Source organism: Apium graveolens, chromosome 2, assembly GCF_009905375.1.
Source record: "Apium graveolens cultivar Ventura chromosome 2, ASM990537v1, whole genome shotgun sequence".
Lineage (NCBI taxonomy): Eukaryota > Viridiplantae > Streptophyta > Magnoliopsida > Apiales > Apiaceae > Apium > Apium graveolens.
Genome location: NC_133648.1, coordinates 1,314,314 through 1,377,889, shown reverse-complemented (window position 1 = coordinate 1,377,889; position 63,576 = coordinate 1,314,314). Strand labels below are relative to the sequence as shown.

General features: G+C 33.6%; 5 protein-coding genes and 2 pseudogenes across 10 annotated transcripts; 3 read left to right on the top strand and 4 right to left on the bottom strand.

Moving 5' to 3' along the window:
* Positions 1-6,078: 6,078 nt before the first annotated feature.
* Positions 6,079-15,285, bottom strand: LOC141706620 (receptor-like protein 7). Of its 4 annotated transcripts, none has more exons than XM_074509397.1 (5): positions 11,024-15,285; positions 10,450-10,506; positions 6,669-7,592; positions 6,498-6,555; positions 6,079-6,397 (listed from the first exon to the last, which is right to left on the bottom strand). In XM_074509397.1, exon 1 carries the CDS (start codon positions 13,994-13,996, stop codon positions 11,024-11,026), a length of 2,973 nt encoding a protein of 990 aa, XP_074365498.1. In that variant the 5' UTR covers positions 13,997-15,285; the 3' UTR covers positions 6,079-6,397; positions 6,498-6,555; positions 6,669-7,592; positions 10,450-10,506. The 4 variants fall into 4 exon arrangements, with proteins under 4 accessions (XP_074365498.1, XP_074365497.1, XP_074365496.1 ...); XM_074509396.1 differs by lacking the exon at positions 10,450-10,506 and having other exon boundaries at positions 6,669-6,999; positions 7,208-7,592; XM_074509395.1 differs by lacking the exon at positions 10,450-10,506.
* Positions 8,252-10,257, top strand: LOC141706621 (uncharacterized; annotated as a pseudogene).
* Positions 15,286-21,711: 6,426 nt separating the features above from the next.
* Positions 21,712-25,311, top strand: LOC141706619 (receptor like protein 27-like). Of its 3 annotated transcripts, XM_074509394.1 has the most exons (3): positions 21,720-22,207; positions 22,361-24,477; positions 24,814-25,301. In XM_074509394.1, exons 1-2 carry the CDS (start codon positions 21,889-21,891, stop codon positions 24,463-24,465), a joined length of 2,424 nt encoding a protein of 807 aa, XP_074365495.1. In that variant the 5' UTR covers positions 21,720-21,888; the 3' UTR covers positions 24,466-24,477; positions 24,814-25,301. The 3 variants fall into 3 exon arrangements, with proteins under 3 accessions (XP_074365494.1, XP_074365493.1, XP_074365495.1); XM_074509393.1 differs by having other exon boundaries at positions 21,712-24,465; positions 24,814-25,311; XM_074509392.1 differs by having other exon boundaries at positions 21,719-24,477; positions 24,814-25,302.
* Positions 25,312-32,097: 6,786 nt separating this feature from the next.
* On the top strand, positions 32,098-34,037 carry LOC141706617 (uncharacterized). The gene has a single exon (XM_074509390.1). The coding sequence runs from the start codon at positions 32,340-32,342 to the stop codon at positions 33,894-33,896; it is 1,557 nt and encodes a 518-aa protein (XP_074365491.1). The 5' UTR covers positions 32,098-32,339; the 3' UTR covers positions 33,897-34,037.
* Positions 34,038-34,492: 455 nt separating this feature from the next.
* LOC141706518 (receptor-like protein 7) lies at positions 34,493-37,255 on the bottom strand (annotated as a pseudogene).
* A 597-nt stretch (positions 37,256-37,852) lies between these two features.
* Positions 37,853-41,612, bottom strand: LOC141706618 (uncharacterized). Its single transcript, XM_074509391.1, has 6 exons — positions 41,340-41,612; positions 39,989-40,081; positions 39,331-39,409; positions 39,078-39,202; positions 38,387-38,530; positions 37,853-38,317 (listed from the first exon to the last, which is right to left on the bottom strand). The coding sequence occupies exons 1-6, from the start codon at positions 41,520-41,522 to the stop codon at positions 38,081-38,083; spliced, it is 861 nt and encodes a 286-aa protein (XP_074365492.1). The 5' UTR covers positions 41,523-41,612; the 3' UTR covers positions 37,853-38,080.
* Positions 41,613-43,426: 1,814 nt separating this feature from the next.
* Positions 43,427-49,804, bottom strand: LOC141706616 (transcriptional regulator STERILE APETALA). Its single transcript, XM_074509389.1, has 3 exons — positions 49,492-49,804; positions 44,777-45,317; positions 43,427-44,581 (listed from the first exon to the last, which is right to left on the bottom strand). The coding sequence occupies exons 1-3, from the start codon at positions 49,699-49,701 to the stop codon at positions 44,001-44,003; spliced, it is 1,332 nt and encodes a 443-aa protein (XP_074365490.1). The 5' UTR covers positions 49,702-49,804; the 3' UTR covers positions 43,427-44,000.
* Between the last annotated feature and the right edge of the window lie 13,772 nt (positions 49,805-63,576).

Below are 63,576 nucleotides of genomic sequence, written 5' to 3'. Positions count from 1 at the left end.
GTGAACTTTTGCCCAGGTCCTCCCTTCTTGGGGTTTGAATCGGGGTTTTGCTTGGTTCTAGGATACTTGTCCTTGGCGATATACTCCAGATCTGTTTTCCGCTTCTTGCCTCCAGTGGGCTTATTACTTACTACGGTATTCCTCATACTTTCTTCAACCTTGATATACTTCCCTGCCCTATCCTGGAGCTGCAACATGCTTTCAGGGGGACGTTTGGCCAAGGACATCTTAAAAAACTCATCCCTAGTTCCTTGTTGCAGCGCTATCATGGCTACCTTATCATCAAGGTCTGGGACTTTTAAAGCCTCCTTTGTGAAACGATTCAGGTAATCTCCCAAGGATTCCTTTATTCCTTGCACAATGCTCATAAGAGATGCTGAACTTTTCTCATGAACTCTCCCACTGATGAATTGCTTAATAAAAGCCTGACTTAATTCTCTGAACGAACCAATAGAGTTTGGGGGCAAGCGACTATACCACCTTTGAGCCATACCCGACAGGGTTTAAGGAAAGGCCCGACATTTAATAGCATCGTTCACGGGTTGCAACAGCAGTGCATTAGAGAATGATCTAACATGATTAGCAGGATCTCCCGTGCCATCATAAGCTTTGATAGTTGGCATCTTGAACTTCCTTGAGATATGGGCATTCATTATTTCTTCAGTGAAGGGCGGAGTAGGATCATCAGGATCTCCAAGGGGAAGAAGATTGCTTGGATCAGCCCTTGGGACAATAGCCCTTCTCCATACTGGACCATCCAGGTCTATGATAGGAGGAGGATTTCTCCCCTTAGGAGGTACTGGGGGTCTGGAGGTCTGGTGCGCCTCCAAGTCGCGCCTCAACCTTTGAATCTCAGCCTCATGAGCCCTGATCATTTCCTGCACTTCTTGGGGACTCGTCCATTTGGTGCTTTGAGGACGTTGGCTTCCATCAGCCATCGGTTCATTGCCAGCACGTCTCCTTCGTGGGCCTACTTCATCGTCCGAAGATTCGGAGTCTCTCTCAGTGTAAGGACCAGAAAATTCCTGATCCTCAGGGATAGGAGCCAAACCTCGTATGTAGGGGGCGATCTCCCTCGTGCTTCATTCCGTCCAGCATGTCCACTTCCTCCAACCTCAGGGTGAAGGGGCATCCCATAAGGGGGGTTAGTGGTGACAACAGTTGAATACTCGTACCCAATGAGTCGAGAATTCACAGGTGCATGTAATTGTTGAACTTGGGGATTCGTACCTTGAATAGCCGGGGGAATCGTCCCTTGTGGCTGAGGTTGAGTTACCCCTATCTGGGCTTCCCCTTGGGTAGGTGCATAAGTTGAATGAGGGGGTATCTCCACGGTGGATGAAATCACCTGGGTTGCCCCTGATGGTGTTCATTTCTCCATAGCTCTAATTGTTCTCCGCGTTCTCGCCATGGTTGTTGTTATGCTTTCCCACAGACGGCGCCAAATGTTATGGGTAAAAAACTGAGGTTATTATTTGCTGTATTTATTACTAAGGTTCGGGAGCTCAAGGCCTATAATGGCTTCTCTCGTGTTTCGTAGCATAATTCTGCCTTTACGAGATGCCTACGTATCTCTGTGAATTAGAGAATCAAGCCAAAAACGTAGTTCTGATCTGTGGGGTGAGGCCCCTTATATAGATGTGGGAGTCCTTGAATTAGACTTGGTATAGGAGACTTGGTGGTCAAGTCTCTGAATTAGGATGAACTTAGGAGTCCTAGGAAGTAGGAAGCTGATTCCTTATCCTATGAGGTTCCTTGGAGGCCAATCTACAATGATTTATATCCCCACTAGGACTTATCTTAATAGTTGTTTTTCTCCCTTATTAATTAATTACGAAATTAATAAATAATGAGGGTTTTGGGCCTTCTTTGTTCCATCAGGCCTGATCTGGTCCATCAGGCCTGATCAACATGTTAACCTTTCTGGTCTGAATATCATACATCTTCTTATTGGGCCTAGCAGCCCACACCTTGTATAATCAATGTAATATTTAATTACACAATCACGATTTATTTATCCCTATCACAGTGTATGTACGATTTTGTTTATGTAAACATAATATAAATATGTGGTATATAAGAATCAAAAAACGGGTAAAGTATTATATATAGAATTATAAGTCATATATGAATAAAAAAGAATAAAAATGGTATATTTAGAGTTATAGCAAGATTTATAAAAGAGTGAAACCAAAAGTTCGTAAAACCGAAAAGAGGTGAAACCAAAGTATCCCTTAAAAGATGATTTCTTTATTAATTAATAATAACATTGTTTAAAGGATTCCATTTTATTATTTTAATAAAAAAATAAAAAATAATTCTACGAAAAATAGAAATATCGTAATTATGATATGATTCCAATCTATATTTTGTTAAAAAACAATATAGAACTCTATATGAAAGAGAACTATAGGGGCGAAACCAAAATACGGCGTAACCATACTAAGATGAAACCAAGTAGCGTATCAAAAAATAATTTGGAGTTCTACGAAAATAGAATTGTAATCATATTACGGTTTGAACAATTTTATTATTTTCTAGTGGTGAAACTAAAATACAATTTTTTATAATATTCATACCATTTTATTAAAATGGAATTCTACCAACAAATTAAAAAATTCTAAATTAAAAAATTTCAATTTAAACACATGGCCTATTTACTTGGTCGTGGTTTATATTTCTCGGAACCTATTTAGTTGAGCCAATTTATGAACTTATTTAGTTTAAAATATAATTAAAAATAGGATTCAAACCTATAAAAATAATAAAAAATTATGGCTTATAAAAAATTTAAAAATGAGTAAAAATAATACATATACAATTATAAGTCACATAGGAATAAAAAGGGATAAAAATAATACACTTGGAGTTATAAAAGGTGAAACCAAAAGGTAGTGGAACTTAAAAATAGTGAATATGTTTCGTTTATTAATAAAGAAAAACGGGTAAAAATAATACATATAGAATTATAAGTCATATAAGAATCAAAAAGGATAAAAAATATTACACCTCGAGTTACACCATGAATCATAAAAACAAAAAAAAAACAAAAGATGATGGAACCAAAAAATAAGTGAAAACAAAGTATCACTTAAAAAATTTATTAATAAAGAAACACGGGTAAAAATTATATATATATATAGGTTTTTACTCCGTGAATGACCATCTTATATGGAGAACCGTGGAGAATCGTGGAGAATCATTGTTTTTATTATAGAATCTCATCACAAATTGTAAAATTTTATTTTAAAAAAATATAAAATTCAATGCTAATCTAAAATAATAAATATAATAAAAAATTTAACAATTAGAATTTGATAAAATTACTTGATTTTAAATTTGATTCTACAGTGGAATAATTTTTAATAAGTGTGATTCTACTGTGATTCTGCCATAGAACCAATTTAAATTTTTTCAATAATTTCAATGATTTTTTAAATAAAAAATTGTGTAGCTTCGATTTTTAACTTGATAATTAAAATTTATAACTATATATGATGAAAAATAAAATAAATTATATATTTTATATTTTTTAAATAATGGTTCTCCACGATTCTCTATATAAGAGGGTACTTCATGGAGTGCTACCCTATATATATATATATATATATATAAGTCATATAGGAATCAAAAACGATAATAATAATACAATTAGAGTTAGAGTTATAACATGAATCATGAAAAGTGAAACCAAAAGGAGGTGGTACCAAAAAAAAAGTGAAATCAAGTACCAGTTGAAAGGACTTATTAATAAAGGACCGGTGTCCGGTGCGGTGTGCATGCGTAATTAATTAACCAAATAAAATTATAATAATATTATACTTCGCTAATTTTTTTTATTTATTGATAAATAAGTAAAATATTTGTTTTTCTAAATTTATTTTAGAAAATATATTTATATTTAAATTAATTTTTAAAATCGTTAATTTTATATTTCCTCTTAAAAATATGATTTATAACTTATACAATTCGAAGTTTAACTTTACTTCAATTTTGAAAAAATTAATTATTTACGTGTCTTTCTGTTTTCGATTTCAATCAACATAAAAATAATCTTTTTCTAAAAAGTACACCAAATTTACTTATTTTTATTAAAAATCATTCAAATTATGAATATGCGCGGGCAAGTAAGACATGGTTAAATTAAAAATCATGATCTTTAGACTCAGTAACAATTGTCTAGCCGCCTCCCTTATCTCCTCTCTTAGGGTTTGTTCATTTTCAAGTAAATCGAGGGGCTTCCACTGGTTTTCTCCGGTGTAAAGCCCCAACCCCTTCATTCTCTTTTGTTCTTGTTAATTTCCCTCTAATAAAACCCAATTTTTCGGGTGTTTGTGTGTCTCTCCTTTTGGAGTGTGTGGTCTGTCTCTCCTTTTGGAGTGTTTTATTATGTTTTTGTTTAATTATGGTTGAGTTTATTTGGTGTTGAATCGGTTGAGAACGAGTTTATTAATATTCTTGGTGATCTGCAAAGCCTGCATCGAATCTGGAGCGGTGTTGATTATTGCAAGAGCTCACCTTTCACAAACAAAGATTGTTCATCTTTCACGGGTTTACACTTTCGGCATGTCTATAGCTGGTATCCGGCATGTATGCTGGTGTGTTTTCGGCATGTCTATAGCTGGTGTCCGGCAAGTAGATAGCTATGGTGTCGCTTCTCCGATCTCAGTTTATGTGATTGGTGTTTCTGAACATTGGGCTAACAATGGTTTTTATGTGATATGATCAATTGCGATGTGGCTATTTTCAGAGATATTGGTACCATTTGGATCGTTTGACATGTCTTTAATTTCGTTTTTAATTTCAAGAATTTTCAAATTCTATGTGTTAAACGACCAGGAAACAAATCATCTAATTATTTTTAGTATGTTATTTATTTTACCACCTGGTTGTATCGACAGTTAGGGATTTGTCCCGACTGTATTATATTCAAGTTAATGAAATTTTTTTGCATTTGTCAAAAAAAAAATCATGATCTTCAAATTAAAAACCATGGTCGCTGAAGTAAGTAGTTAATCTTAAGCTGTTGTCATTATGTTTTGTTAAAATATCTATATTTTTAAAGAGTAATGTTAGATAATCCGAATTGCTTTTCAAAATATTTATCAAATGATGGGGCATGACATCTGAAGTATTTTAAATCGTATGTACGTCGGCAGAACTAGTGTTTAAACGAGCCAAACTCTTCATGAGCTACTCGAATCCGGCTCGTAAAAAAATTGAATTCGGATCGGAAATAATCGAGCCAAGCTCAAGTTCGAGCTTTTAGAATTTTCAACGGAGTCGAGCTCGAGCTCCAAATTACTTGGCTCGTAAGGTTCCCGAGCCTTATCGAGCCTCTATTATTTTTAATTTTTTTAATTATAAATATATTTTTATTATAAATATTAATATTTTTTATATAATACTCACTTTGTCCCCCTCAATTCTTTATATTGGGGACGGGGACTCGGCATGCACTTTAATGATCCTGTTAAATGTAGTTGCATAAATTTTTTTTAAAAAAAATTCTTCTAAATAAAAAATATAATGTTCAACTTTTATAAAAAAAAGAAAATTTTTAAAAATAAATTATAAAAATATACTTTATAGTTGTTTTAAAGTGTGCGTCAAGCATATAAAAAAAACTACAAAGAAACGAGGGGACAAAGATAGTATCTATTTATTATTGAATCGAACTTGAACCAAACTCGAGCAGAACTGATTATATTTCGAGTTTTTTAAATATTTAGTAAAATTAATTTGAATTTTCGAAATCAAAGTCTTGCTTCAAGCTTGACTCCGCCTAGCTCGATTACACCTATGGGTGGAACTAGACCTGGCAATTTGTGTCGTGTCATGTACTTTCGTTTTTCGTGTACCAACATGTTGATCCATGAACGAAACGAAAATATTTCGTGAACCCAAATTATGAAACGAAACACGAAACGAACATTTTATGTTAACACGAAACGAAATGAAAAGTACACAAAATATTTCGTGTATTTTTCGTGTTACTACACGAAAACGAAACGAAAACGAAAACGAAATGATACACGAAATAGTAAACGAAAATCAAGAAAATAATCTGCCAAATAATTAAAGTTAATGTTTATATCATAATGAACCTTAAATATGGATTAAATCTCTAGAAATCCAGAGGAACTATAATGGCTATTAATCTCAGCATACATAACACATTAAAATGCTTACAAAGTCATCAAAGTCTAAACTAGGTAGACTCCCAAATGGCAGAATACATCACAAAACACAACTGATATTTTTAAAAGGTTAAAGCCATGAACTTCATTCAGTGATTCAGGATCAGAAGTGACGGCTGCTTTGCCATTCTGCAATGCCCTCGGGGATATTTTTTAAGCTTGTCCTCTCTACCACGTCAATACTATGGATGACAAACCTGCTTAATTTTACAAAATTATTATGAAGCTGCTGGCCTAGGATATGTTGGCATACATGTAAGCAAAATGAAGAATACTAGTAAACACAGTGAAGAATACCTTATGTGGCAGGGCCTAAATCATCCTTAATCGACAAGTTTATAATATCTTGAATAAGCTTTTCCAAAGAATAATTGGGAAGAACCAAAAAAGGAAAGGGCAAAATAAGTATTTAGATATAAATTCTATTATAAATATGTATAAAACGAAATATATCAAATGTTTTATTACCTTCTTTTTCATTAAATCTCCAATCTCTTGTGCAAATCAAGCTCTCAACAATAGCATGTGCTAAACAACTTCGATATTAGTCCAATATTCTTCCACCAATACTAAACGCTGATTCAGAGGCAACGGTTGAAATGGGAATCGATAAGATATCTCGAGCCATAAGAGCAAGATTGGGAAATCTGAATTGGTTTGGGTTCCAATATTCAAGAATATCAATATCAAGACTCCTGTTTAATCTTTTTTCTTCCAAATACTTCTCCAACTCTGTTTTTTCCACTGAATTCATCGGTAATATAATGTGCCGTAATTGTGATATACCCATCAGTTGCAACTGATGTCCATAAATCCGAAGTTAAACAAACTCTACCATCATAATTTTTGAATAAATTAAACAACTGCTTCATTTCAAATTTGTAAAGTGCCACTATATCACTTTTTAAAGTGTTCCTCCTAACTAAGGTAACTTTTGGATTAGCATAAAGAAAAGCATCCCTAATACCTTCGTACTCAACAAATGAAAGAGGAAGATTATGTTTTACCACGGCACTTGTAATCATATCTCTGAAGATTTTTGGATCGAATGATGTGTTTCGTAATGCAATAGAACCTTGATTGCTGGACAAGATCATCTGCCTTATATCTCCGGTGTTTAGACAAACTTTCTGATGTTTAAGCATATTACCAGTCTCGTTTGTTGAATTGTAAATGCAGGTAAACCCACATTTGGAACATCTAACATACAACACTTTATCTTCTCCGGTAGGAAGTTCGTCAAACGTATCCCAAGCTTTCGATCTTTTTTTTTGTTCCTTTGCACTTTAGTCCAGGTTTACTCGAACCTTCATTTGGATTAGTTGGGTTAGCTGGTTCATCCTTGCCTTCATTGTGATTATCTTCTTCATCCTCGCTAAGGGATTCATAGTCCTGCATAAACATTACACACATCTACATTAATTGGTACACATTAACATACAGTTCAATCAATACATATTCAATCAAACCCAGAGATATCAATCAATGCGCAAACATATTCAATCCATACGCAGACATATAGTTCTTCTCAAGACTTCCATCAAACACTTAACATACATATTTAATTAAACATGATAATATGAATATATGATCAATACGATGAAGATTACCGGAATATTAGTATTTGTTTCTTCCATTAAAACCCAAGAACTCAACAAGAAAGAAGAAAGTAGTATTGTTTGTAAGAAACGGCGGTGAAAGAAGAAAGTAGTATTGTTTGGTCAACAACTAATGACTAATGTTGTGTACTTTGTCACTTTGTGTTTCAGTTGTCAATGTAAATTATTTATCTATTTATGCATAATATATAAATAATATAACTATATACATAATTTTAAAATAAAATATTTAATTAATTATTTATTTCGTGTATTTTTGTTTCTTATCGTGTACTTATATATAAAACCAAAACCAACACAAAATTTATTCGTGTAATTTGGTGTTTGTGTATATTTGTGTTCGAGTAGTGAAAATGTAAAACCGGACCCATAATTTTTGTGTCGTGTTATCGTGTAGGCTGCTGTATTCGGCCCAGTTATTATGAAAACTGCCAAATGTATTACGCCTAAACATTTTGAAACATTTTGAAAATCAATTCGAGTTACCTCGCTCGTTCTGCGGCGGCGTCTGAAGTCTGAACACTCACTCTGAGCGCAGTTTCTGAGGTTTATCATCACTGTTTCATTGTATCATTACATTCACAAACTTTCATTTACTTGCTTACAACATGCCTGTTTGTATGTATATTGATTGATATTTGACATACATGTATATATTTCATCATTATCAAATTCAACACATTTTCATTTCAAGAATCACAATTATGCAGTTCCGTAGATTCTCAACTCTAATTAATCAAACCCCATTAACATCATCAACACAATTATTCACAAAAAACAAGAATTTTAATCCAAGCCCTTTACCTCATAGAACCATTCAAGACCCTAAAGGCCAAGATCTTGATTTTGTGAATGTAGCTTATAGTCATCTTATTCACTCTGATTGGCCTGAACTTGAAAAATTAGCACCCGGGTTGTCTCTTTTTCGAGTAAAACACATTCTTTTAAAGCTCCGTAATGACCATTTTCTTTCGTTTAAGTTCTAAAAGTGGTTTGGGGTAAAGAACCCGTCTTTTCGTAATGTTGAGACCCTTTCGATGATTTTGCATATTTTGAGTAAGCACCATAAGTTTAAGTCTGCGGAAGGTGTTTTGAGGGAGGTTCTTGATTCGGGTTCGGTTAGTTTTGGTTCGGAGTTGTTTGAGGCGTTGGTTTATTCGTATAGAGTTTGTGATTCTTCGCCGAGGGTTTTTGATTTGGTGTTTAAGACATATGCTCATTTGAGGAAAATTAGGAATGCTACAGATGTTTTTTGTTGGATGAAGAATTATGGATTTTAGCCGACTGTGGAGTCGTGTAATGCGTTGTTGAGCTCGTTGATTAAATTGAATAGGGGAGGATATTGCGGTGAAGTTTTATAAAGAAATGCAGAGGTCGAGGACTTCGTCGAATGTTTATACTTTTAATATGGTTGTGGCTGCTTATTGTAAATTGGGGAAATTGGAAAAGGCGGTTGCGGTATTTAAGGAGATGGAGAGAGCTTGGGGTTTAATCCTAATGTTGCTTCGTATAATACGTTGATTGACGGATACTGTAAAAAGGACCTTTTGAGCTCTGCCTTGAAGCTAAAGGATTTGATGGTGAGGAATGTTGTGCAACCAAGTGATATTACGTACAACACGCTTATTCATGGACTCTGCAAGGAAGGGAAATTACTTGAAGCAAATAAGGTTTTCAATAAGATGAGAGGAGTAAATGTGACCCCTACTACTGTTACCTACAATACATTGATAAATGGGTATTGTCAGGTAGGTAATAACGATATGGCTGGGCGACTTTTTGAGGAGATGTCCAGGAATGAAATCAAAGCTGATATCTTGACTTACAATGCCTTGATTTTGGGGCTATGCAAGGAGGGAATGACTAAGAAAGCGGCATACCTAGTGAAGGAACTTGATAGGAAAAAATTGGTTCCAAACTCGTCAACCTTTTCTGCGTTAATTATAGGACAATGTGCACGAAAGGACTCTGAGCGTGCCTATCAATTGTATAAAAGCATGATAAGAAGCGGGTGTCATCCAAATGAATCTACGTTAAACATGTTGATGTCGGCATTATGCGGGAATGAGGATTATAATGGAGGGGTCCAAATTCTGAGGGAGATGCTAGACCGAGGTATTGCTCCTAATTCTATTACCTTAACTGTTCTTTATGAAGGGCTTAGGCTTGGTGGAAAAGATGAGTTGGTATTGAAGTTGTCCAAAGAGATAGATGATAAACATATTTTAGTAAAAGATTCAGAAAGGGTTGAAAAGAACATTTAGCCAAATATTTAAGGTATGGAAATGTCAAAATTACTTGTAAGATCTTATCAGTCTCTCGAGCATGTAGGATTATCATTCTAGCTTGGTGATATGTAATTGATCTGATATTGACAAAGTGCCGCAAGACAATTTCTTGTGATATGTGATCTTTGTAAATTTCTGGCATGAAACTGTTACCAAGATACTTATAGTTTAGTAAATTATAAATTGAATATTCAAATCTTACGCTATGTAAATAACACGTTAGTTTTAACAGGAATGATCTCCATTAATTAATGGCATGAACACTCAACAAAGTTCAACATAAAAATTAACATATATATTCATGTTAGGATGATGAAGTTGCCAGAAAGGTCAATTGCTTACATTCCATATCCAGTGTGGTATATTACCGTAAATGTCATTCCCATTCAACTAAAGAACCTGCAAATTATTCTGAAATTGTAGAAAATATGGGAACTCACCTAAGTTACAAGAATTTAGAAGATTCGAGCTTTGGAAGAGTGAGGTTAAGGCTATGGTTGGTTAGTAAGCTTATCTTGTTAAAACATAAGACCAAGATGGGTAAGCTTTTTAAGGCCAAGGAAAATGTCAACCTCTACTGCACCAGTAAGGTTATTACTCTAAAAATTTCAAGGTCTTTGAGTTGAGAAAATGAACTTGGAATTGGGTCTGTTAGTTCATGACTAAGAGAAGTAACTTGGATATCACCATGTATATTGCTATTATCGACGTTCAAAAAGGTTTGTTTAGGAAATTTTGGTTGAATGCAAACTTATGGAAATAAAAGACTCCAAACCAGTTAAGGGAAGTGGTAAACCAAAGAAGAGAGGTAATAGTCCTTGAACATTTAAAAGATACAACTAAACATATATATAACAATAAACCAAACATCTTATAAGTACCAATAACAGTAAATCTGCAATATCAAATATGTTACCTAATTCCCAATGATGCGCCTCCTCCTCCTGTTCTTCTGTGTCCTTCCGAAGTTTTGGACGAACTCATCTATCAGCCAGTAGTATCTATCCATTAAAATGTTTCCCAAAACAAACCCAACAACAAGCCCACTTCCAACTCCTGCTAATATAAAAAACCAATCAAATCCGCTTGGAAACTTATCTTCATCAGAATCATCATCGTTTTCATCAGCCGGAGACTGTACAGGTCCACAATTCTTAGATAACGGGAATCCACAAAGTCCCGAGTTTTCCATGTAAGAATTGCTGTCAAATGTTTTGAACTGCGGGCCTTGTGGTATGTGACCAGTTAGGAGGTTGTGAGACACATTGAAGAAAGCGAGAAAATTGAGTTGTGTTGCTAACTGTTCAGGGATTACTCCTGAGAGCTTGTTCTGTGAAAGGTCCAATGATTCTAGCTGTGTTAGATTCCCGAGTGACAGAGGAATTGGACCCTCGAGATCATTGTTTGAAAGATCGAGCAACTGGAGAGCCTCTAAACTTCCAAGAGACTCTGGAATCTGCCCTGTGAATTCGTTACTAGAAAGGTCGATAGCAGTTAAAATATTTGAAATCTTTTGGTACTCTGTCGCTACACCTTTGTTGGTAAGAACCATTGAGCTAAAATACGGGATCTCATAAAAGAGCGAAAAATCGTTATTCTCTATTTCGAAGATCACGGTTGTCTTTATATATTGTTCCTTATCTGTATAGAAAACTTTCATTGCATTCCAAATCTCGATGTAATCCACAGGCAAAGCACCAATGAAATAGTTATGAGAGAGATTAATAATGCTCAACATTGGAAACTCTAAAGGAATCCTAGGACTTCCAACTGCGCCATGAAACATGTTGGAATGCAGAAGTAGAACTTGTAGCTGTTGAAGAGTCCCCAACCAAGTAGGGAAAGTTTGTTTGATCCGGTTCTTTGATAGATCCAAAATCTTTAACATTTTACAATTGGACAATGATTTCGGAACTTCCCCTGTTAACTGGTTTTGACTCAAATCCATCACCTTCAAGTCGCATTCTTTTGGGAACATTTGAGGAATTGTACCAGAAAAGTTGTTGTCTTGGAGAACAAGGGCTTCTAGAGAATTAGCAAGGCACTTTGGAATTGGCCCACTCATGTTGTTATTCGACAAATCTAGTACTTTTAGAAACTTGACACCACATATCATAGGTGAAATATCTCCGGTTAATCTGTTGTTAGACATCGTGTACGTATTTGTACTTGGTGGCGGAACTGGGAGATTCCCTTGCAGCAAATTACTACTGATGTCTATGTATCTTAAACTCTTACTTGGAATAGCAACCAGATTCCGTTCAAAGGCGGTTAGGTAGTTAAAGTGAAGGCTAACTGCCTCCAAATTATTACTTGCATTCCAAATCCAGTGTGGTATAATACCATGAATGTTGTTTCCCCCCAGGTCAAGTATCACTAATTTACTCTGGAACTGCAGAAAGTATGGGAACTCTGTTAAGTTGCAGTAGCTCAGAACTAAAATTCCGAGCTTTGGAAGAGTGAAGTTAATGTGACGGGGGACAAGCAACGTTATATTGCAGTGAGATATATCGAGAATGGTAAGGTTCCTAGAACTCAGGAAAATGTCAGCCTCTACTGTGCCAATAAAATTATTAGCACGAAGAGAAAGATATTTCAGATTTTTTAGTTGAGAAAATGAGGGAGGAATTCGACCTGTTAGTTTATTGGACTCCAAATTTAATGTGTTTAATTGGGTCATGTTCATCAGCCACAACGGAAGTTCACCTTCAATGTAGTTATTTTTAAGTTGAAGGTGAATAAGTTGGGTTAGATTTGCAAGAGATGGTGGGATCTCACCAACATAGTAATTATCTTCTAAGCTAAGAAAAGTAAGTTGGGTTAGGTTTGCAAGAGATGGCGGGATGTCACCATATAGATTGCTATCATCAAGTTCTAACGAAGTAAGTTTAGTTAGCTTGTCAAGCCAGGAGAGGTTCCTTGATTTGTTGAACGGGTTACGTGAAAGTGATAACCAAGTAAGTTGGGTTAGGTTTGCCAGGGATGGTGGGATATCACCAGTTAGATTGGTACTTTCAAGGTTCAACAAAGAAAGTTTAGTTAGCTGGGGAAGCCAAGAAAAATCCCCTGAATTAGAATTGAAGTTATTAGCTGCAAGTGATAGCATAATAAGGTGAGTCAGGTTACCAATTGAGGCGGGAATTGATCCCGTAAAGTAGCAATTTTTGAGTCGCAACCTAGTCAGGGAATGCAGATTTCCAACTGAGGCCGGTATGTTACCAGAAAATTTTGTCGAATCAATTTTCAGTTCCCTGACGGGGCTTGTGTTGTTAAACTCTGGAAGGTAACCCTTGAGATTTTGATTGTAACTCACATTAAGAAAAAGCAAGCCTGGTAGACTGAAAATGGCAACTGGAAAGTCTCCATACAAATTGTTGTTAGAGAGATCAAGGGAAGTCAATTTAGACATTCCTGACAACCCGAGTGGAATTTGGCCAGAAAATGAAGAGTACGAGAGATCTATAAAGGATAAACTTGAAAGATAGGAGATCTCGGGTGGGATAGAAGAGTTCATAAAGTCATTATCTGCAAGGTTTAAGTTCTGGAGATGAAAAAGGCTGAACAGGGTGCTGTTGGAGTAAAGAGTAGCAGTTATTAGACTGCTACTGAGGTCAAGACCAATAACGTAACCGGTTGCGTCATCACACTCAACCCCATCCCACAAGCAGCAATCAATGCTGCCATTTCCTCTGGACTTCCAAGATGAAGTCTTCGAGTAAGCAGGCGAATTAGAAGAAGTAAAAAGGCTTTGCTTAAAATGTAAAAGAGCAGACCTCTCGTGATCGTGGCATGACTTAGCAGTATCGATAGTATGAGATATAGTAATGAAATGAAAAAAGTGCAGGAGAAACAATAATATTAAGAGGGTAAAGCTTTGTGACGCGGCCATGGAAGATAATCAAATAGCTCTTTGTGAACTCTTTTGATATGGGCAGTATGAAATGTACTAGTATATATATACACACAAGGTGTGTCTTTTGGGGACTAATTGAATTCTAACTATTTTTAAAATTTTGATATTGTCAAAAAACTTACGACAATGTAGTGGACCTCACCGTAACCATGGAATCTACATACACACAGATTTAGGGAGAGAAAAAATAAGAAAGAAGTTGGATTCTGCGAAGCTGTCTAAATATCTACCATGTGAAAGGCGAGGACTTGGTCTTGTAGATCATTTGCTTCCAGTCACTGATATGTCACACTGTCTACCTCTGGTTAGAGAAATGTTTGGTGAAAACAAATACGGACAAATATGGAAATGTTTGCTTCTGATTGACATGCATGATCAAGTAGGCATCACTGGTAGCTTGGCCTTGCCTGACATAGGATCGAGAAATAGAATGCTACACCATTGTTGGCTCACCCTGCTCCAGATGAAATGTTCAGTACTATTACTATTAGTAATCAATTTATAATTTCACATCAATCGGTGTAATCGAGCCGAGCCGAGTTGAATACTGCCATGCTCAGCTCGAGCTCGAGCTCGATTAAAAAAGTCCGGGCTCGGGTTCGAGCTCGAGCTCGATCGAGCCTTTAATTCAAGCTCGAAGCTCGGCTCTTAAAAAGTTCGATAGACTCGAGTTCGCCTCAAAAGCTCAAATAAGTTTCGCCAAATATTAATAAAAACTCAAAATATGATAGGTTTGGCTCGAGTTTGATTCGATTAAATATATAAAATATTAATTAAATACTTAATATTTATATAAAAATATATATATTTATAATAAAAAAATTAAAAATAATAGAGTCTCTATAAAACTCGCGGATCTTACGAGCCGAGTAATTTGAGGCTCGAGCTCGGCTCGGTAAATAAGTCGAAAAGTTCTAGCTCTAGCTCGAGCTCGAGCTCGGCTCGATTGTTATCAAACCAATATTTTAAGAGCCGAGCACGAGTAGCTCACGAACTTTTTGACTCGTTTACACCCCTAATCAATCATATTCACACCAAAACAAAGTTCCAAAACAGGAAGACTTGCTTATACGACTCGATGCAGGTCTTCTGTACTTAGCTTTCATTTTCTCACTAGAACATCATCGAGATGCAGGGCCGGTCCTGGGGCTTTGTAGGGCTAGTGCAATAATTATTTTTGGTCTTTTTATAATAACTATTAAATGTAAGAATTTCACATGACTTCAAATCTAATACAAAATAAAGTTTATAAAGCTAATCGCCTTAATTATGTTGGAATAATCTTAAATTTAGTTATTAATTATTTATTTATTTAATTATTAGATATTTAGCAATAGATTAATTATTAGAGAAAAATATTAATTTAGAATTGTTTAGTAGTGGGGTAGTGGAGTAGTGGAGTTATGGAGTAAATTATGGACATGTAATTTACCCATTAATTAGTAGTGGTTAGTTTTAGTAATAGTTAGTTTTAATATGTTTGTAAAGCCTATATAATGGCTAGTTTACCTTGAGTTTTAGAAGAAAAATAAAAGTAAGTAAAAATAGCAGTACAAGTTCTCTGCAAAATGTAGGTGTCTTTTTCTTCTCTAAGTTTTTCCAACATTGGCATCAGAGCCATATGATCCGGGGCTTATAAAACTCTTATAAAAATACACATATACATATATATATTATCCTTAATATTTTCCATGACATCAAACAATTTCTCCGTCTCTATTCCATTATTCAAAGGAGATCATTATAATTCATGGGCTATCAAAATGAAATCATATTTGAAAGCTATGAGTTTGTGGGAAGCAATCGAGAGTGATGTTGAGCCAACCCTTCTTCCACAAAATCCAACAGTAGCCCAAATCAAAAAACGTGATGAAGAAGTGGCTAGAGAAGCAAAGGCACTTTCATGTCTACATTCGGCTGTGTCGGAAGAGATCTTTACAACTATTATGAGTTGTGATACTCCTAAAGAAGCATGGACAAAAATTAAGGAAGAATTTGAAGGCAATCAACAAACCAAACTGATGCAAATTCTGAACCTCAAGAGAGAGTTTGAGATGATGAGAATGAAAAATAATGAAGGCGTCAAGGAATATGGGAGTAGGTTGATGTCCATTGTTAACCAAATCAAACTACTTGGTGGAGATTTCTCAAGTCAAAGAGTAGTGGACAAACTTTTAGTGACTCTTCCTGAGAGGTATGAAACTAAAATTTCCTCACTTGAAGATACTAAAGATCTTTCGAAATTAACTGTTTCAGAATTGATCAATTCACTTCACGCCGTGGACCAAAGGAGATCAATGAGGGAGGAAGAAATTGGAGGAAAAAATGAGGGACTGCTATTAGCTAAAGCTTCATCCTCAAAAGGCACAGGTAACAAAGTTCAATGCAACCATTGTCATAAGATGGGACATGAAGAAAAAGACTGCTGGTACAAAGGAAAGCCACAATGCTACAAATGCAAAAAAATATGGGCATCTGGCGAAGAATTGTAGATTTCAGAATGATGAAGAAAGGATGGCACAATTGATCGAGGGAGAACCACTCCTTTAGAGTTGTGGAGAGAAAGTGCTCCAAAGTGTTTTTGGAGAGAAAGTGCTCCAAAGTGTTTTTGATGAGATAGTGCATCAAAATTGATGGTGGTGAGAAGTGCATCACAGGCGAAGAGAAAGTGCTTCGTAAATTTAAGATTATGGGGTGAATGTTGGAATAATCTTAAATTTAGTTATTAATTATTTATTTATTTAATTATTAGATATTTAGCAATAGATTAATTATTAGAGAAAAATATTAATTTAGAATTGTTTAGTAGTGGGGTAGTGGAGTAGTGGAGTTATGGAGTAAATTATGGACATGTAATTTACCCATTAATTAGTAGTGGTTAGTTTTAGTAATAGTTAGTTTTAATATGTTTGTAAAGCCTATATAATGGCTAGTTTACCTTGAGTTTTAGAAGAAAAATAAAAGTAAGTAAAAATAGCAGTACAAGTTCTCTGCAAAATGTAGGTGTCTTTTTCTTCTCTAAGTTTTTCCAACAAATTATAGATAATCAAGTCATTAAAGTGGTACTTGTAAACATATGAACCTCATCTGAAATAACTTCTTCTGGCGTTTTTTGAAAGATGTTATTTCAACATATTATTCGGGTGTATACATGGGTTAATATAATTTTGGGCCTCCTAGTCTCAGCGTGCCTATTGTGGTCGCACTACTTGCACTACGCCAGGGCCGGCCTGTCGAGATGACACTTAATATAAACTTTACGAAAGAGGAAGACTTGCTTATACGATAATTAATGCTTTTCAGTAATCACAGGAAATGATCGACCTGATATCGGAGACTTCATTTGCTTCCAGTCACTGAAACATCGCACTGGCCTACATTATCGAAGAAGCTAAGGAATTGCAGATCACTGGTGTGTGTCCCTCAAGAAATCACTTTCAAGCTACAATGTATGGGATTGCCTCATCAGTACATATGTTGCCGCTAGACAAGGTGGATGATTTAGAGTGTAATTACTTAAAGAAAAAAGATATTAACAAAAAATATAATTTCCTATTATGTTAATTTTTATTGTTTATTGATTAATAAATAATATTTCTTTTTTTATAAAATTGTTTTAAAAATATATTTATATTTGAAACTTATTTTTTAAATTTTATCGTAAAAATACGATTTACAATTAATACAACTCGCAATTAAACTTCATTTCAATTTAGAATATATATATATATATGGGCAATATCTTTTGGTTTCGAATCAAATCAACTTAAATTTATTTTTTTTTTATTAAAGGTACACTAAAATTACTTTTTTGCAACTAGTTTGAATTGCATCTCACTGCTGTATTTAGGGGGAGAAAAATAAGGAAGAAGTTGGATGTAGTGAAGCTGTCTGACCAGTTATTCTTACTGGTGTTTAATCCCGTACGGATATTTCGATTTTTTTTAAAAATGTTTTTGAATAATCTAACCGTAAAGATGTCAAAATCTATATATTTTAGTGATATGATAAAAATTTTAGAAAAAAATATATATATTTGGTTTGCCTTTTTAAGAGTCAAAGAGTAATTTGACCAGTACTTCTAACTAGAGTTTAATCTCATACTGATGTTTCGATATTTTTAAAAATATTAATGAATGATCCAACCGTACGGATGTCAAGGTCAGTATATTTTAGTGATATGACCAAAATTTTAGAAAAAAATAAATATATTTGGTTTGTCTTTTTAAGAGTCAAAGAGTAGTTTGACCAGTACTTCTAACTAGTGTTTAATCCCATATTGATGTTTCGATATTTTTAAAAATATTAATGAATGATCCAACCGTACGGATGTCAAGATCTGTATATTTTAGTGATATGATAAAAATTTTAGAAAAAAATAAATATATTTGGTTTTCTTTTTTAATAGTCAACTAATAATTTCACCAGTACTTCTAACTAGTGTTTAATCTCATATTGATGTTTCAATATTTTTAAAAATATTAATGAATGACCCAACCGTACGGATGTCAAAATCAGTATATTTTAGTGATATGACAAAAAATTTAGAAAAAAATAAATATATTTGGTTTGCGTTTTTAACAGTCAACTAATAATTTGACCAGTACTTCTAACTAGTGTTTAATCTCATATTGATGATTCAATATTTTTAAAAATATTAATGAATGATCCAACCGTACGGATGTCAAGATCAATATATTTTAGTGATATGACAAAAAAATTAGAAAAAAATAAATAAATTCGGGTTGCTTTGTTAAGAGTCAACTAGTAATTTGACCATTACCTCTAACTAGTGTTTAATCACATATTGATGTTTGGATATTTTTAAAAATATTAATGAATGATCTAACCGTACGGATGTCAAAATAGTTAAAATTTAAATATTAAAATTACTTACATTTTTCCGTAAACTTTTTTTTTGACAATTTTCATATCTATATGGTTGGATTATAATTTAAAACAAATACAAAATAAATTGAAACTCAAACTATAATTATTAATTGAATGATAAATATCTAACTACCATAATAATTTTTTTTGCAAGAACTAAAATATAAATTTCGTGTAAATTTATTCTATATTTTTTTCCAGAATTTTTCCCCAATTTTTAAAAATTATTCGACCGAATCGGTTGAATTTAGTACAAAATTCGTTGGCGGGAAAATTCCCTCCATTTTTTTGGTAAGGTTATATTCGACCAAATGCGGTTGAATTTAAGAGCACGCCTAAACTCAACCGTATACGATTGTATATAAATACGGTTGTATTTATTCGGTTGTAATTAGTAAGGCTAAATTCGACCGAATGCGGTTGAATTTAGAAGCACGCCTAAACTCAACCGTATACAGTTGTATATATATACAGTTGTATTTATTCGGTTGTAATTAGTACTAAATTCGACCGCGTAAATACGACCGTATTTAAATACGACCGCATGCGGTTGTATTTAGCCGCACCCTTAATTTCAACCGAAAACAGTTGAATTTGATGTCGGTTGTATTTAGCCTTGTTTTCTTGTAGTGATACGAACCGAGTACGAACGCAAATATCTGAAACCGGAACCAACCCGGAACCGAACCGGATCGGCCGCATAGACCGGGAACGAATTACATGCAGGTAAACGGCACGGCTCGGACCGCGGTTATTCGGCTCGACCCGTGAGTCCTAGCCACGCGCCCGGTTTCTTCTGCTACAACGGTCACCTGCACATGCACACTACACCTCCCGCCACCTGCTCCTGCTCTGCTCCACCTCCAAGTCTCTTTAATGTTAAAATGTTGAAATGTTAAAATGGGTTAAAAATAGAAAAAAAAATCCATATAAAAAAATGTAAAATGAAAACAGAAATCCAAAAAATGTAAAATAAAAAACAGAAATCCAAAGTCCGGTAAAATATTTACAAAACAGGAGAAATGTAAAATTATTTTGTCCATTTCTCTTCTGTCCATTTCTTCTTATTTCTTCTTATTGTGATGAAGTGATGACCCTCTGCTTATTTTATTTAAAAAATATAAACCGACCCACCAATTCGCGAGTTAACCACCTACCATTTGCAATTTGCATACATGTGTAATTCATTCTTTATTTGCTTATTTGTCTGAACCGTTGAACCGCATATTTTTCCAAATTGGCGGGCCGTTTGCGGGTTATTGATTTCTGTACGGGTTATTGATTTTTGTAATCGGCACGGCTCGACACGGATCGTATATTTTCACCCAGGGATGGTACTGGCTATAGGCGGACTAGTCTTGTGCTTGGGCCTCCAAAATACAAGTGCCCCCAAATATTTTATAAGTCTGTATATATATAAGTGTGTTTTAATTATTTTATAATTATTTTTTATTTATTTGATTTATTTTTTTAATTTTTAATTTAGTTTTTAGTACTTGAAAAAATAGTATATAATATTCAATTATTAAACTTATTTTTTTGACTAATACTCAATTTATTTTAATATTCATACTTTTACTGTTTTAAGCCTTTAATTCATTTAATTTTTCTTTCGAATTAAACATCCAATTAATTTTGTAAGTTAATAATTTTTATTTTATTAAACAAGTACTAATATGGTAAAAACAAAGATACGAGGGTATGATACTCTGATTTGCAAGAGTCTAAGTGATAAAAATCCAGCGAGCATACTATTAGATTCATTCAATTACGACTAAACACTGGATTAATAAGCAAAGAGGTAAATTTTCCATTGAATTTCTTGTTTATAACAACAATTTTGGCTCTCGATATATATTTTGTATTTTATTTATTAATTTATAAGGGTCCCATAAAGACCTGCACTGCAAGATTTATCAAAACCCTGCAGCTGCTTACTGAGAACATGGTTTAAGTTTAATTTTACCATCATTGCTGAATGAAACTGAATTTGAGAATTGAAATGCTGAAATCATCTCCACCACGAAACTCGTAAGCCCGATAAATCTTGGGAAATAGATCATTGCATCATATCTGCCAACAATGATGTCTTACTTCTAATATATATGCAAATAACTTCTGTCTTACTGCAAATAATGACTCATGTCTTCCTTGTTTTACAAGGAAATCATATTTTGTTTTTGTGCTTATTTGGTTATCAGTCATGCTTATCAGTCATTTCCCAGTTTAGTTGCTCTTTTGTTTTTCCACAACACATAATTATGCGTAAACTACAAAATTTAGGAACCTACAAGATTTAATAGTATGAAAGTAAACTGATAATGCCATATGCTTGACAGATTAACAAGATCTCAGAAGTTGTTGATCGGAAGATTTCTCTAATTTTTTCTGTGGAAAAATTCGGATATTCAGAGACCATAAGCAAATGATCAACAAGATCAAGTCAAGTAAACCTTGCAACTACGTGTATCAGTGCCACTTAGTTTTAACCTCTTACTATTCTTGTTTCGTCTATTCTGCAGAAAAAGAAATAGAAAATAGAAAGTTCCCCTGACGGACCGTTGGCATTACATATATCTAACGTCTTCTGTGGAAAATTCCTTGCTAAACTTACCATATACACCGACAGAGACACTGTGATGTAGCAGCGAGGGGTAGCAAATGATCTACAAGACTAGGTCAGGGTTAAGTGGATATACTTAATGTATACTGAGAATCCATACATTTCAGTGATTGGAAGCAAATAAACTACAAGACCAAGTCCAAGCCTTTCAACTGGTGGATATTCAGACAGCTTCACTACATCCAACTTCTTTGACAGAATCAAAACTTAATATATTTAGAATTTAATTAGAAATTAGATGGAATCTCAGCGTGTCTAGCTCGTTGCACTTGAATTTTTTTGTTATATATATCTGCTATACTCAAACTCAGATAGCATATCATAGAACTAGTACATAAGTTAATATTTATATGCTATGGCGTCATTTATCTTTAAGAACTCCCTTCTTTTGGTTCTTATGCACTCTCTTCTTGTTGTTATTAGGACTACTGTTAGTACATCAAAGCTCTCCCGTCGTACATTGTGCCACGATCATGAGAGGTCTGCTTTGTTAAGTTTTAAGCAAAGCCTTTCTCTTAACAAGTCTTCCTCCGGTGCTTTCTCTGCTTACCCGAAGACCGAATCTTGGAAGGCTAGAGGAGAAAGTAGTGATTGTTGCTCATGGCATGGGGTTGAATGCAATAATCAAACTGGTTTTGTCACTGGTCTCTATCTCAGAAGCAGTCTGCTCTATGGTACTCTTCCTTCCAATAGCACCATCTTTATCCTTGTTCACCTGCAAAATCTAGACTTGGGAGACAATGACTTCAGGAACTCATCGATACCACCTGCAATATACAACCTTTCAAGTTTGTCCGGTCTTGACCTTTCCTTATCTGCGTTTTCAGGTCAAATCCCAGTTGAGCTATCAAAATTGTCCAAGTTGACTTATCTTGATCTCACTGGAAACTATTTGTCCGGATCAATTCCAGCCTCAGTCGGTAACTTGACCCAACTCACTCACTTGTCATTTTCCAGGAACTTGTTCAATGAACAAGGAACACTTTATTGGCTTGGCAAGCTAACTAAACTTACTTTCTTAGACCTTGAGAAAACTAATTTATATGGTAAAACCCTACAATCTCTTTCAAACCGAACTCAACTTACTTTCCTCAACCTTAGAGCTAATAAGCTTTCTGGTGAGATCCCATTGTGGCTGATGAACATGACTCAGCTAACTTTTTTAGCATTGAACTCTAATGAACTAGAAGGACAACTTTCAAGCTCATTCTCTCAACTCAAGAACCTTGAAGTTCTTGATCTTTCTGAAAATAGCTTTGTTGGTACGATAGAGGCTGGCATTTTTCTCAGCCTTAAAAAACTTTACTCTCTCACTCTATCTTATAACAAGATATCTGTGATTACCAACCAACACGTGAACTTCACCCTTCCAAATCTCCAAATATTTCAAATGATTTCTTGCAACTTAAGTGAGATCCCATATTTTCTGAAATTCCAGAACAATTTACAGGTACTTTACCTGGATGATAACAACATTCACGGGAAAATACCATACTGGATATGGAATGCCAGTGACAGTTTGCAAGAAATTAGACTTTCTTCAAACTTCCTAACAGGCATGGAGCACAATCCAATTGCTCTTCCAAGTACGAGTATAAAATCCATAGATATAAGTGATAATCTGCTGCATGGGAATCTTCCAGTTCCACCACGAAGTACACTCAGGTACTCTGTGTTTAGAAACAGATTTACGGGAGATATTCCATCAGCAATTTGTAACTGCACCTCTCTCGAAATTCTTGATTTGTCGGATAACAGAATGAGTGGACCAATTCCTCAGTGTCTAGCCAATTCTTTTGAAGCCCTTGTTGCCCTTATTCTCCAAAAGAACAATTTTTCTGGTACAATTCCTGAACCTTACCCAGAAAAATGCACCTTGAATGTATTTGACTTGAGTCAAAACCAGTTAATGGGAAGAGTACCAAAATCATTATCAAATTGTAAAATGCTTCAGATTTTCGATCTATCAGATAATCAGTTACAACAAACTTTTCCCGATTGGTTAGGGACTCTCCCGCGACTACAAGTCTTAATTCTGCATTCTAACAAGTTTCACGGTGTGATGGGAAGTCCTAGAAATTCTTTCGAGTTCCCAATGCTGCGGATTATTGATCTCTCTCAGAACAATTTAACTGGTGATTTGCCTGTTAAATATATCCAGACATGGAGTGCTATGAGAATTTTTCATCCGGACAAAGAATTACAATATATAGAGGTACAAGTAACATATCAAAACAAGAACAAAGGCGACTTTATTGTTTGGTATGTGCACTACACAAGCTCGATTATTATTAGGAACAAAGGTGTGAAGAGGTACTATGGGAGGATTCTCAATGTTTTCACTTCTATTGATCTCTCAAGTAACAAATTTACTGGCCATATTCCTGAATCTTTTGGAAGCCTGGAGGCCCTTGAGTCACTTGACCTTTCAAATAATGAGCTTACTGGTCCTATTCCTCCATCTATCGGGAGCCTAAAACAGCTAGAATCTCTGGACCTTTCACACAACAAGCTCTCAGGACTCATCCCACAGCAGTTAGGTGAAAAACTTAATTTTCTCGCTTTCTTCAATGTATCTTACAACCTCCTGAGTGGTCCCATACCACGAGGCCAGCAGTTCGAGACTTTTGACAAGGATTCTTACATGATGAACTCGGGGCTTTGTGGATTGCCTTTATCCAAGACATGTGGATCTCCACAGTCACCGCCAGCTGATGATGGTGATGAAGACGAGGATGAGTCTGATGCTGATGGCGGTGGATTTATTTGGATATTCATATTAGCAGGAGTTGGAAGTGGACTTGTTGTTGGGATTGTAATGGGAAACATTTTTGTTGATAGATACTTCTGGTTGATTGCTGGTGTTGTCCAGAATTTGAGACTGACGCTGAAGAACAGGAGGAGGCCGAAGAGGCAGAACATTCGAGGATAGGCAAGTTTGCAGGTTTGCTGTTACTGTTTCCTAAATATGTTATTTTTCAGTCTCTTGTACTTGTAATGTCGGACGTGTGTTTATTATAGTTCTGTATGTTGGGTTATATGTAGTTTCCTTGTACATATATAAGAACTCGTATGTTTCCTGAATAGGCCTGAAAGAGCATTCAATTTGTTAGCATTGATTTCTAGCGGTTAGCTCTCTAATCATGTTCCTTAAAATGATCTTAATCATATATACCCTTGTTCATTAGCAAGTTAAATTAAAAAACTAAGTAAAATTCAGAATCTTTTTATTTAGTAAGGACTTGTACTCGAACTAAGATGAACATCCTTTGAACTGTAGGAGTTTGTCCAGCGATTCTTAATGCAGAAAGGGGGCTAGACTCCTGAAATAAAGCTTTGCTTCTACAATATAACAAGTCTTTCAAGATCTGCTTACTCTGTGAAAACGAGCAAAAGGCAGAACATCGGGGATAGGAAAATTTGCAGGTTTGTTATTACCGTTTCCTTGTAATATCGGACTTGTGTTTTATTATATGTTATTATTCAGTCTCTTGTATTGTCGTATGTGTGTTGTATTGTAGTTCTGTATGTTGGGTGATATGTAGTTTCCTTGTACGCAAGAACTCGTACCTGCATAAGCCCGAAGAGCATTCAATTTGTTAGCATGGATTTATAAAGGTTCACTACCAAGTTAATTTTCTAAAAAACCAAGATGAGCATCCTTTCAACTGTAGGAGTTTGTCCAGCGACTCTTAATGCAGAAAGGGGGCTAGATTTTTGAAATAATGATCTCTCATGCTTTAGCAAAAGAACACATCTAATTAATCTAGGCTTCGAGTACTTTTTTGAGACGAGATATCGAATTACAGCGTGATTAGTGAAAACTGTCACCTTAGTCCCAAGTAGATAAGATCGAAATTTCTCAAAATTATAGATAATAGCTAAAAGCTTTTTCTCCGTAGTAGTATAATTCAGTTGGGCACCGTTTAGGGTCTTACTAGCATAGTAGACCACATGAAATATGTTATTCTTCCTCTGCCCAAGAACTGCTCCAACTGCATAGTCACTTGCATCGCACATCATCTCAAAAGGCTCATTCCAATCAGGTGCAGTTATGACCGGTGCCGTGATTAAACTCTTTCTAAGTGTCTCAAAAGCTGCAAGGCACTCGTCATCAAACTTGAAAGGAACATCTTTTTCTAACAGACTGCACAAAGGCTTTGAAATTTCCGAAAAGTCTTTGATGAAACGCCTGTAAAAACCCGCATGACCAAGAAAACTGCAAATTCCCTTAACAAAAATAGGTGGAGGAAGATTATCAATGACCCCCACCTTGGTCTTGTCCACCTCTAGACCTTTACTAGAAACTTTTTTCCCGAGAATAATGCCCTGACGCACCATAAAGTGACATTTTTCCCAATTTAGCACCAGATTGGTCTCAACACACCTCTTGAGAACATGTCCAAGATTTTGCAAGCATTCATCAAAAGAATCGCCAAAGACTGAGAAGTCGTCCATAAACACCTCCACATTCTGGTCAATCATGTCAGAAAAGATGGCCATCATATATCTCTAAAATGTGGCTGGCACACGACACAGACCAAAAGAAACTCGTCTGAAGGCGAAAGTATCAAATGGACAATTGAAGGTAGTTTTCTTCTGATCTTCTGGAGTAATACAAATCTGATTATAACCCGAATAGCCATCTAGAAGACAATAGTACTCATGACCGACCAACCTGTCAAGCATCTGATCAATGAAGGGCAAAGGGAAGTGATCCTTCCTAGTGGTTTTGTTTAGATTCCTGTAGTCCATGCAAACTCTCCACCCCGTGACTGTCCTTGTAGGAATAAGCTCATTCTTCTCATTTGCTACCACAGTAATTCCACCTTTCTTTGGCACACATTAAATCGGGCTTACCCATGAACTGTCAGAGATAGGATAGATGATCCATGTATCTAGTGACTTAAGAATTTCTTTCTTCACTACTTCCTTCATAATAGAATTAAGTCATTTTTTTTTTCAATAGTTGATTATTCATAAGCAGAACTTTCATTTTCTGATATTTCTTGGGTCCTGACATTATGTACTAGTAGATATTATAGTTCACAAAGAGCTACTTGATTATTTGCCATGGCAGCGCCATAGAGTTGTAAAATCTCGCTGTAATTTCTTTTGGACTCTATCCATGTCATTTATATGGCCTATACGAACAATACAACTATGCTTTGTCACGATCACGAGGAGTCTGCTCTGCCAGCGATTACTGCTTTCACCTTCAGACCCTGTACCTTACAGAACATATACCCTGCTAATAAAGCTCCTATTTTTACAATTTAAGCTCCAATTTTAATTTTTCGACATTTTAATTATAAAATTTCCAATGATTTCTGAGTAATGGAGTTAATAATTTTTTTTCATCATTATGAGTACACGTCGATTGAATTTAGATAGTATCCCATCAAGTATTTGTATCAATTACCTTGGAATAAAAGAATCTTCGGAAAATACTATCATCCAGACTTTAGTAATTGTATCTTGAAAGAGATTCCCTAGCTTCCAAGCTCGTAAACGAGTGATAAACAGTTCTCTAACTTTGTATGTGGAAAATGCACTGATATAAAATTTTCTTGACGAGACATAGACAGTGTGACATTTCACTAGTGACTGGAAACAAATGATCTTCATTTTATACGACCGAGTCCAAGTCATTCACTAAATCCAACTCCTTCCTTATTTTTCTTCCCCTAAAATGTGTTCATGTTAGGATCAACAACAGTGTCTTAAGTTCTTTGATAGAATCAAAATTTTAATATATATAGAATTAATTAGTACTAAAAATTTAGGCAGCGCAGTTGTCTATAATTTGCATGTCTAAAAAGATACTTTTAATTAAAAACACACATGCAACTCTTCACTCCAACAGCAACCTGTTTACCCTTGTTCATCTTCAGAACCTAAACCTTGAACATATTTAATATAATATTTATCTTAATATTTTCAAAAAATAAAAAATAATCCGACACTTGGATAATTAATCGATCTTGGTAAATGACTTTATTTTAACAATGAATTGAACCTTAATTTTCAAATAGTAAAAAAATTGACGGGCAAAAAAGTAAGTGCTACTCGAATAACAAAAGGATAACACGGGAATATTGAACGCACAACAGAGAAACAGCGAATCCCCTTGAAACAATGCGTAAAAGAACCATTAAATTGTACGTTATAAAAAATAATATTATCATATACGTAATTTTTGCACAAATCTATTCATATCCGATAATATAAATTTTTATAAATATAATTCATATTGTCAATAATACTTAAAAAGTAATTATAATATGATATTGATATGTCCGTGTCTTACACGGGTTTAAGAGCTAGTTCATTGGTAAAAGTTGATTAGGGATGGCAGTTTTACCCGACCCGACGGATTAAATATGTATATTAACATTATACTTAATTTTATATATGCGATACATAATTTACATTCATGTTATCGATATTGTGTTTTTCTTAAATATTGCTCATTAAATAATCAAAACGAGTGATTGTAAACAATTAAATTAGGAAAGTTTCACACGTTTATTGTGCTAAATAAAACATGTGAAACCCTATTACATTCCTAAATTTTAAAAAAATCAATATTCATGTTTTTGATAGGAAGATAATTTTTTATTTTTATTTAATTTTTTATTTTTTAAGTATCCGAATTAGATGCGAACCCGAACCGAAACCCGAAAAAACCCGACATATCGGATCTGGATCTTCATTTTAGATATCTGGACCCGAACCCGAACCGAACCCGAATATAATGAATCGGATCTGGATCTTCAGAAACCCGATCCGATCCGACCCGTTGTCATCCCTAAAGTTGATCAAGATGGTGACGGTGATACTGAATTTTGATATTATTGTGTAATTGTACTTATATATACTCACCCTGTTCTGCGTTTATTATCCATTATTATTATCACTTTTTTTGGTCCCAAAAATACTGCAAGCATTCATAGTTATGGTAAACAAAAGGTGAATAAAAGATAAGAATAAGGGTGAATTTTATATCACTTTTCTATTATGAAAATTATTAGTGTTTGTCTTAAATCAAAGAAAATGTAAATTTTGATAGATGAAAAAGAAAAATAAGACTGATAAAATATTTGTTTGACAGAAATTTAACTAATTCAAAGTTCAAACAAGTCCAACAGTTTCAATGTAGGCTATAATTTAGAAGTTATGAAATTTAGCACAAAGTAGTACTTCAAAATACTCTACCAAGTACTAGGACATCATCTCATTTCTTATTAATACTTCTGATAAATATAGGGATGTAAACGAACCGAGCTGATCGTTAGGCTCGACGCGATTCGTTTAACTCGAATCGACTCGTTAAGTAATCGAGCTCGAGTTCGAACAAGAAAATATGCTCGTTAAGTTTCTCGAGCCCCGAGTTTTACAAGTGGTCGACTCGAACTCGACTCGAGATTGACTCGAGATCGACTCGACTCGAACTCGACTCGATAAACAATATGCATAAAAAAATCGAAATATATACATGAGCATGCTGTATTCTAAATCTTAAGTGGTAGTCTCATGGAATTTCATCTCCGAGACTTCAAATATTTTCTTCTAATATAGTATTATCCGGGACAACTTCTATATGCACTTTTGAATTTCGTGATTTCATTTCAACTCTGAAATGTTTGAGAGATAGATTCAATCAATGAACACAACAAAGTGTCAATTTATAAACTAAAATGAAATCCTAAATCTGCATAACTCAATTTTGAAAGCAAGAAGAAAGAAAAAAGTCGCACTCGAACTATAATTGTGAAAAAAGACCAAAAAAAAAATTTAAAAATTAATGACCAACTCGAACTCGACTCGACTCAAAAAGTTCGTGAACAACTCGAACTAGACTCGGTTGTTAACGAACTCGAGTTCGAACATTAAAATCTGATTGTTAAACTTTTCGAACTCGACTCGTTGAGAAAAAACTCGAAGTCAAACTCATTAAGGAAAATCTCAGACTCAACTCGGTTCGTTTACGGCCCTAGCTAAATATTTTCTGTTGTCCTGGTGTGACAGAGAATCTAACGCTGTTCAAAACTAAGTGTTCCAAACTATATGCAAGAATAATACCAAGTGTTCCAAACTGAGGTCAGATTAAAAAAAACAATAATAAGATTGTAAGAAGGAACCTTAGGAAAGATTATTGGCCAGTGATTGTAGCTTGCAAATGATGATTCCTTAAGGTGCATACTCCAGCGATTTGTATTTCCTTAGCTTCTTCGAAAATGTATGTAAGCTAGTGAGATGTTTCGGTGACTGGAAGAAAACGAAGCCTGCGATACGAGGTCAAAGAAATGCAAGTACGAAGCCTGGAAGCAAATGAATTCATCAAGATCAGGTCTAAGACTTTCGTAGTCAAGATCATAGATCCACAGATTGAGAAGTTTGAGAAACTTCCAAGCATCTCAATTAATGGTATGTATGTTAGCTTCTGTAACTTGTTTATATTGGCTTTACTTTTAAAGTTCAGCTAATTTTTGGTAAAATTCTGGTCACGTACAAATGCTGATCAAGTTTATAAACCTCCAGTAAATTCGTAACTTCAAGTACCCTTTCAAGAAATAATTTAGAGTTCTACAAAAATAGAATCGTAATCATATTACGGTTTGAATAATTTTATTATTTTCTAGTGGTGACACCAAAATATAGTTTTTATAATATTCATATCATTTTATTTAAATGAAATTCTACTAACAAATTAAAAAATTCTAAATTAAAAATTTCAATTTAAACACATGGTCTATTTATTTGGTCGTGGTTTATATTTTCCGGAACCTATTTAGTTGAGCCTATTTTTGAACTTATTTATTTTAAAATATAATTAAAAATAGGATTCAAACCTATAAAAATAATAAAAAATCATGGCTTATAAAATTTTAAAAAATGAGTAAAAAACGGTTGGCTCGGTTGGTTAAAGAGGGGATAACACTATCTCTTGCTCACAGGTTCGAATCTCACGGTTTACCTTGGTTCACGTGGTTTGCAGGCTATTACATGAGCCCGTAGAGTTTACCCAACGCGCACCCGAAGGGTAGCGACTGTGGGTTATCTCCGATAAAAAAAATACATATAGAATTATAAGTCATATAGGAATAAAAAATGATAAAAATAATACACTTAGATTTATAACATGAATCATAAAAGATGAAACCAAAAGATGGTGGAATTAAAAAAAAAAGTGAAAAAAAAGTACCACTTAAAAATATGTTTCGTTTATTAAAAAAGAAAAACTGGTAAAAATAATGCATATAGAACTATAAGTCATGTAAGAATCAAAAGTGATAAAAATAATACATTTAAAACATTTAAAAATTTATGGGTTTGTTATAGGAAACAGGTTTTGCTAAGAAATGTAATATGCAGCTAGCAGCTTCCTTTACAGGGCATGTGTGTGCAAATGTTCTTTCTAATAATTTTTGTTGTTGTGTCTTAAATCGCATTATTTCACATTCAGCAAACTTACATAACTATCATCACTATGTGACAAATTCAGTAAATAAAATTGCATCTAGTAGCGGATCCAGAAAATTTCATATTAGGGGACATAAAATATTTGAACAAATATATTAACACCAAGATATAAAATTAAATGTACTGTTCAGTAATAAAAACATGGTTCACTATAACACCATAATGTGATCCCCATCTTGTATTAGCAGCTCGTTTTAGTGAAATTTCTTGATTTAAACCACGCACAATAGGAAGTTCACCACTATTAAGTTGTTCAACTATTTTTGCTAATCGATTCTCTCGAATAATATCTCTGCGTTTACAAGATCCCAACAATATTTGTCAAATTTGCATTACAACTAAAAAAAGATCCAAGTTTCTTGTGATTTTTTGCAACAGCCACAAGTGTAGTTGGTATGCGAAGCAGTGAACAAAGTGGGCTGATTTGTTTTCTGCTAGTAACAAACCTTTCAACAACACAGTCTTTTTTCTCCACAAAACGTAAAACCCCATCCATTGGTGTACCTGGACTTTGGTGGTGAGCTACCTTTTCATGATTTTTGGGTTATAATTTTGTGTTTGCCGGAAAATTAGACGCCACTTGTGTTCTTTATTTTTTGACTAAATAAGTGATTATTGGTTGGTATAAGTTTGTGTAATAATCTTGTAGGAGGAGTGTATTGGTTCATATATATTAAGTTTTATTAATTTTTGAATCAGTTTTGCTATTACTGGATTTTAAACTCGTCAGATTTTTTCATTAGAACTCGACGGAATTATCAAGAAGCACTTTGGTTGTAATTATTGTTACTAGATATAAATTGTTAAGTTTGTATAGAGTGATTTGGACTGAAAATTCATAGAAAATAGAACCGATTTGGCCGGAAAAATGATAGGTGACCGGAATAGTGCCGGTTTCTGGTGTACCCAGATTTCGGCATTATTTTCTTCTTTTTCCGGTTGTTTTAAGGGAAAGACATCAAACTTAACGAAATGAGATAGAATTGAATACAAAAATAACACTAGTGACAAAAAAATAAAAATATAAATTAGGTGATAGGTTTCGAAATAAATAAATAGTTAAGCTCTAAAAAAATTGATTTTCCCTAAATTTGAAGGGGTTTCAGCTTTTCTGCGGCGGCGTCTGAATGTCTGAACACACACTCTGAGCGCAGTTTCTGAGGTTTATCATCACTCTTTCATTGTATCATTACATTCACAAACTTTCATTTACTTGCTTACAACATGCCTGTATGTATGTATATTGATTAAAATTTTACATACAAGTATATATTTCATCATAATCAAATTCAACACATTTTCATTTCAAGAATCACAATTATGCATTTCCGTAGATTCTCAACTCTAATTAATCAAACTCCATTAACATCATCAACACAATTATTCACAAAAAACAAGAATTTTAATCCAAGCCCTTTACCTCATAGAACCATTCAAGACCCTAAAGGCCAAGATCTTGATTTTGTGAATGTAGCTTATAGTCATCTTATTCACTCTGATTGGCCTAAACTCGATAAATTAGCACCTGGGTTGTCTCTTTTTCGAGTGAAACACATTCTTTTAAAGCTCCGTAATGACCATTTCCTTTCGTTTAAGTTCTTTAAGTGGTTTGGGGTAAAGAACCCGTCTTTTCGTAATGTTGAAACCCTTTCGATGATTTTGCATATTTTGAGTAAGCACCGGAAGTTTAAGTCTGCGGAAGGTGTTTTGAGGGAGGTTCTTGATTCGGGTTCGGTTAATTTTGGTTCGGAGTTGTTTGAGGCGTTGGTTTATTCATATAGAGTTTGTGATTCTTCGCCAAGGGTTTTTGATTTGGTGTTTAAGACGTATGCTCATTTGAGGAAAATTAGGAATGCTACGGATGTTTTTTGTTGGATGAAGAATTATGGGTTTTTGCCGACTGTGGAGTCGTGTAATGCGTTGTTGAGCTCGTTGATTAAATTGAGTAGGGGGGATATTGCGGTGAGGTTTTATAAGGAAATGCAGAGGTCGAGGATTTCGTCGAATGTTTATACTTTTAATATGGTTGTTGCTGCTTATTGTAAATTAGGGAAATTGGAAAAGGCGGTTGCGGTATTTAAGGAGATGGAGAGCTTGGGGTTTAATCCTACTGTTGCTTCATATAATACGTTGATTGACGGATACTGTAAAAAGGAGCTTTTGAGCTCTGCCTTGAAGCTAAAGGATTTGATGGTGAGGAATGGTGTGCAACCAAGTGATATTACGTACAACACGCTTATTCATGGACTCTGCAAGGAAGGGAAATTACTTGAAGCAAATAAGGTTTTTAATGAGATGAGAGGAGTAAATGTGACCCCTACTACTGTTACCTACAATACTTTGATAACTGGATATTGTCAGGTAGGTAATAATGATATGGCGGGCCGTCTTTTTGAGGAGATGTCCAGAAATGAAATCAAAGCTGATATCTTGACGTACAATGCCTTGATTTTGGGGCTATGCAAGGAGGGGATGACTAAGAAAGCGGCATACCTAGTGAAGGAACTTGATAGGAAAAAATTGGTTCCAAACTCGTCAACCTTTTCTGCGTTAATTATAGGACAATGTGCACGAAAGGACTCTGAGCGTGCCTATCAATTGTATAAAAGCATGATAAGAAGCGGTTGTCATCCAAATGAATCTACGTTAAACATGTTGATGTCGGCATTATGCGGGAATGAGGATTATAATGGAGGGGTCCAAATTCTGAGGGAGATGCTAGACCGAGGTATTGCTCCTAATTCTATTACCTTAACTGTTCTTTATGAAGGGCTTAGGCTTGGTGGAAAAGATGAGTTGGTATTGAAGTTGTCCAAAGAGATAGATGATAAACATATTTTAGTAAAAGATTCAGAAAGGGTTGAAAAGAACATTTAGCCAAATTTTTAAAGTATGGAATGTCAAAATTACTTGTAAGATCTTATCAATCTCTCGAGCACGTAGGATTATCATTCTAGCTTTGATAATATGTAATTGATCTGATATTAACAAAGTGCCGCAACACAATTTCTTGTGATAGATGATCTTTGTAAATTTCTGGCATGAAACTGTTACCAAGATACTTATAGTTTAGTATATTATGAATTGAATATTCAAATCTTACGCTATGTAAATAACACGTTAGTTATAACAGGAATGATCTCCATTAATTAATGGCATAAACACTCAACAAAGTTCAACAACATAAAATTAACATATATATTTAAGTTAAGATAATGAACATGTGAAGGTATTTACATGATTTGATCATCATTATTTTAATTATTTTATGGAACTTGGACTTTAGCGCACAGCATTTACAAATAGGAATGATGTGATATAACTTTAAGACACAAACACCCCAACCAAAAAATATTAGAAGAAATGTAAGTGCATACAACCAAACATAAATAGAACAACAATTGTACAACTGTTCCCTGTAAAAGAAACTGCTTAACACATACTAAACCTTAAGGAAATAGCAAACCTTTTTCCTAAATCCGAATAGCCTGCCTCTTCCGCGTCCTCGATTTCTTTTGTGTCCTTCCAAATTTCTGAACAATCCTTCGAATCAGCCAGGGGTGTCTATCGGTTACGATGTCTCCCATTACATATCCAATAACAAGTCCACTTCCAAGTCCTACTAATATGAATAACCAATCAAATCCACTTGGGGACTTATTTTCATCAGAATCATCCTCGTTGTCATCAGGTAATGACTGCACAGTTCCACAATTCTTAGATAACGGGAATCCACAAAGTCCTGAGTTTTCCATGTAAGAATTGCTGTTAAATGTTTTGAACTGCGGGCCTTGGGGTATGTAACCACTTAGGAGGTTGTGAGACACATTGAAGTAAGAGAGAAAATTTAGTTGTGCTGCTAACTGTTCAGGGATGACTCCTGAGAGCTTGTTCTTTGAAAGGTCTAACGACTCAAGCTGTGTTAGATTCCCCAGTGATGGAGGAATTGGACCTGTGAGATCATTGTTTGAAAGGTCAAGCAACTGAAGCCACTCTAGGCTTCCAAAAGATTTTGGAATCTTCCCTGTAAAATTGTTTCTTGAGAGGTCAACAGCAGTGAAATTATTCAAAATGTGATTGTACTCCCTCCTTACACCTTTGTTTCTAAGAGTTATTGAGTTGCGATATGACTCGATCCACTGCACTTTCTGGGTTTCAAACTTTGAATCTGTGTATATGTATAATTCAGTATTTGGACTGGAAATTTTCATTGCATTCCACATCTGGATATATCCCACAGGCAAGTTACCAGATAACGAGTTGCAAGAGAGATCAATAATACGCACCATTGGGAACTGTCCAGGAATTATAGCACTTCCCATTGCACCATGGAACTTGTTGGAATTTAGAAGCAGAACTTGCAATCGCGGAAGAGACCCTAACCAAGCTGGTAAAGTTTGTTCTAAATGGTTATTTGAAAGATCCAAAATCTGAAGATTTTTGCAATTTAATAATGATTTCGGTACTTTTCCTATTAACTGGTTTTGACTCAAGTCCATCACCTTCAAGAAGCATTCTTTTGGGTATGTTAGAGGAATTGCACCAGAAAAGTTATTGTTTTGAAGATTAAGGGCTTCCAAGGAATTTGCAAGACACTGCGGAATTAGTCAACTCATGCTGTTATTCGACAAATCTAGTATTTTGAGAGACGAACTACCACAGATCATGGGTGTTATTTCTCCGCTCAGCCTGTTATTGGACACCGAGTACAATATAGTATTCAATGGTGGAATTGGGAGATTCCCTTCCAGCATGTTGTTACTTATGTTAACTACTGTTAAGCTCTTACCTGGAATAACAGTTGGATTATTTGCAATGGCTGTCAGGAAGTTACCAGAAAGGTCAATTGCTTCCATATGATCACTTACATTCCATATCCACTGTGGTATATTACCGTAAATGTTGTTTCCATTTAAGTAAAGAACCTGCAAATGATTCTGAAATTGCAGAAAATACGGGATCTCACTTAAGTTACAGGAATTTAGAAGTAGAAATTCGAGCTTTGGAAGAGTGAGGTTAAGGCTATGGTTGGTTAGTAAGGTTATCTTGTTAAAAGATAGACCAAGATGGGTAAGCTTTCTAAGGCCAAGGAAAATGTCAACCTCTACTGCACCAGTAAGGTTATTACCCTGAAGATAAAGAATTTTAAGGTCTTTGAGTTGAGAAAATGAACCTGGAATTGGACCTGTTAGTTCATTATCAAGCAAACGTATTAAAGTTAAGTGGGTCATGTTCATCAGCCACAGCGGGATTTTACCTGAGAAGTGATTATGTGCAAGACCAAGAGAAGTGAGTTGGGTTAGGTTTGAAAGAGATGTGGGTAGATCACCATGTATATTGGTATTATCAAGGTTCAAAACTGTTAATTTACTTAGCTTGTCTAGCCTAAAAAGTTCCACTGAGTTGGTGAAAGAATTGGAGGAGAGAGATAAACGAGTGAGTTGGGTCAAGTTACCAATTGAGGCCGGAATTGATCCTGAAAAATTGCATCCTCCAATTCGCAAGCTGGTCAGAGACTGCAGGTTTCCGATTGAGACTGGCAGGTTACCTGAGAAATTTGTGTAAAAAAGTTCTAGTCCCCTCAAGGAGCTTGTTTGGTTAAATTCTGGCAACAAACCATTGAGATTGTAATTTTTACTCACATTAAGAATAAGCAGGTCTGGTAAATGGAAGATCTCAAGTGGAAACTCACCGTAAAATCTGTTCTCGAATAGATCAAGGGAAGTCAATTCCGACAATCCCAGTAGCTCAAGTGGGATTTGGCCAGAAAAAGCGGATAAAGATAGGTTAAGACTAGATAAACTTGTAAGATTGATGATTTCAGGAGGTATTGTGGATTCACTGAAATTATTGTCAGCCAAGTTTAGGGTTTGAAGGTGAACAAGACTAAAGATGGTGCTATTGGAAGAAAGAGTGCCATCGAGTAAACTGCTGTTGAGGTGGAGACCAATGACATGACCTGTGTTACCATTGCATTCAACCCCATGCCATGAGCAGCAATCACTACTGCCTTTTCCTCTACCCTTCCAAGATTGAGTCTTTGGGTAAGCGGAGGAATCATAGGATGCAGACTTACTAAGAGAAACGCTTTGCTTAAAATGTAACAAAGCAGACCTCTCATGATCAAGGCACAATGTAGCAGTGGAGAGACTTGATGCATTTGCTGTAATTATTCCAACATGAAGAGAGTACTGAAGAAACAAGAACAAGGAAATTCTAAATATATATGGCGCCATAGTGTATATTTAAATCTCTCTTCTTTTGTTTCTCTGATAGTGTCCAAATTTAGAGTGGCGCGAATGAGTACATATATAGTAAGAAGCGCGAGTGCATCTACCAAGAAACACTGAGATTTTACAGACTACTTCCTCTCAGAAAGTCGCAGGATCTTGATATTTACACACAAGCAAGTCCAAAAGAGGGAGACTTGTTTGTATGGAACAGTCCATGTCTTACTAACTAGAATGCAACATTAGAGCCACTGTGTTAAAAATATACTTGGAAGTTGAATTTGATAACTATTTTGCTTGGCTAGAATTTCATTCAACAATAAAGGCTTCAAGCTGATATTGTGGAATTTTATTTGCTTTGAGAAAAGAGGTCACTTAAACTGTCACCATTAGTCTCCCTACCTTGAGGAATCTTTTAAGCTACAATTTCAACTACACTCCCTGCCTTTTGTCTTTGTTAAACTACAATTACAAATTTCATATAAAATATCAAATTAAAAAGCAGGGTTATATGAAATATCATATAATGTTACCGCTGACATTAGTCTAATACACTCTCTGCCTTCCAGAGATATCAGACCGAAATTAGGAGAACATCAACAATGAGATAAAAATAAAACTAACAAAACTGTCAATAACCAAATTAGGAGAGCGTCAACAATAAGATACATCGAACTAAAAGAGCTGTCAATTCTTACTCGATACACTGGTTTTTTACCGGTAACTATATATAAGTGAACTTGTCAATGATGCCATAAAGGGCTTACACAAGGGGTCATGTTTCAATATCAATTCTAAGAAAAGCGGCGAGAAAGGGAAGTTAAAATGGTTCTATTCCTCTTCATATGCTTCGGCAGCAGCTATCTCTGAATCTAACTTGTTCATCAGCTGCTCACTTACATATTTACCTACAGATACCATGTCAAGTATAACACTTTTATCCAAGCCTGCACTACCACGTTTTGTCAGTCCACAAAGATTTAATCGTCTATTAAAAGACATTGAAATGGCTGAATTCATATGGGATTCCTCCTCTGGAGTTGCATCCACAATATTATACCTCCCGACCTGCATGAGAATAGAAAGTCAGTTTCATACTATGTATATCTGATGAAGTTAAAAGTAAATTGAAGAAACCTTTGTTAAAGTGACAATGACTGGTACAGCAGAGGTGTCAAATTGCAAAAATTCTTCATCACTTATGTCAACTTCCGGCTGCTCATCAGAAGAGGCACCAGCAGCCACATTAACTTTCGGAATGCCTGTATTGCTCAGTGCAGCCTAAAAAGAAGAAAAAACAAGTGCAAGAATTTAAGTTTATTGACGAAAAGACCTAATAACTCTGAAAGTTGGAGAACATACAAATATTATAAATTCAATGTATAAAGTATCAACCGTAGGACATATCCAAGAATCTATCTTTTGGGGAGGTACTAAAACCTAGATTTCTTGGTCTTCAAATTTCACTCTAATTTATTATATCTTCTCTTTCTTTTGTAGGAATGATTCGCATGAATGACTAAAAACAGATTGATAATATAAATTTCTCTAGACAATACTTTGGATTCTTATTTTAAGTTTACACAATTCACAGTTGCATCCAAAAGTAAGTGGACAAACTTATACACAGCTAAAATAAATATCCTGAACTCCAACATAATATAATTGTAACCTAGCACTCCAAATAACACGGAACGAGCAAAAAAGCGGCTGATATGTTTTTATACAACTCTTGAGAACTGCCTACTATCTTGAAACACCATGGCAGAATATATGTTGGAGAATGGAGACTACAAAATACAAATAGTAATCTAGAATCTTAAAGTACCTTAATGGCAGCGCCTAAAGCATCCAACAAGTTGCCATCTGCACTAACGACTAAACCATCGATATAAAGGTCCCAACAGATTTTCCCTCCCACGATTGACAGAGAAGAAAGATCAATTCCAGCTCCTAAACCAATTCAATAAGTAGAACCCAAACAGAAATTTTTGTTAAAACTGTGATCTACTATTCTACCTGATAACTTTAAGAATTTTAGTAACTCGAAATTTAGTTTTATTAGATTTACAAATATCTACCTGCGCCACTTTTTCCACCCAGAAGACATATCTGAAGAGCACTTGAAAGTTCTGAAGACAATTCCTCACCCCCTCTGCCCTGCGTAAATGAGACATATTGGACATGCTTACTAGAATGTAGTGAAAACATTAGTAAGGAAAAATACCATGTTTGCAACAGTTAACTATTTACCCTGGGTTTTAGCCTAAAAATTATCCCTCACCCTTTCATGATTGAGGGTTCAAGCCTCCCTAGAGGCAAAATGGTGTGTAAGTCTTAACTATTAATTAGCAAAAAGAAAAATAGTGATCCAGTAATCATGAGAACATTTACAATAGTAGTTTTGAAATCGAGAATACTAACAAAATTTATTTGGCATTTAAACTAAATCCATGAGCAAAGAAATAGCAAAATATGTGAACTCAACAAAAAAGAATCACTGCCTTCCAACAACCAAACAACTACCAGCCTTTGTCCCATTCTTCACCACACACACACTATGAACAACAAAGAGTTTATATCTTTGTTTGAGTAGGTACCTAATCTAATTCATATAAAAAACACCATTTAAATTCGCTAATAGCTGACACATAATGCATTGCCTAAAAATAACAACATAAACACGCATGATAAATCTACCTCAAATATTGACAAGGTAAGATAAAGGTAAAAATAAACCTCAAATATTGGTGCAGCTGTTGGGCTACAATCTACGTTGATAAAAACCTTCCCTTTATCAGGTTGCAATGAACTCGGTCTCCCAAGCTCAGCCTGCAAAATCAAACATAACAATAATTACAAAATCGCCCAACAAACCACAATAATCCAATTATCACTAAGTTACAAACTTTATGCCATAACACTAGATATAACAACAATTGCACAACCCATTAATTTAATCATCATAAGATACAGTCTGTATACCTTAAAACTAGCTATAACAGCAATGACACAAAAACCCATCAAACCATTAATTTAATTATCACAAAGATTCAACTTTATACCATAGAACTAGCTATAACAACTACAGAATTAGAGAAAAACCCAACAACCCTATTAATCAAATTATCATAAAGATTCAATCTTTACAACTTAACACTAGCTAAAACAACAACTACATGAAAACCCAACAAGCCCATTAAACAAATTATCATAAAGATTCAATCTTTATACCTCAACACTAGCTATAACAACAATTTAACAACCCAGTAAGCCCAAAAAATCCAATCATCATAAAGTTGCAGTCTGTATATCTTAAGACTAGCTATAACAAGATTACAGAATAACCCAACAAGCCCATTAATCAAAATATCATAAAGATTCAATTGTTACACCTTAACACTAGCTAAAACAACAATTCACAAAAACCCAACAATCAAATTATCATAAAGATTTAATATTTACACCTTAACACTAGCTAAAACAACAATTACACAAAAACCCAACAAGCCCAACAATCAAATTATCACAAAGATTAATCTTTATACTTCAACACTAGCTAACAACAATTCACAAAAACCCAACAAGCCCGTTAATCAAATTATCATAAAGATTCAATCTTTATACCTCAACACTAGCTAAAACAACAATACACAAAAACCCAACAATCAAATTATCATAAAAAAATCAATCTTTACACCGTAAAACTAGCTAAAACAACAATTAAACAATAACACAACAAGCCAAACAACCAAAATATCATAAAGATTCAATCTTTATACCTTAACACTAGCTATAACAGCAATTTAACAACCACCCATCCATTCAATCATCATAAAGATTCCATCTTTACACCTTAACACTTGCTAAAACAACAATTACACAAAACCCAACGAGCCCATCAATCAAATTTACATAAAGATTCAATTTTTATACCTCAACACTAGCTAAAACAACAATTCACAAAAACCCAACAATCAAATCATCATAAATATTCAATCTTTACACCTCAACACTAGCTATAACAACAAAAACACAAATACCCAACAAATCCATTAATCAAATTAACATAAAGATTCAATGTTTATACCTTAACACTAGCAATAACTTCAGTCCCACCCATTCTAACTCTAGCAGAGCCATTTGCTTGAGGAATAACACCAGTTTGAACCTGAATAGGCCTGTAAACCAATCTTTTTCTGCCATCTGTACGTATATCTTGAGCTATTCCACCTTCTATGAAGTGTTTTTCACCAAGTGAAAGCCCTACCATTGTTTTTTTGTATGTATACGTGTGTGTATAGACACAGTTTAATTGATGTAAGAAACTTTTTGAATTGAATTTCAAGGTCGTTTTTTTATGATAAATGTCTTAACCTAGTTATTGTATTGGATATCTTTACTGTATATGGGCCAAACCCGAAATTTTGTTGGGCTAAATTTATGTGGTCTAATTATCTAATGGGCTTAGGTCTTAACCTAGATTTTTTATTTTTGAAGGGGGAGATTTGATTAAAAATAATAGTATATTTTATAATAATAAAAAAATATTTGCGGCTCTATTATATTATAAAATATTTTTCTTCACATACAGCTAAAATATACTTTTTATACTATTGACAATGGAAAGCTCAATATTATTTCTTTGACGTTTCATAAAAATATTACGGTTGTTTTTTTGTTACATTTGAGTTTGAGTTTGATTTTGATGGCATGCAAAGTCATACTTTTGCACAAGTTGCATAAAATTGTATCTTTACGGAAATGTATGTAATATCTCGTAATTTTTAGAATTAGATTAATAATTGAATAACAGAATAAAAAATATTAAAATTAGATAAAGATTAGGATATTAAAATTGAATTAGACTAATGGGTCTAAAATTTTGATCAGATTCTAATAGGGATAACTTGTAGGTTAAGGTATAGGGTTTTATATCGCTATAAATACACCATATTCGTATTTCTCGTTTTTAATATCAAAATTTGTAGGGATCCTTTCAGTATAAATCAGCAGTCTTGTAAAATTCGTAGAAAATTCATCGTACGTCAGAATTCGTTGATTCTGGACTTTTTGGAAAACTCTTTTCGTTCTCTACAACTTTCGTGGTTATGTTTTTTGAAGATAACGTCGTTTAGAGGGTCAAAAAGATAAATTCGGTTCTGGTCAGGTTTTGAGTTAAGGTTTCGATCGATCTTACTAGTGTTTTAAAAAATGTATGTTATGAGTTTATATTTGATTATCAAAACATGGACTAAGTGATGATATATTTGAAAATATTATGTGCTATAGTATACATTTATTGTATGTGTGGGGTCTCGACGATAATTTTGGATCTCTGATTTATGCCATGATTTGTGAAAATATCGAATAAGAACTTAGGACCGCAGTCACCGGATTGTAATGACAGTTTTCTGAAAATTTAGGACTGTTATCACCGGGTTGTAGTGGTCGTGGCATGAGTTATTGATTTTGAATTATTGTTGTTTATGTGGTATGTGTATTGTGTGTATCGAATAAGAATAAGAAATTGTATCGAAAGTGTTTGTTTCGTATATCATATCGTATTTTGTTATATCTGTCAATGTTACTTGGCCTACTAGTTGGATCAATTGGTTTTTTGCTGAGTTTCGCAGCTCATTCTTTTCATTTCAGGTTTCGTCTGAGATTTGAGTTGGATGATATTGGAGTTCGAGGACTTAGGATTGGAGTAGATTGAATTTTAAACTTCCGATTTTAGCTGCGCTTTTGTAATAATAGTCACTGTTGTAATAGAATTTCGTATTAGTAAATTTGTTTTGTATTAGTTTTGATTTAAAATTAATAATCCGAAAACGCGGGCTGTTATAATGCAGTTTTTCAATTTTGTAGCAACGCGGATTTGATCGATTTTTATGCAAATTTGGTTCAGTATCAATTAGGGCTGTAATTCGAGTCGAGCTGAGCAGCTCGAGCTCGTTTTGTAAGACTCGACCCGGCTCGAACTCTGGCAATAATTTTGTACCCGTTTATAAACTAGGCTTGGTTCGAATTACAACCCTAATTTCAGTTACGAATTCATTTTTCTCCTCATCCCTGGCAAAAACTAATTTTGTGCAATGGTGTCAAAAGGACAACAAGTGCGTGCATACTGCAAAGTGAAAGGAATCAAAGGAAAAAGAATGATGCATAGGGGAATGATTTAAAGCTAGCTCTTACATATTTATCCTAGTAACTGTCAAGTAAAATGCTGCAAGCACCATACAAAAAATGCATAAAACCAATTGCAGACATTGATAAAGCCCAGAAGAGTGATGAGGACCACAATCTCCTTCGAATATCACAACACCAGTGCAAGTAGAACGAAAAAAAGGCCTTTCTTCTACCTCCCCAATGTTAATGCTTAAGTAACAACATTTTTAACATGAGAATGCAAGTAAACATGTCATATGAGTAGTCATAGAAGGTACGCTTTTGCCTGAGGTCCGCCAATTTGGTCCCAGAACAGAACTCCAATCAACCTTCCGAGGTCCCCTCACCCTACGTCTCGCTATCATGTGTCTTATTTACTTGTCGATCAACCTGTGAAAGTGTATCTAAGGCCACGGCTTGGTAGTCTACAAATCCGGTCCTGTCAAGCGTAAATTACTTACCCCCTCCAATGTTGGACAGATCAGCTTACAAGATAAGTACTAACTAATGCATGCATAGCCTACAGTTATAGCACTACTTGCTACTAATTTCTGCATGCATTCTACATAATAATCCATAACTATTGCACTCCAAAGTCCCACAAGTGAATTGTGTTATCGGATGAACAAGCTACCAAGTATCTTTCATCTGCAACTAGAGCTGTCGCTTCTCCTATTCTCTCTACCAAACTATACAAATGTTCTCCATGTTCAATCTCCCATGCTCTAATAAGCCCCCCTACACACATTAATGCATACCCGCCATTCGTACACCCTAAAACTCCCCTTTGTGAAGCTCCGCGTACATCAAATCTACAGACCTCCTCCAAAGTACCCACACGTCTCACACTAGCTGATCCACGACGGTCCACGATGACAAACTCCTCATGTCTGGCATCAAAAGCGCCCACCATAAGCCCTCTAGGAAATTCTTCTTCTCCCAATACTATGACTTGGTCCCTCAAATCAAAAACAATGAATCTGAGGCTGGTACATGCCACAGCCAATTCCCGACTAGTTAATCTTACTCGGCCTATTAGCTCAGTCAATTCTGTCAGTAAATGCCAACCTCTTACCGCTTCATGATCTGTCAATGTTCCACCAATAAAAACTAGCTCTTCTGTCACACCATTCCACACATGAAAGGCACGACCAGGAACTCCTGAACAACATCAATAAGCAATTTAGCAATGTTGATATTAAAGCTTTAGAATATGAAACTTACTACTAAAATACATATTTTTCAACACAAGAATGCATGGCAGCTAGTGAACTAGGAGTTGTATGATTATAACTTTACATAATTAATCGAACTCAAAATTTAAATTTGCATCAATTATTTACTGTGTTCAAGCACCTGCATAGAGACCAACCCACCACTGGGTACATCCATTAAAGTCGACTAAAGCTCCATCATCGACTACCTTGCCCAAGTGAGCTCTACGAGGTGGTATGGCATTGTCTGTCATTGCCACGTGGATGTCACCATCGAGGGAAGCAAATACAATTTGTGTTTCAGTTAGAATGATTCCAGACACTGCAGGTGAAAAGTGTCCTAGGCGATCACGATTCTGGGGGCGAAAAGTGGATAAATAGAGCATGTTGGGGAGGTGGAACAGGCGAACCGTGCCATCAGAAAAGCCAGCTGCAAGATAGTAATCCGATATGGTGAGGCGACGACAGACTAAGTTCTCATTGTTGTTATTGTCATCTGCTGGGCTCAACTGTAGGGTGTTATATAAATATCTTCGAACGCGGAAATTACGTGCTAGGCGATGGTGGTACACATACTCCTCATACCATGTATTATGGCGGAGATTGTTACAATGCCAGATTCGGCGAGTGAGGTTTTGCCATAACAGATCAGAGTTTGACACTGCTCGCCAAGTAGAACATACCTGTACACAAACAAAAAAGTCCATTATTAAGTTTGAAAAAGACCTGTTACACTTGCAAATTGCAATTAACAGTAGTTAGTTAGAGCCAGGCATAAGCAAAAACTGCAACTCACATTCTAATCGACAAGAGCAAACTTGCTGATTTGCCAGCAAACACATAAGGTTTCGAGTTCATCAAATGTTGCGTTCAACATTTTCAATATATTAAATTAAATTATAACCTTGGGGACAATAACGCAATTTTTTGAGGTTCCTTCATTTCAATTTTTTCCCCTACTTCAAGGTTTGTGTTATATACTTTTATGATTTTTTTTACTTGTAATAAAAAATTTATGTTAAACTAGTCCACACATAAATAGTTACTGTCCCAAATTATATCTATTCGGGATTCTAAAAACCCTAATTTACAATCTCAAAGAAAAGGCTAGCTACTGCAGATTATAAACAAGACTAGTTAAACTGCAGACTATAAACAAGGCTAGTTAAACTAAACAAGTCTAGTTCCCATGATCAGAACATTGATCTAAACAAGAAAGTGCAGTTTCTTTAATTGCAATATTTTAATAGCACTTTATAGTTTATTTCAAGAACTCAAGAAGGATGGCCAACTGAGTAAAACTTGGTGGGTATCATATATAATGAAATAAATTAGAATAAACACTCTGTCTGGCATGCACCAGATTAGAGACAGTTAAGGAATAAGCAATGCACGCGATATATGTACAAAACTTATTATATATGCAAAGTAGGTTGTGGGTGGAGTGATGGCTCGAGTGACTAAAAATGTACAGAAGAGAGAGAGAGAGAGAGAGAGATTTAGGGGAGAGAGAGAGATTTAGGAGAGAGAGAGATTTAAGAGAGAGAGAGAGAGAGAGATTTAGGAGAGAGAGAGAGAGAGAGAGAGAGAGAGAGAGAGAGATGCAAGAATCAAGGAAGTCAGAAGGTAGTCTGAGGTCTACTAGGCATATATAGGATGTGATAGGGCTGTAGGAGATAAGAAGTAGTAATGGCTTAGGATTAGACTTGTCTTGAGGACCTGTAACATGCACACATTTATCTATACACATTTATTCAAAAGAGACAGCTACTTTTGCCTTCTTTTTAAACTCTTTATTTTACATGAGAATAAGACAGGCCACAGTTCCATTTCCTTTAACTTGTGTACTGCATTTTGTAACCACAAAAGAGACCAATGACTATATTATCATTGCATATTATACTATTATCTCTCTGTACTGGGATTTTCTGAAAACCATTTTTAGACATCCAACTAACATCACTTTTGTTAATTAAGCTTAAACAAGTACACACATTCACAACCCAACTGCTCATCCTCACAGACACACTTATAAGGAAATGTACCTATGAATGAACTTTCAGCACTGTGTTCTAACTTATTATATTGTATACAAAACTCATGCACTTGAAAGTAGTTGTAACAGTGTTTAATCTGCTAAAGAAGGACCAAGTAGTTAGGAAGTAACTGAAATGTGTTTATAACAAGGAGACCATATATTATACACATATAAATGCAAGACATTTATACTCTACCTTACTCTAGTTGTGGTCCAGATCATATCCCTATACTATTATATCTTCCTAAAGCTTATAAACATGAACATCTTTATAAAAACAAACACTCTCTTTCATTCCCAAGAAAGTATTTTCCCATTAAAAGGGGAGAGGAATCTTTACCATCTCCTTGACAATTTTATTCCTAACACCCTTGCTTTGGATAACTAAACATATTTTCGTGTTTGAGAACTCGAACTCTCGACCTCCCGTAAAAATTATATCATACAAAAAGGACTCCTTCTAAGTTTTTTTTTGCTAATTGATTATGCAAGCACACACACAATATGCACACATGCAACGAGTCGAACTCCTGACCTCTCGTAAGCATTACAAGACCTCAAACACTTGCACCAATACTTTGTTGTTACTATACAAGCAAGACTTCTGGAGCAGAACAGTGGTTAAAACAAATCAAGAGGAACAGGGAGTAGTAACAGTAGAATCTTCAACTAAATAACACTATTAAATTAGAAAGGCAGAAAGAATAGAAGAAATAAAGTAAAGAATCCTAAACTCTGCTAGAAGAGAGATAGAGAAGAGGGCCTTATCTATTGAAGTGACAAGAGAGGGGAAGGCGTGGGGGATTCTTAAAACAACCCAGCATTGGGGAGAGGGGGCTCCATGTGCTTTCTGGCTTGGTGCTACACAACAAGATGTTGGACTTGACCACCCATGTTGCCACTTTTCAATCATATTTTTAGAACATCCAACACTCATCATGCTTCTACTAAACACTTTTACTAACCACATTAACCAACATCTTATGATTATGGTAATATTGTCTATGGGCAACAGTATTCTATTTGGTCGGGGTCTCAAGTTCGACTACTCTCAAATTCGACTAAGTTGGTCTTTCGAAATGTTATCGTGTTTGCGGACAAAGAGCATCAATACTAAATTTTACGCGGGCATCAGTATCCTATTCGGTCGGGATCTCAAGTTCGACTAAGTTGGTCTTTCGAAATGTTATTGTGTTTCGACGAAGAGCATCAACACTAAATTTTACGCGTGTTACACATCCTAGAAAAATTCTTATTATGATGATAAAACTTCAAGAATAAATATGGTAGAAATAAAATTGATGGTGAGAAAGTATTAGTATAATTTAAAGAGAATTATAAAATTAGCTACTTGTGCTAAGTGGCTAAGCAGGCTGGATAGTGGAACAGATACCAAGTGTTCCTACAAAAAAAGTTTGACTATTGACTCAGATCAACATCATTTCAGTAACTTTTCAGCTACTTTAAAAGCCCTAATCAGAGAATTATAGAAATGTAAGAAGACTTGTTGTTTGACAGACTTAAGCACATATAACTATATGAATGATCTGCATCCCCCAGCTATATGATAATAATCCCTTTCTCTAATGTCCCTTTCAACATTTATCAAACTTTCAAATTTTTACATTTAACATGGAAGTACATTTTCCAATTTATCAATGCACACACTCACAGAGAGAGAGAGAGGCAGAGAGAGAGGGAGAGAGGGAGGCAGGGGGAGAGAGAGAGAGAGAGAGAGAGAGAGAGAGAGAGAGAGAGAGAGAGAGAGAGAGAGAGTCAACAAAGGGTAGTAGAAAATGATTTGTAGTGAAAAATACCAAAGGAATATGCAAAGAAAGGGAAAGGAGAAAGGAATTCAAAAAACCAAACAAGCCCTTTTTATGCTAAGTGTTAAAGAAAGGATACTACATATGGTAGTAGAGTATATTGGATCTAGTATCAAACCAAAAGCTGAAGAGGGTCCCATTTATATGTAGCTATTGTTCAAGTGATAACAAGAAAATAAGAGACCTACATTACATACTTGCCAAACAAAGTAAAGAAAAAACTTACAAATGTGAATTGAATCAGACAAACATGCACACACTGTTCCTTTGATCTTTGCAATCTCAGGCAAGTCCCATGTATGTCCCAAAAAATTACAGTAATTCACAAAACTCCAACTAAGACTTGAACGCTCGACCTCTGGTTATCAATGGAAGGGATATCCGATATCCGATATCGGATATCCCTTCCATTGATAAGCCAACACTCAACCCCTTGTTACAATTAAAAGTTACAGACCATAACACTCAATTGTTTCTTGAATTTCTTATATTGAACTTCTATGTCTAAAATCTACAAGTCAAATAAAAAAGCAGTTTAACTTTCTTCTACTTTTTCCTTAGATTGCTCAAAGTACATCTTCCACTTAACAATCAAACAGTACTGTTCAAACTTTAACCATAGGAATTATGTTTCCAATAGTACAAGATAATGCTTAAACAAGCAAGTATGTAAAAACAGTGATTTGGTCAAAGATTTTGAAGATCCTAAGTCATCATATAGTGGGATCCTCTAGCCAGCTACACATTCAATATACAAAAGATACAAACATATATAAACATAAAAATCAAAAGCTCAAAACATCAGTGTTTTTGTCTTACTATTCATTCATTCATTCATTCCCTCATTCTCCTTATGTCAGATACAGATTCGTATCATTTTAAACAAAATTCTCATGATCACATTGTTGTTCGATATACTGTTGTTCGATATACAGTATATCGAACAACAAGGTACTTAAATAATATATGAGATGAACAATGTCGCAAATGAACCTGGAAGATACTGGAGAGGACTTGAGCAGCAACGAGACGGCCTTGAGTCTCGGAAGCATCAAATGCAACATGAGTGGCAAGAGCTTCCACGAAAGGCTCAGGCCAAACTCTGTTGTCGTTCCGTCTTCGACGGGAGGAGGAAGGCGCATCATAGTCACCACCAGCACCACCACCACCACCATCTCCAGAAGATGAAGATAATGATGACATTCTTGAATGAGAAGAATGTAGCAGCAAAATATAACTGGGAGAGAATGGGAGAGAATGAGAGAGGAGAGAGAGGGGGCCACTAGGGAGACAGAGAGAGAGAGAGAGGGAGAGAGAGAGAGAGAGGTATTCTGAGAAACAAAATATAGGAAGTTTGTACAAGTACGTGAGTATTTATTTGTTTGTGTATGCATTTGCATACCACCAATGAGGAAAATAATATTTTATTGTTGGAATACGTAATATTTTATTGTTGTTTATAGGATGGGGTTTAGTGAGGTTTCGCAACTCTGCAACGACGGCTGAGGGTGGTGGAACTGAGCTGTGTGTGGGGCTGGGACGCGATAGTTTTGAAGACTGAACTCACTCGCGTTATTTATTTGATGAACTATCAAGATTCTGGATCTTGTTTTGGGTTTTATGTCATAAGAAAATGTGTTGGGGGTCCGAATTCTTTATAATGAATGATTGAAATTCTTTCAATCATGAAAAATTGGAAATATTTTCGATATCGAACATATGATTTTTTAACAAGCGAAAAGAGATTGATATCTCTTTTTTCAATATAAAGACATCGAATGAATTTGAGTTCGTTTATGGAGTTTTTTAAAGGAAGTCAAATTTATTTGATATTTTTAATGACCAGATGGTTAAAACGTTCAACTTATAGTTGACAAATTTTAAAATAAGAATAAACTCTATATTTCCGATTTTCTTGTAGATCTCCGAAATTAGGAGAATGCTTAGTTTGAATATGTTATACTTTTAGTTTTAACGATATATTGATTAGAGTAATAGATAAGAAGAACAAAAGTAGATAGATCGAAAGAAATGAAACCTGAGAGAGAGAGATTGGAAAATATAAGTAACTATTTACTAATTGTGAATATTCTGTACAAAGACTTGCTTGGTAATAAGCCAAGTAACCTACTATATACAGGTCGAAATTCTAACTGACTAAGGCGGGAAGTACAGTAGGCCTACAGCTGGAATAATGGAACGAATAAATAAAGTTAAGTAATGGTACTAGTACTAATATCGCCAACAGTCCCCCTTAAGTTGGAGGGGAGGAAAAGAACACCCAACTTGAACATAATTTTTTAACGATGAGTACCGGGAGGTGATTTTGTAAAGACATCAGCAAGCTATTGAGAAGAAGGTGTATAGTTCAAAGAAATCAGCCCATGATTTAGTTTTTCCCGAACAAAATGATAATCTAGTTTAATGTACTTCGTCCGTTCGTGAAATACTGGATTTCTAGCAATGTATATAGCAGCCATATTATCACATTTAACAGGAATTAGATTAATAGCTGGAATATCAAATTCACTAAGTAACTGGGAAAGCCAGGCTAATTAGTAGTAACACGACGAAGAGACCGGTATTCGGCTTCATTTGAAGAAAGGGAAATGGTATGTTGTTTCTTCGATTTCCAGGTGATCAAGTTGTCATCTAAAAAGACCACAAACCCACTAACAGAACACCTAGTGTGAGGGCAAGCAGCCCAGTCGGTGTCACAAGAAGCAGAAACTGTATAATTAGATGAATTATTAAAAAATAATCCTCGAGCGGGATCAGTTTAAAGATAACGGAGAACATGGAGAGCAACATTCTAGTGTGGAACACGGGGATCAGGCATGAATTGGCTTAAGTGTTGGACGGTAAAGGATAAATCTGGACGAGTATTTGTTAGGAAATTCAGTTTGCCAATTAGCTTACGATATTCAGAAGGATCATCTTGTAGAGGACCTTCAGTAGGAAGTAATTCGACAGATGGATCTAAAAGACTTACAACTGTTGAGATATGAGAGCAATCAAACTCAGTTAACATATCTAGCACAAACTTACATTGTGACAAAATGACACCATTATCGGTATAGTTAAACTCAATACCCAAGAAGTAATGTAGGCGACCCAAATCTTTAATTTTGAATGTATTGTCCAAGAATAGTTTAATGTCAGAAATTTTTGAAGCATCATTGCATGTGACCAAAATGTCATCAACGTACACAGCCAAAAACATTACCAATTTTCTTGTAGAAGGGAGAAGTATCATTCTGAGAAAATTTATAACCTTTTGAGATTAGTGATGTACTCAACTTGAAATGTCATTCACGAGAGGCCTGTTTGAGGCCGTATAGAGATTTCCTAAGCTTGTAAACCAGAGTAGTATCACTGACAACATGCCAGGAGGAAGTTTCATATAGATGTCTCCATGAAGATCACCGTGGAGAAAAAGCATTATTAACGTCTAATTGGGTCATTTCCCATCCATTTTTAACTGCAGTAGCAACAAGGGCATGAATGGTGGTCAATTTAACCTCATGAGAAAAAGTCTTGGTATAATCAATACCCTCCTTTTGAGTAAAGCCCTTAACCACTAAATGAGCTTTGTATCGCTCAATAGACCCATCAGCATGTTGTTTAACCTCAAAAACTCATTTGGAGGAGATTAGTCATTTGCCTTTTGGTAGAGGGACAAGAGACCAGGTATTATTTGCCTCTAAAACAGAAAACTCAGTTGCTATGGCATGTCTCCATTCTGCAAAATGAGTAACAATTTCATAAATGGATGGCTCAGATGGAGGCAAATTTAACGTTGGAATTGCACAACAGATATGGGTACGGGCACTGGAAGAGAAGGTAAAGAACAAAAGCAAGTCAGATTTTAAGAACAAATGTGTGTCCTTCAAAGAATGTATATAATCCTGTAAATAAAATGGAATTTTGATAGAGCGAGTAGATTTCCTGATACCTGGTGGAATTGACACAGAATCAGGAACTTGGTGGAAAATGATTAATAAGATAGGTTGAGGTTAAAACATAGTCACACCAGTATTGCTTAGGAAGATTAGACTGAAATAAAAGAGACTGTGAGGTTTCAAGTAAGTGTTTGTGCTTCCTCTCCACAACACCATTTTGTTGTGGAGTGCGGACACAAGACGTTTGATGGAGTATTCATTTATTTAAAAAAAATGAGTAGCATTATGACCAAGGCCAAGTTCTAATGCGTTATCAGTTCGAACAGTTTTAACGTGGGTATTAAACTGTGTAGCAACCATATCAATGAAGTATTTTATGAAAGAAAATGCATTACTTTTAGCACTGAGAATATGGGTCCATGTTGCCCTAGAAAACTCGTCTACAATAGTAAGAAAATAACTGTATTTGTTATATGCGTTGATTGGATATGGTCCCCGAATATCGACATGTATAGATCAAAACATGCCTTATAGTGAATTTGACTGTGAGGAAATGGAAGTCGACATTTTCTAGATTTGGCACATACATCACAACTACTGAATTCACAAGCACTGTTAACATCGGTACATAAAGAAAGAATCTTGAGTTTTGACATAGGCAAGTGACCTAGTCTAAGGTGCCAGGTATTGGCAGTGACATTACAAAGAGAATAATTACAATTATTTGTAAAAGACATATCTGGATTTATGGCAAAAGGAAAGAACTGATGATGATGCAATAGATAGAGGCCTCTCTGAGTTTTACCAAGAATCAATGGCTTCCTCATAGAAGAGCCCCGCATAAGACATAGATCATTAGTGAAGCTTGTAACACAATTCATTTGTTGTGTCAATTTAGTAACAGAGAACATATTGATTTTGAAATGGGGAACATATAATACATTATGCAATGTAATATCTGATGAAATGGGAACTTTCCCACCATGAGTCATTTCGATTGTGTGATCAGTAGACACTAAGTGCATTTGGTAAAGGTGTGAAGTTGGAGAATAAGTTTTTATGAAAACACATATGGTCGCTAGCCCCACTATCCAAAATCCAACTAATATTATTCGAATCTGAAAAGCAAGTTGTGGAGAGATTTATGTTACCAGCAAAGTTAGTAGATGATGGTGTAGTGTCTGATTGTTGAGCATTCTTTAGCATAGACATAAGCTGAGAGTACATCTCCGGTATGATGCTTGGGTTTGCAGCATGAGTCATAGCAGTAGAGTCAGTGTTTGATGAAAAAACTTCATCCTGAACAACTTTGTAAACTTGAAGTCTATAGGGAAACTGTGTAGCTTGTAACACTTATCCATAGCGTGCCCATTTTACTTACAATAGTTGCAAGTGAGATTAGCCCGTTTAGGATAAAAATCAGTTCTTTTGGTATACTGAGAACTTGGTGTTCTAGAAGAGTTCACATAAAGAGAATCAGAATCAGCAATGAACTGTATTAATAAGTAAATTTCTCTATGTGATTCTTCTTGGAGAAGTATGTTGCAGACTTGACTCGGATTTGGCAATGGCGTCTTCATTAAGATAGAACCACGCATAGCAGTATATGAATCATTCAAACTCATGAGAAATTGTATCACCCTCTGGTCTTGTTGAAATTTGGAGAGTTTGGTTGATGCACCACATGTGCGGCCACAAGTGCAAACAGGTATGAGGGATAAAGAATCAACATCATCCCACAACATCTTCAACTTAGTAAAATAATCAGGAATGTTCAGATTCCCTTGAGAAACTTCATATAATTCTTTGTGCAAAGCAAACATTTGAGTACTATTGGGGGAACCATAACGTTCCTCTAATTCTTTCCGCATTTGATGAGTAGAATAGAGTAGATCACATTATGTCCAATGGATTTTGATAACGAATCAAGAAACCACGTTATTACCATATCATTACACCTAGACCAACTTTTGTGAGTTGATACAGAAACAACAGGCCTTGGTAAAATTCCATCAACAAAGCCTATTTTGTTTTGAGTTGACAAGGCTATATGGTCATTGATCTCTTTCGGTTACTGAAATCACTACCATCAAACGGATCGCTTACAAGCTTAATACCAGGATGATCAGAAGAATTAAGAAATAAAGGATTATCATGATCAAGAATTAGCGTGAAAATAGTGTCTAGGGTGGAAGTTGAAGCAACCATTTCAAATTTGCAGAGAAGATGCTTAATAGATTAGGCATAAACTGTTTGATTTAAGAATTTGATTGGAAAACTAACATCTACATACATCGTGTTGATTGAACGAATGAGATAAGCAGCATAAATAGACTTAACAACTCACAATCATCAATGAAAGGTAATTATCACAATTATATGATTTTTCGATGTGAAATGAACATATCAACAGATTAATCAAAAAGTAATACGTAGTGATTGTGTGTAAAACGAAAAGAAAGAAACAATTGAGTGAAGATTGAGGAATAAAACCTAATTGGAAGAGCAGACCAGTGAATAAACCGCAAATCGATGAATCTCGTATCGAAAAAAATACATTTCCTGCTCTGATACCATGTTATACTTTCAGCTTCGACGATATATTAATTACAGTAATCGATAAGAAGAACAAAAGTAGATAGATCGAAAAAGATGCGACTTGAGAGAGATTGAGAGAGATCGAGAGAGAAAGAGAGATTGGAAAATGTGGCTAACTTTTTACTAACTGTGAATATTCCGTAAAAAGACCTGTTTGGTAACAATCCAAGTAAGCTACTATATATAGGTCAAAATTCTAACTGACTAAGGCCCAAAGTACAGTTGGAGTACAGGTGGAATAAAGGAACGAATAAATAAGCTAAGTAATGGTACTAGTACTAATATCGCCAACATAATAAGATTTCAACTCAACACGTTTTGAGAGAGATTACATAAACAGTGCTTCGGGGATTATTGTATATTGTTCGGAAGAATTGAACCATATGAATTGTTTCTTTAATTATCCTGTAACATATTTTTAATTATTAAAAAATATCTTCAATTATGATCGATATTACATTGGATTCTAATAGAGTAATATATTATACTAATAAAATTCTTTCAAATATGGAATATTTACGATATCGAATATATGGTTTTTCAACAAGCGTACATAGATTGATATCTCTTTTTCAGTATAGAGTAATCAATTGACCTGGTTTATGAATTTATTTCGAATGAGTAAAAATCACTTATTATAAAATTATCAATTTTCATGATATTAGTAAATTTGTTATTATAACTTTTTATCTAAGACAAATTGTTAGCGATATAAATGATAAATGATACATGTTCAACGCTTTTCTGTTTTCAAAATCTTACTCAAACTAGACACAAGTTATATGGTGTTAAAAACATCTCCATTAGTGTTGACTATAATTGGTTGGCTAAATTGGACATGTAGGACAATATGCAAAATTTGTTGAACCTGACATTGTACTTCGATAATATTGGCTATATTGGTTAGCTATATTTTAAAATTAGTATGTTACTAAAATTTTATGTTGTTATAAATATAATATATTACTTCAATACGGTAATAGATAATTAGAAATCTTTTTACAGATTTATTACAGGTCTGTAGTGGTTCAACAAATATAGCCAACATCACGAGGTTGGCTAAATTTATAAATAAGGGGAATGTACCATTGGAGATAGATTTTTTTTACATAATCTCTATATTCTTTATTTATAGTATGTATTAGTGATTTTTAGCTAAGGATTCCACGTGGTTGGAGATGCTCTAAGCATTTTTTTTTATTATTTTTTTTAAAAGGAAGGTAATTCAATAATTAAAAGATATACGGTATCTACACATATAATCGAAATTGTACAAACGCATAATCATATTATCATTGTATTATTCTTTCTTGTATAGGCAACCAAACTACTTTTTGAAAAGATATGTACATGTTATAATCCTTCAATTATTGTTTTGAGCGATCGATCATGGATGTATCACCATAAAAACCCTTATCACTGAATCAATACCATGAAATACCCCACATATTTGCAATCTCGGACATGATGAACAATAATAAAAATTATGTTATATATTACTTTGTTTAACCCGATATCATTATATCGACCAATAATTTATATTATGATTTTAATTTTGGAATATATTAATTGAGCAGTATAGTTTTTTAGTCAAATCATTTACTTAATTATTTTGTTTTAACATGAGACTCATTATATGATAAAATTCCATTAATTATATTTAATTGTTTTAATTTTATTTAGTCCGGATCAATAACATAATTTGTTTTGGCCGAGATGAATTATATATATTATTTTGATTTATCATGGGTTTAGATCAATAATACAATTTTATTTTAGCCGATATGAATAGTATATATTATTTGCTTTATTGCATGACCATTCTACTGAACAACTAATTGTATTTATTTTTTATTTTTATTTTCACGTGGTTCAATAGTATAATTTGTCAGCCTAACGAATAATATATATAATTTAGTTGTCTGATATCTTTACGCTGATCAAACTTTGATATATTATATTGTTGCCAGAAATCTTTAGACCGACCAAATTATTTAATATTTCGGCTATTATTATATAGTATAGATTGAAAAAAAAAATTGAACGATGGAAAGTGTACGGAGTGTATGAGTGATATGAGTGACTTGATTACCGGGTCTTCTTTTCATATTAATTGACTCCAATTAATAATTTTTTTAGAATCATATGAATTAGAATTAGAATCAAATTAAAAAAGTTTAAAATATAAGGCTGATCAAGTGAATATACATAAGGCAATTAAGTAAAATTATAAAACAAGGATAGTTAAATAATTTAACAAAGGACCGTACAGGCCAAATTTTCGATGTTTCGTCTATTTCATAATTGTATAGATTATATTTCATTTTAAGGTATCAAGACTTAAATTGCAGTTTAACGAACTCAACTATTATTGTTTTGCACAAAAATGACTCTTTTTAATCGTTGTATTTTTTTTGCTAAATAATCGTTGTCACTTTAGTGACCAAACTATTAATTTTTTAACATATGATTGCATTACGCCAAAAAAATAAAAATAAATGTTATTGAATTCATTTTTTAATTTTTACTATTGCACTTTAATGACTCAACTATAATTTTTTACATAAAAATGACTATATTATATATTATTGACATTTTATCAACCAAATTATTGTTTACAAATAGTTAAACCTAATTATGTATTCAAAATGCTCGACTGATTTTAAGATTTTATTATAAATATATTGTACATGATTTTTAGGCAGATTAATATTTAAAGAACAAGATATATTGAATAATATAAGAAACATATTTTTAAGTAGTTTCGACATATGAAATACGAAATATTTACCGTAATAATCAGTAAGACTAAATAAAAAAAATAAAAATGCATCTCCACTTCGTATTGTATTTTAGTATTATTTATGTCTAACACCTTTAAATCACATTAAGTTGAAAATTCACTAATGTCCGTATCACATTTTTCAAACAATTATAAGTTCAGTTTCATTTTAGATTATTTCTTAACAAAAAAATATTGATTTTAGTTTAAAAAAAAAACATTAAAACTTCATTACGGTGTTTGATCATTGTTAAGATCATGAAAGAAATACGAGTTTATTCTATAAAAGTAAACGCCTCAAAATTTTCAAATTCCGTATATCGAAGTTAGTCACAGAATTTTATTTTTACTTTTTTCAGTTTATCTTGTTCTTCTAATAGCAGTGCTTAAAATCGTTTATAATGATTGACAATAACAAATTTAGAAGTCGGGAGTCATTCTAAAAGTATAATTTAGTTAAAATACTTTTAAATAATACTGCCTCTGTCTCATTGATTTTTATACGTTATTTTTCGGCACGTTTTTCAATGCTTATTTAAAACATAATTCCATAATATTTTTTAAAAGTTATGTGGTGTTAAGAGCATCTCCATTGGTCTTGGTTATAATTGGTTACAAACGCATTGGTTCATTATTGTATAAATAAGGGGAATGTACAATTGGAGATAGATTTTTTTTACAGATTTCTTACAGGTCTGTAGTGGTTCAACAAATATAGTCAACATCACGAGGTTGGCTAAATTTATAAATAAGGGGAATGTACCATTGGAGATAGATTTTTTTACATAATCTCTATATTCTTTATTTATAGTATGTATTAATGATTTTTAGTTAAGGATTCTATATGGTTGGAGATGCTCTAAACATTCTTTTTTATTAATTTTTTTGAAAAAGGAAGGTAATTCAATAATTAAAAGATATACGGCATCTACACATATAATCGAAATTGTACTAACGCATAATCATATCATCATTGTATTATTTTTTCTTGGATAGGCAACCAAACTATTTTTTTAAAAGATATGTACATGTTATAATCCTTCAATTGTTGTTTTGAGCAATCGATCATGGATGTATCACCATAAAAACCCTTATCACTCAATCAATACCATGAAATACCCCACATATCTGCAATCTCGGACATGATGAACAACAATAAAAATTATGTTATATATTATTTTGTTTAACCCGATGTCATTATATCGATCAATAATTTATATTATGATTTTAATTTTGGAATATATTAATTGTGCAGTATAGTTTTTTAGTCAAATCATTTATTTCATTATTTTGTTTTAACATGAGACCCATTATATGATAATATTCCATTAATTATATTTAATTGTTTTAATTTTATTTAGTTCGGATCAATAACATAATTTGTTTTGGCCGAGATGAATTATATATATTATTTTGATTTATCGTGGGTCTGGATCAATAATACAATTTTATTTTAGCCAATATGAATAGTATATATTATTTGCTTTATTGCATGACCATTATACTGAACAACGAATTGTATTTTATTTTTATTTTCACGTGGTTTAATAGTATAATTTGTTAGCCTAACGAATAATATATATTATTTAGTTGTCCGATATCTTTACGCTGATCAAACTTTTATATATTATATTATTGCCAGAATTCTTTAGACCGACCAAATTTTTTAATATTTCGGTTATTATTATATAGTATAGATTGAAAGATATTTTTTTGAACGATGGAAAGTGTACGGAGTGTATGAGTGATATGAATGACTTGATTACCGGGTCTTCTTTTCATATTAATTGACTCCAATTAATAATTTTTTTAGAATAATATGAATTAAAATTAGAATCAAATTAAAAGAGTTTAAAATACAAGGCTGATTAACTGAATATACATAAGGCAACTAAGTAAAATTATAAAACAAGGATAGTTAAATAATTTAACAGAGGACCGTACAGGCCAAACTTTCAATATTTCGTCTATTTCATAATTGTATAGATTATATTTCATTTTAAGGTATCAAGACCTAAATTGCAGTTTAATGAACTCAACTATTATTGTTTTGCACAAAAATGACTTTTTTTAATCGTTGTATTTTTTTTGCTAAATAATCATTGTCACTTTAGTGACTAAACTATTAATTTTTTAACATATGATTGCATTCTGCCAAAAAAATAAAAACAAACGTTATTGAATTCATTTTTTAATTTTTATTATTGCACTTTAATGGCTCAACTATAATTTTTTACATAAAAATGACTATGTTATATATTATTGACATTTTATCAACCAAATTATTGTTTGCAAATAGTTAAACCTATTTGTGTATTCAAAATGCTCGACTGATTTTAAGATTTTATTATAAATATATTGTACACGATTTTTAGGCAGATTAATATTTAAAGAACAAGATATCTTGAATAACATAAGAAACAGATTTTAAGTAGTTTCGACATATGAAATACGAAATATTTACCGTAATAATCAGTAAGACTAAATAAAAAAATAACAATGCATCTCCACTTCATATTGTATTTTAGTATTATTTATGTCTAACACCTTTAAATCACATTAAGTTGAAAATTCACTAATGTTCGTATCACATTTTTCAAACAATTATAAGTTCAGTTTCATTTTAGATTATTTCTTAACAAAAAATATTGATTTTAGTTTTAAAAAAACCATTAAAACTTCTGGTGTTTGATCATTGTTAAGATCATGGAAGAAATACGAGTTTATTCTATAAAAGTAAACGCGTCAAATTTTTCAAATTCCGTATATCGAAGTTAGTCACAGAATTTTATTTTTACTTTTTTCGGTATAAACTGTTCTTCTGATAGCAGTGCTTAAAATCGTTTATAATGATTGACAATAACAAATTTAGAAGTCGGGAGTCATTCTAAAAGTATAATTTAGTTAAAATACTTTTAAATATTAATTAGATTAATAAAATGTTAATAATATAAAAGAGTAATTATTTTGCAAATAGTTAACAGTTAAGCCAATAAGCGCAATAATAAAAATTAAAAAGTGAATTTTCAATATTCCTTAAAAAAATTAGAATGCAATTATTTATTAAAAAAATCATAATTGAGTCACTCAAGTAATAATAATTATAGTACTATGTTTTCTATTTACCAATTTATGTTGGAAACTTTAATTTGTTTTGCCAGTATGTTATTTTAATATTTTTTGCACTGTAGTCTAGTCGGACCAGAGATTAACTATAACTAAAGATTACTCTTTTACAACAAAAAATATTCAAAATAAATAAATTTGAAATAAAATATATTGTAGAAATATAAATAAATATTTGAATACGATAAAAACGGTTCTTACATAAGAACGGTTCCAGCTCGATTATGAAAATATTGTTAATTCGCTTCTAAATTGTTTCAGTTCCGGTTCGATTCTGACCCGTTGTTTATCCCGAGCTCCCACCTTCAAACTTTATATAATAAACATTTATTTGACCCATGCTCTTACAACTTGCATAAAGCCATTGCGCACAAACAAATCAAATAATTTACAGAAATGCAAAATGCCATTAGTGATAATTCAAGTATCAGTTAGACAGGACAGAAGAAGACGACGATACCAGAGAACCTTTGAATATTGCACAGATTCCCTCCATTTATATTGACAGTTGCATGCAAGTCATATCCATTAAATTTCCAAATCTAGCTCAACATTGTGACCTGAGGAATGATAATGATGATGATTTTACACAACGAGTTAGTATACTGTTCTTCTCATACTTACACCCAAGTACGCGGAATTTCAAATGCCTGGAATTTCAAGATTCGGATTTTTTGTGGATCTCTGGTGTTAGCTGGGGTTCTAAATTTGGGGAGTGTTAAGAGAATACTTGACATGTAATCGGATTTGATTTATCCAGCCTAATATCTTCTTACATATACTAGTCGGTAACCGTGTAAATTACGGGTCCAAAATTAAAAATAATAATATCACATTATTATTTGTATAAAACTAAAACTCATAATCTGTGCAAAATACATATCTAAATATAATATATAAAATGTTGTTAAAATATTTAGTTAAAAAATCGAAATTAAGTATAACTCTAAAATTTCACCGTATAATTCTAGTTATGCATGCACCTAATTACTTATATAAATATGACATGTTAATTTACTAATACAATGATTTTTAAGTAAACCGACGCAATGTTCAGAAACAAATAAAAAATGAAGGAAAATAAAATTTACAAAGAGTAGTAAAAGTTAATTTTTGTCAGTTGAGATTTTATTATATAAAATTTTAAAAATAGTTGTATAATTTTTGTAGTGAGTACCAAGATTAGGGACGCTTATTAGTATAGATAGTTGATAATCGTGCGAAACACGGGTCCGAAACTAAAAATATTGAATTAATATTTGTAGAGAATTATTTATAATCCGTGCGAAACACGAATTGAAATTAATATATTAATATCAAATATTAAATTGTTACTTGCAAAAAATAATTATGTGGTTAAAAAAATCGAATAAGTTGTGAAATTTTCCACTGTAATTCTAGTTTTTGCATTGTTTTACTTGATATAGATTTCTAACATATTAGTTTTATTTTTGTGAAACGAATTATATCTCTATCTTATGCACCATATATATATGTTCTTTAGATAATTTAATATTAATTAATATAATTTGATAATTATCTCATAATTAGTCTTTTAAATATAGTTTATTTAATATTACTTAATTATCGATAAAAATTAATTTACAAATGAAAGTAAATAAATGTTATTAAACTTAATTTAATATTACTTAATATAATCTAAATACAACCCATAAATCTGTTACCGTTAAAATATGTTTTTTAATTTAAAGTAAATAAACTATGTGATGGACAGTAACAAATACGATCGTTATATCAATAAGTTTCAGTTTAAAAGTTATTAAATGTTACTAAAGTCATTTTCTATTACTTAATTATTCTAATGTTATAGAAAATAAGTTTACAGAAAATAAAAGTCAATTCGTGTTAATAATTTATTTTGTAGTTAGTAGTTTTCAAAATAAAAGTATATATATATATATGTGTGTTATTTTACTTAATTTAACGTAACTTAATAAATTTTTAATATAATTTATAAATAAATAAAGCTTACGAAGAATATAAGTCAATTCGTGTTAATAGTTTACCTAGTAGTTTGTAGTTTTTTCTAAAATTAAAAATAAATATAAGTTATTTTACTTAATTTAACGTAACTTAATACATTTTTAGTATAATTTATAAATCATCTAAAAAATATTTTTATTTTATGAAGTAAATAGACGATTGGATGAATATTAACTAAAAAGAAAATAAAATTTATAAAGAATAGAAGTAGATTTGTGTTAAAAATAAATAAATTTTATAGAGAATAAAAATCAACTTATGTCAGTTAAGTATCAAAATTTGATAATTTGATATTTTTAGCATCAAATTATATATGATTTCACTTATTAATAAATAAGTATAGATTTCGGGTTAGTTTAACTTTTAAAACAATGTGAGTGGTTGGATAGCTCAGATGGTCCCATATTTTAGGTTCGATCCTTGCTCACCCCGAAAATATATGAGAACAAATACTCATTTGTAAGTCAATAAGTCATAATTGTCAAAAAAAACTTTTAAAACAATGTAATAACAACGCATTCGTCGGATTCATCACATACATTACTAGATATTAAAAGATTTAAAAGTTTTACTCAAATTCAATTTATTTTAAAATTAGATGTAAACTCCAAATTAAGCATAAAAATATTGATTTAACTTCAAAAATGACATATAGTATTATACATA

Bases quoted from the DNA above. Each gene is read 5' to 3' on its own strand.
- LOC141706619 (XM_074509393.1), top strand. From the start codon at position 21,889: ATGGCGTCATTTATCTTTAAGAACTCCCTTCTTTTGGTTCTTATGCAC.
- LOC141706617 (XM_074509390.1), top strand. From the start codon at position 32,340: ATGCATTTCCGTAGATTCTCAACTCTAATTAATCAAACTCCATTAACA.
- LOC141706616 (XM_074509389.1), bottom strand. From the start codon at position 49,701: ATGTCATCATTATCTTCATCTTCTGGAGATGGTGGTGGTGGTGGTGCT. The intron at 45,318-49,491 runs GTTCATTTGCGA...GTTTGTGTACAG, and splicing joins TCCTCTCCAGTATCTTCCAG to GTATGTTCTACTTGGCGAGC. The intron at 44,582-44,776 runs GTGCTTGAACAC...GATGTTGTTCAG, and splicing joins GTGGGTTGGTCTCTATGCAG to GAGTTCCTGGTCGTGCCTTT.
- LOC141706620 (XM_074509397.1), bottom strand. From the start codon at position 13,996: ATGGCCGCGTCACAAAGCTTTACCCTCTTAATATTATTGTTTCTCCTG.
- LOC141706618 (XM_074509391.1), bottom strand. From the start codon at position 41,522: ATGGTAGGGCTTTCACTTGGTGAAAAACACTTCATAGAAGGTGGAATA. The intron at 39,410-39,988 runs GTTTATTTTTAC...TCATTTACGCAG, and splicing joins CAGCTGCACCAATATTTGAG to GGCAGAGGGGGTGAGGAATT. The intron at 39,203-39,330 runs GTAGATATTTGT...GAATTGGTTTAG, and splicing joins GGGTGGAAAAAGTGGCGCAG to GAGCTGGAATTGATCTTTCT.